At 40.3% G+C, this 60,948-nt stretch overlaps 1 protein-coding gene across 2 annotated transcripts; it reads left to right on the plus strand.

The window, feature by feature from the left end:
- Window positions 1-15,237: 15,237 nt before the first annotated feature.
- Window positions 15,238-59,846, plus strand: MEI1 (transcription coactivator). 2 transcript variants are annotated; one of them, XM_010270760.3, is made up of 18 exons: window positions 15,238-15,603; window positions 15,691-15,733; window positions 16,272-16,393; window positions 18,124-18,231; window positions 22,363-22,507; window positions 22,624-22,715; window positions 23,728-23,821; window positions 23,964-24,453; window positions 25,906-26,048; window positions 27,083-27,429; window positions 28,478-28,645; window positions 57,685-57,975; window positions 58,073-58,492; window positions 58,573-58,617; window positions 58,729-58,814; window positions 59,085-59,178; window positions 59,271-59,482; window positions 59,568-59,846. In XM_010270760.3, exons 1-17 carry the CDS (start codon window positions 15,409-15,411, stop codon window positions 59,346-59,348), a joined length of 2,961 nt encoding a protein of 986 aa, XP_010269062.1. In that variant the 5' UTR covers window positions 15,238-15,408; the 3' UTR covers window positions 59,349-59,482; window positions 59,568-59,846. The 2 variants fall into 2 exon arrangements, with proteins under 2 accessions (XP_010269062.1, XP_010269063.1); XM_010270761.3 differs by lacking the exon at window positions 59,568-59,846 and having other exon boundaries at window positions 27,116-27,429.
- The last annotated feature ends 1,102 nt before the right edge of the window (window positions 59,847-60,948 follow it).

The following is a 60,948-nucleotide window of genomic DNA, read 5'->3' on the forward strand; positions in this document are numbered from 1 at the left end:
ATGGATGTACATCCCCCCCATTTTTTGGAATTGGAAGTATCAATCCAACTCCAAAACTTCATTTATAATCTGTACTTTATGTTCCTCAATTTTCTTTTAATCTCATGTCTATGAGTAAACTAACCAAGGCACTAAATTGCTTTGACATCGTTTTTCCCTTCCTATTGTATGTTTCAGGACCTTTTTTCCCTTCCTATTGAATCAAATAGCATCTTATATCTTATTTTAAAACCGTTTTGTCCACTGATTTCTGAGTTGATGGTTCGATCGTCCGATTTGAACGGACGGCCCTGACACTAGTGTGCTGCCAAACATGTTGATAATGGCATATTTTTTGTGTATTACCCTTAAATTGGACAATTATAAGACTCGTGTTAGTTTAGAATGTTCTCAACCATTGGATAGACGTAGGGAGTTTATCTTGACAAGGCTGACACTGGTGTGCTACCAAACAGTTGAAGCGGATAGTCTCAACTACTAGGATTAGACCCCAAGCACAAGCAATGGGTGTTTCGAAGAAACATTGAACTCGAACCAATTTCTAGTTGTTCTCTGGACCTTGGAGATAAATTGGTAAAACTGAAAAATTACACATAACCCCAGACTTGCCATGCTGATTAGCTCAGGGGTTCACTGTTCTGAGCAATGATTTCAGCCTAACTTCTTTCAAAGGTGGGGCCGAACCCTTATAGAGTTGTGTGAGACCTTTATGGGGTCCCACACCATACAATATCATGCCCAAAGTGGCCAGGCAACGCCTAGGGACATGAGGCATTAAAGACATTGGGCCAAAGGCCCATTACTAATGAGATGAATTAAACTGTCACATGATAACTTCATGTGATTTGGTTTGAAATTGGGCATGGTTTTGGGTATGGAGCACCTTTCTTCTTAAGAGGATCATGCTTATCTATTAAAAGAGTCTGGATCCAAATCATATTTGGATAATCTCTTAATTAGACTAAGAGAGTGCTCCATATAAGGGGGTTAAGAGGAAGAGGGAAAATAGAACTTGTTCTCATCACTCTCTTTCTCTCTCCTCTTCTCTCTTCTCTCCCAGAAACCTTATCATGACCTTGTCATTACAGGATCTGATTTTTATTAGTTTTCTCATTGTGTTTTTGTACGAAAAATGTTGAGGAAATCAGGTTCACAAATCCTACCTGATCCAAGGCAGTTGGATAGCAGTTTTGTAGAAAATAGTGTTGCTGAATCGGCTTCTCATTCACTATGCCATCTTCAGTTGGAGGCCATTTTTTGGGACTAATTTTGGGCATGAACTACCACTCTGGGAGCTGCGAGTTGTGGACTCCGTATCTGGTACAATTAGTTTTAATTTTGGTTTCAAATCTGGTCCGGTTCAGTGCAAGATCGATTCATAAACTTTTGATTTCAAAATCTCTAGGAAATCGGTTCCCGGGTGGGGTTAGAAAATTTTTGAAATTTGGCCAGCCATTAAACCCGATTTGGCCATCCATAATTTGGATTCTAACCCTTCCCATATCTGACATCAAAGTTCTTATGTTAGTACACCTCAACAAAATAGTGTTGTGGAATGTATGAACCACCATTTATTAGAAGTGACTCAAGCACTTCTCATTCAGATGAATGTTCCCAAAACTTATTGGAGTGATGTTGTGCTTACTCTTTTTTATCTTATTAATTGGATGCCCTCATTAGTTTTACATAATCTGGTTACTCATTTTGTTTTATTCTCTCCATTGCCACTTTATTAGTGCATATGCTATTTTTCATGAATCAACTCCGTATTTTACTTCCAGTGATTGTTCTCATTCTTCTATATGTGATATTCTTCTTCCTGTTTGTTTTTTGTAATTCTTCTCAACAGGTTTCTCTGTCTATACATCCCAAGCCACCTATTCAACAGGTTTACAAGAAGGAGCCATTGGCTCAAGCTTCAACATTACCTGCTTTGTCGTCTACAGGTCTTGGTGGTCCCCCTACCACATCCGTTACTACATAGAGTCCTTCCATTATTGAGCCACCTTCTGATTTATATGTTCTCATTGCTTTCTAGAAGGCTAAACATTCATGTAATTCACACACTATTATCCATTTTGTTTCTTATAAGTTATTCTCCCCCTCAGCCCATGCATTTGTTACTTCTCTTTCTACTGTTCCTTTACCTAAGTCCTTGCAAGAAGCCTTATCTGATCCTGAGTGGAGGACAACTATGGAAGAAGAAATGCTAGCACTACATCAAAATGGTACTTGGGACTCAGTTCCCCTTCCTTCTAGTAAGAGGCTTGTTAGATGCCGGTAGGTGTATGTAGTGAAATTCCAACCTAATGGTACAGTTGAAATGATTAAAGCTCGACTAGTTGCAAAGGGATTTACTGAAACATATGGTGTTGATTTTGATGAAATCTTCTCTCTAGTTGATAAGATTACTTTAGTATGTGTTGTTATTTCTTTAGTTGCTATTAACCATTGGCCTCTCTTTCATCTAGATGTTAAAAATGCTTTCCTACATGGTGATTTGGTGGGAGAAGTTTACATGGAGCAACCACCTTGGTTTCTTGCTTAGGGGGAGTATTAGGGAATGGTGTGTGGGTTGAAAAAAGCCTTATATGGCCTTAAATAATCACCTTGTGCTTGGTTTGGTAAATTCATTGAGGCAATTATTGAATTTAGTCTCCTCAGGTGTCAGTCTAACTATTCTATGTTTAGGAAATGATTCACAAGGTATTAGTAAGCTGAAACTGTTTTTACAGGAGAATTTCATACCATTGACCTAGGTAAATTGCATTATTTTATTGGAATAGAAGTCATTAGATCTACCACAGAAATTTCATTGTCATAACACAAGTATACATTGGATTTACTTGAGGAGATAGGTATGTTGGGGTGTAAACCAATGGATCCAAACACTAAACTTGCACCAGTTCAGGGGGAGCTAGTTGAAGATCCTGGAGAATATAGGAGATTGGTTGGGAAGTTGATTATTTGACTATTACTCATTCAGACATCTATTTTACTACTGGGGTGGTAAGTCAGTTCATGAGTTATCCTTGTGTTCCTCACCTTGAAGCAGTGTTTAGAATCATAAGATATCTCAAGGGTTCACCTGGTATGAGTTCTCCCTAGTCACTTGACTATATCAGGAGATAAAAAATAAGGCATTTTTACTTTCCTAGGTGGAATCTTAATCTCTTGGAAAATCAAGAAACGGAATGTTGTTGTGAAGTCAAGTGTTGAAGTTGAGTATAGGACTATGACTCAAGCAACTGGGGAGTTGATGTAGCTTAAAAGTCTTCTTCATGAAATTGGGATACCTGTTAAACTGCCCATTCATTTACATTGTGATAATCAAGTAGCAATCCATATGTCGCGTCAAACCCTATTTTTCATGGGAGGATAAATCATATAGAGGTGGATTTCCATTTTGTTAGAGAGAAGGTTCAAATTGGTGATATCAACAACCCTTTTGTGAAAACTGGAGACTAGCTAACTGATTTGTGGACTAAATCTTTACATTGACATCGTATTGATTTTATTACTAGCAAGCTAAGCATATACACTCCATATTGAGGGGAATGTATTTATTGTATTTGGGGCAGTAGGGTAGCTTAGTATTTTCTTTCTTTTATTAAGGGTACTATCCATAATTTATCATAAACAAGGGTATTTTTGTAAACACCTTTTATTTACACTAATATAAGTAGGGGTTGACTAGTTTAGAGGATTAGTGACTTCTAAACTATTCTCTAATCAGTTTTGACCTATTTCTATTCTCTTAGTCTTCTCCTTTCTCTTTCTCTTTGTTCTCTTCTTTCTCCTTTTTTCTTTTCTTTTCAAACGGTATATATGAAAAAATATATTAAAATTAATATAACGGGATGCATAGATATCATACAATTTTATTGATTATGCCATCAATAAAGAGTCTAAGACACATATTATATATATTTTTACAAATTAATACATGCACAAAGCCATTATTATGTTATTTTCTACTTAAGTCCAATGCATAAACATAAACAACAATTATATTTTAATTATTATATCAGTTATTTTTTATTTTACTATTTTTACATTTTAATGTTAACAAAAAATTCAACTAAATATTAAATTCTCAAATGTTTGATAAACAATATTTTATATTTTTAAATAATAAATATGTTATTGTAAAATGTAAATTTAAATATCAATTAATAATTTATATAAATATATAATCTTAACATAAAATATATCAAATCTATTAAAATTTCAAAGCGTCATATCTTGTGCAAATTCATAATTTTTAATTACTAAAATAATTATTTCATTATTAGTATTTTTATTTCTATCAAAATTTTTAAATAAAAAAATCATTCTTGATATAAATGTAGATTACTAGATTTGTTAGTTTCAATTTAATATTAAATTCTCAAATATTTGTAAACAATATTTTTATTTTTGTAAATAATAAATATGTTATTATTTAGTGTGAATTATAATATTCATAACAATTCATAAAAATATGTAAAAATTTCTAAGATGCATATCATGTGCAAATTCATAAATTTTAATTACTAAAATAATTATTTTATTATTAGTTTTTATTTCTATAAATTTCTTGAGATTAAAAATCTTACAACAAATTAATCGATATCATAAAAGAGGTGACCAATTAGGTGGTATTCATAAAAACTCATGGGGTGTGCTTTGATTGGTCGAAGCTCTTCTAGTACCATGTCTTTTTTGGTGTGATACTTTTTCCCATTTATAAAATACCGACTATGAAGCTTATTCTCTATACTAAATAAAATAAAATTTATTATGTTTCATTTTTTAACACAATAATGGAAGATAGTCTATGGTTTGAAGTTTTATTTAATGCTTGGGAAATAGGTAAGCTAGGTTCAAGTCACCCCATTTGTATTTTTTTGGTAGAGGGATCAAAGATGAACTGGTAGCCTTGTATGTATGGCACCATATTGTTTCGTATTGGCCAATGTAGTATGATGATACTACTTTGACATGCTACGAATGGCAGCTAATGTACTCATTCATAGCATGCCTCGTGCAACTCTCACTCGACATTGGTACGATATGGACCATGTTGATACTTTGAACCTTGGTTTTGGTCCCCCCATTTTAGCAAATTTAATTCAAAATTTTGAGCCAAAATTTTATATCTATCCTTTTTTAATCTCCTCCTTTTTTAATTCTATATCTATCATTTCTTCAATATTTAACACTTTGTCCCTAGAAAATTAGCCAAAAGGCTTATGAAGCTCCTTACCCAACTGCTTTTCTAGACTACAATTAAATGTGCACCTGCATTGCATGTGACAATTTTAGGTAACAAAATAATTTCAGTATTTGTATGAAAATCGATAAAAGAAATGGGTAATTAAAGCAAATTTCAAAGTTTCGATAATATGTATTGTATCGATATATTTGCATACAAATACATATTGTGATATATTTGGAATACGCATGGATACAATGGAAAGAAATGTGTTTACTTGACACATTGGATAAACTCTCACAAATCCCACAAATACATCAATAATAATAATAATAATAACAACAACTTCCATATTTTTTTTGGTAAACAACTTCCATAATTTATATAAAGAGATACATTACAATCAACAAATAGCAAGAGTCTGAAACATATTCATATCATACAATAATTTTACTAATAATATATCAAATAATTTTTAAACTACCAATCCCCTGAAAATTCACTACGAGGTATATGAAGTTGTTGGATCATTGATAAATCCACTTATAGTTCTTCCTTACCATGAAAATCATTTAGAATAAAATAAACTAGCGGAATTGTTACACTGCTATTTGTTACATTAAAAAAGACAATGTTTTCTTAATAAGAAACTTGCAATTATAAGTATTCAAGTCTTGAAACTCATATAAAGACTTAAAAAGAAATCATCATGTGCTCGGTTTTTAAATATTGCTTCAACAAAGCATCTCATATAAAAGAACGCGGTCATACAATGATAGTTTTGAGTTCTACTTTATAGTTGTCCTTTGTTTTACATTGAGAACTCCTAGTTGACCTGGATGATAGGACTATTTGGCCTGGGAACCATCCAGGCAACCGGTTCCATTTTACCCCAAACCTGATCCCTGGTTAAAAACTGTTGAATCGATCAACGACCCATTGACTCGGGTGGTCGAACCATTGACCTGTTCAATGATTTTGACCATTTTTATTTTTAATTATTATTTTTTATTTTTTAATTTTGTTGTCATAATGAGTTGTCCATTCAAATCGGATGGTCGAACCGTCAACCTACAAACCGGTGGCCATAACGGTTTACTTTCCGGTTCATTTTTTTCTAGATGTCAATAATTAGATAAAATAACTTTGTAGTTATAGTCATGCGAAGGGTGGCCATTGCGAGGGATTCCAAAACCTTGAAAGATAAATCCAAAGTGACCTTAAACACAAAAAAAAATGGTAGTAAATCCACTAAATTGAAAAACTCAGGAAAAAAAATCAGAAAATCGAGTCCAAAGTTCTGCTTTGAGACGAAGCTAAACACATATGCAATCAAAGAAAGAGACAAAGCATATCGCCTTGTAAGAAAAATGAAAAAAAAAACCTTGCACAAGAAAACCCAAAGAAAAAATAAAAGAAAAGAAATAAAATGGTGGTAAACCCTAGACCGTTTTGGAGGATCTTGAAGAACAAGACAAAAAAAAAGTAGAAAATAAAAAAAAGGAACATACCTCCATCAAATTGCACACGCTCGAATAAAGCCCACAACAGAAGAAACCTTTGAATAGTGAAAATTCAAAAGCATAAAAAACCATGGTTTTTGAATTGTCATTGACTCGGACGATCCGACAGTTGGACCGTTCGGCCTGGGAACTGTCCAGGTAACTGGTTCTATTTTACCCCAATCCCAGTCCCTAGCCAAAAACCGTTGAATTGGTCAACAACCCATTGACCTGGGAAATCGAACCATCGACCCATTGACTCGTTCAATGGTTTTTGGTCTTTTTTTATATTTTTTTATTTTTTGTTGTCACAATAGGCCATTCGTTCGACTTGGACGATTGAACCATCGACTCAGAAATCGGTGGCCAAAACAGTTTTAAGATAAGATATAAGATGCTATTTGATTCAATAAATAATTATAATTTACCTAAAAAGTTATATTTAAGGCTGATTTTAATAATTATTTTTTAATCAATTTGTTGATTTCTTAAAAGTTAACTGATTAAACATAAAAAAAGTCAACATACACAAAGTAACATGTGGCAAAAGGGGAGAGCACCCCTTTCCTTTTAATATATATCCCAGGGGAGGGAGGCACGAGTCGTTTTACACCTCTAGTGGTTGGGACATCCTATAGAGATTGTCAAAAAAAAAAGGAAAAATCACCATTTTTATCTATGCCTTCAATTTACTTGATCGTTGGTATAGGTCATCTCATTTTCGTCGCATTCCACTTATCCATACCTTCAAATTTGTTTACTATTTTTAGTTCCTTTTATGCTGAAATTCATAATCAATTTAGCACTTCTATTAAAGTTTTTTGGTCTTATAATGCAAAAGAATATTTTTCTGAGCCTTTTAGTCATTCTTTGATTGTCATGGGATTATATGTAAATCATTCATCTTCATTCACACCCCAACAAAACGGTGTGGTTGAATGGGAGATCAAACACTTAATTGATACGACTCGAGCGCTTTTGTTTTAGATGATTGTTCCTAAAGTCTATTGGGTGATGCAATGCTTAGAGCATGCTTTCTTATTAATGGTATGCCCTTGTCTGTTCTTAATGGTGTGTCTCCTTTCTCTCTTTTGTTCCCATCTACACCTCTATTTCCTCTTACTCCTCGTGTCTTTGGTTGTTTATGCTTTGTTTATTGTTTCGATCCCGAATTGGATTCTCATGCTTGTAAGTATATCTTCTAGGTTATTCTCGGACTTAAAGAAGTTACAAGTGTTATAGTTCGTCTTTAAAAATTATTATTTTAAAATTTAAAAATTAAAAAGAAAGAAAAGTATGTAGGAGAGATGTACTGTATCAAAATACAATATGGAAATGTTTTGGACTGGCCACATCCACGAGATATAAGTGTGGCCAAGATTTTGGGCTATGGACGGGGACGGTCCACGAAATATTGTGGACCAGTCCCATTCACGACCAACAAAATGGTGAATTCACCCCATGGCGTGGACCGAAATGGTCCATCCACGAGATGAACACACTATTGAACACCACCTAAGTTGCTATTTACATCTCTTCTAATACAATGTTTTATGAGGATCAACTAGTAAGCCTCTTCATCAAAAGGATTAAATTATATGCAAATGAGTTATATTTGTGAGATGTTGGATCTTTATGACATATGTACTCTAGCTTGAGAGGGAATGTTAAAAATTGAGTTATATTTATTTGCTGACAGCTAGTTAGGTGGTAGGACATATAGGTATTTTTATTTATTTCTTTGTATGTTTTCATGTCCTTTGTTTAAGTAGGGCTATACATGTAATTTGTTCTTTATATTTATAATAAAAGAATGGGTAACTATTAGAGAATTTAGAATAAAGAAATCTCTAACAACTGAACCCTCTTCTTCTTCTTCTTAGTTTTTATTGTTTTTTTTTTTTTTTTGTGGTTGGTCACAATAAGGTCGATATTTTAAACCTTGAACCCAATCATCACGTGTTGGTAGGATTAAATTTTGTATTCCATTTTCATTGTCACTAAAAGTATTTTTTAATTATCATTTTATATTTGCTATGATAAATATATAATATTAGATATGTGCGCAATATTTTTTATTTCTATTTATTTAATGAGTTTTGTTATGTAATTATAACATCATGGGTTAACCCTTTCTATATTTCATTTCCATCATTAATAAAAAACTTCTTATTTGTCATACTTATTTTTGTTTAGCATGATAAAATAATATTAGATATGTGTCCACCTTTTTACAATTTTTATATTTTGTATAGTCTTTATATTTTTATCTATTTTAAAATTTTATTATTTAATTATAACAATATGGGTTAAACCATTTGACTAGGATGGTTGAACCAACTTGCCACCTAGATAGAAGAACAATGTCACTTTTTGGTCAATTTCAAAAACAATTTATTGGTGAAAAACAAAAATATCTTGAACATAGGATTCAATGAGAGAGAACATGAGTTAGCACTTTAAATATAATACTTAATTAATGAGAATTGAATGACGTGAAAAGTATTTTAAATTACATTGCCCCCACAATTAGTAGGGGCACTTTAGTAAAAAATATTTAGAAAATACATTTATTTATATATAGGATGACAATTTCCACCCTACTCAACAAGTACCCATCCTGAAGGGGGCATTTTTTTTTTTTTGAAAAATGGATTTTGGGTGAAAACATGTTTTGGGTAGGATACAGGCTAAACTTGGCCCTCCCTAATCCAAATATTGAATTTACTAAAGTAACCTTAGTGCTTAGAATTAACTTTGTTGTTGTATGATGAATTTATGTAATGTGTTGAATTTAATAATTGTTGGAATGTTAACTTTATTTATTATGTTTGAATTCTGCTGAGTTAGGGTCTGTTTGGACAAACTAAAGTAGTTTTTTCTTTTGGTTTTCATGCTGTAACTTAACTAGGGGCATAAAGGTCTATTCCCTTCTAACTATTGTTGCCCTATATATGTTAATATAAGTTGGCGCCGCCAACACTTTAGCGGCACTGTAGCAGACTCCAAATCTCTCTCTTCTCTTCTCTCCTCTCTTCTATCTTCTCTCTTCTCTCCTCTCTTCCTCTTCTCTTCTCCTCTATTCGGTTGTTAATATGGTATCAGAGCAGTTCTGCTAGGCCTGTGAGTAGATCGAACAAGCTTCAACCTGTTGTCTTCTTCAATTGAGATAAAAAAGTGCAGACCTACGACTAGTACAATTTTTTTTAGTGTTTTTTTTTTCCTTTTCCTTGGTCGTGTACCAAGAAGAAACTATATGACTCCAGACTACTGAATGTTTTCTAAGAAGCTGTGAGGTTCGAACCTCTTTTTTTTATGGATCATGTGATCTCATGTCTGAGAATTCAGATTTGTAGGTCATGGGTGACCTGATCTTTTAACCCTTGTGATGTAACCATACTGGTTTATGACCCCTCCTTATAGTCGATGTGTTTGGGGTGTCTGGAAGTTGGTAGAGTGTGACTGCTAGGTTAGATCAGCTCTGAAATCACCCTAAAATCTTGCCTTTTTTGGACAATCTAGGCTGGTTTGTGGTCAAATTGCAGTGTGTGCATGTGGACTTTATCCTTGGTGTTTCTTGGGCTATTTGTTTGATGATAGGAGGGATCATAAGGTGTGTGTAAGGTCTGAAAGGTGTTTGAATCATGTCCTCTGAGAATTCCGCAACTTCAGGAATTTCAGGAGGTTAAAATGGAATGAGTGGGGGAATGGATATGAGTTTCCCCATGGTTGCAATTCCCTTTGATGGACTAAACTATCTTGAATGGTCTAGGGGAATTAAACCTCATATTATTTCTAGAGGAAAAATTGGGTATATTAATGATAAAATCAAGGAACCAAAGATTGGTAGTGTTGAACATGACAGATGGGACCAAGAAAATAGCATTGTGATGTCATGGCTCTTGGTGAGCCACTTGCAAGCAAAATCTACCTATTCAGAACAGAGACACTATGCAAAGATATATCAATTACAAGCTGAATCCTCCATTTGCAAGCAAGGGGAGAGGAGTATCTCGGTGTACTATTCAGACTTGATATCAATTTGGAAGGAATTGGATCATTATCAAAATGTGAATTGGAAGTGCGATGAGGATGCAAAGGCCTACAAATCACTTGTTTCCCAGCAACGGGTATTTGCCTTTCTTTTGGGGTTGAATCCTACATATGAATCCATAAGGGTACAAATCTTAGGAAGTAAGAACCTACATTCAGTCTAATAAGTTTATGCCCTAGTTCAATCTGAAGAGAGCAGAAGAAGTGGGATGAATTGTACAGAAGTGGAACCGATTGTACAAGCTATTGGAGGGGGTACAAGTTCAAATGTTGGAGGTTCTTTTAAAAAGGGAGATTCATAGAAGATAGTGGATCACAAAGACAAACTTTGGTGCACTCACTGTCAAAAGTCTAGGCACACTAGAGATACGTGTTGGGATCTTCATGGAAAGCCGAAATGGGCTCAGGAATTGAGTAAGAAGTCTGATTCGAGTAAAAAGCCAACCCAACAGAGTCAGAAGAAATATAACTCAGCAAATGTGGTATCTCAAGAGACTAGTCCCATGGTACCCTAAGAGCGACACTCTAGTTCTGACCCCAAGGAAGAGATCATCAACTCCTTTCGTGACCAATTGGAATTATATGGTAGGGCACATTGCCAGATGGATTTTGGCCCTACTCCTCTACCTCCTTTGTGTCTACAGCAGGTAACACTGCCGTTGCCTTCCATGTGTCATATCATACATCTAATTCCCCTTGGATAATTAACGTTGGAGCCTCAAACCACATGACTGGTAAGTCAAATTTATTTCAGGCATATAACCTCCTCTCTGGGAGAAATAAGGTGAGACTGGTTGATGGGTCTTATTCCACCATAACCGGTCAAGGAACCATCTCCCTTCCTCTTGGTCTTACCTCTCTAATGTGTTGCATGTTCCTAAATTACTTTCCATTAGCAGTATTACTCATTCATTGAATTGTTTAGTGACCTTCTTTTCTTCTTCATGTGTATTTCAGGATTTGACCTCAGGGAAGACGATTGGTAGAGGAAGCATGATGGATGGCCTCTACGTGTTGGAGAATAAAGTTGGTCTTGTGACTACAAAGTCTCTAAGTTTTTCTAGTGAGAGTCATGCCTACTTGTGGCATAATCGTCTTGGTCACCTTTCGTTTGAGTCTTTAAAACTTATGTTTCCTGAGTTGTTTAAGTCTTTGTTAGTTAATAAATTGTAGTGTCATACATGCCAAACATTGTAGAAATTCATTTTCTTTAAGAAATAAAAGATCTGAATTTCTTTTTCATATTGTCTATTCTGATGTTTGGGACCCTATTTCTCTACCTACTGAGACTGGATATAAATATTTCATTACTTTGATCGATGACTACTCTAGATATACCTGGGTGTATCGTATGCAATCTAGAGATGAAGTGCCAAAGATTGTGAAAACTTCCAATGAATGGTTTTCACTCAATTTCAAACTGAAATTCACATTTTTCAGTTGGACAATGCAAAAGAGTACTTTCATAGTGATCTCACGGAGTTCTTTGCTTCATGTGGATCTCTTCATTGAAGCTTTTGTGCCAGGACACCTCAACAAAATGGTGTTTCTGAAAGGAAAAATCGTCATCTACTTGAAGTAGCTCGTGGTTTATTACTTCATATGAATGTTCTAAAACATTTTTGGATGGATGTTGTTATGTGTGTTGCATATATCATCAACTGTATGCCATCTCGGTTATTAGAGTATAAGGCCCCACATCAACTCTTGTTTCCTACAGCTCCATTGTCCCCCATTCCAATGCGTGTCTTTGGGTGTCGTTGCTTCGTTTATGACTTGTTTCCTACTCGTGGTAAAGTCGATCCCCATGCCACTCCTTGTGTTTTTCTTGATTATCTGTTATCTCAAAAGGGTTACCGTTACTATGATCCTATTTCACGCAAGTACTATGTCTCCATGGATGTATCATTCTTTGAGAGTCAACCCTTTTTCTCAATTTCTCCTCAGGGGGAGAGTAGGGTTGAGGAGAAACACACTCAAGTTTAACTACCTCCTCTTCCCGACCCTTCTCCATTTGGGGTCTTTTTCGCCGCCATAAGAGCCAGCAGAGTTCAAGAGCCGTGAAACCTGAAACTATGCAACCAATATCATTGGACTCTCCAGAGGTAGATCCTCCTCATCAACCAGGTACACTTGTTCCCATTGATATGCCTAGATCTCTTAACATTGATCCTCTTGTTGTTAATGATCTTGATGTTCCTATTGGTAAGAGAAAGGGTGTTAGGTCTTGTACTACTAATCATTCTATCTCTCACTTTGTGTCCTATGGTCATATTTCACCTTATACCGTGCATTTTTTTCCTCTATTGACAATGTCTCTGTTCCTAAGAATGTAGCAGAAGCTTTATCCAAGCATAAACGGATAGCTTCAATGAAGGAAGAAATTAATGCCTTACACAAAATTGGCACCTAGGAATTAGTGGATCTTCCTGAAGGGAAAGAACTAGTGGGTTGCAAGTGGGTATTCACAGTAAAGCATAGAGATGATGATTCAGTAGAAAGATACAAAACTAGATTGGTGGCATAAGGGTTTACACAAGTGTATGTAGTAGACTATGCAAAGACCTTTGCTCCAGTAGCCAAGATGAATTCAATCAGAATCCTCCTCTCACTCGCAGCTAACCTTGATTGAGAACTTCATTAGTTGGATATCAGGAATGCATTCTTGAATGGTGACCTAGAGGAAGAGGCTTACATGACTCGACCTCTAAGTTTCTGTGCCAAAGGTAGTGAGTAGAAGGTGTGCAAGTTAAAAAAATATTTATATGGGTTGAAGCAATTACCTCGGGCTTGGTTTACTAGGTTTCATTTAGCAGTGCAATAGATGGGATTTAAACAATGCCAGTTAGATCATACTTTATTTGTGAAAAAAAGGTGAAGGGAAAATTGCATCTTTAATTGTCTATGTTAATGACATAGTAATCACAAGAGATTGGAAGACTAAAAATACAAAAGCTGAAGAAATTCTTAACCACTCAATTTGAGGTGAAAGATCTAGGCCCCTTACGTTATTTTCTTGGAACTGAAGTTGTTTGCTCAAAAATGGGCATCTTTATTTCCCAAAGAAAATATGTACTAGATCTATTAGAGGATACAGGCAAGTTGGGAGTGAAACCAATTGATTCACCCATTGAACCCAACCATCATCAGCTAGGAGACAATCAGGGGGTGTGTTTGAAAGATGTAAAGAAGTTCTAAAGACTTGTAGGGAGACTCTTATATTTGTCTATGACCAGACCTGATATTGCCTATGCAGTGGGTGTTCTTAGTCAGTTCATGCATAATCCTAAGACAAATCTCTTTGAAGCTGCAAAAAGAATCCTTAAATACCTCAAGAAGTTCTCGGGAGCTGGTTTGCTTTTCTAGAAACATGGGCATTTGAAAGTGGAGGTGTATACAGATGCTGATTAAGTTGGGGCAATCGATGATAGAAAATCTACCAGTGGGTATTGTACCTTTGTAGGAGGAAACCTAGTCACCTGAAGAAGTAAGAAGCAAAGTGTGGTGGTTAGATCCAGTGCTGAGGCAGAATACATAACTATGTCTCATGGAGTTGCTGAAATGATGTGGATAAAAAATTTGTTAGGAGAATTGGGTTTTGCAGTTAACAAACCTATGTCACTCTATTGTGACAACAAGGTTGCTATTAACCCAGTCCTCCATAATAGAACAAAGCATATTGAAGTGGACAAGCATTTTATTAGAGAAAAACTTGTGAGTGGAGAAGTGTGCACTCCTTATGTTAGTTCAGATGAACAACTTGTAGACATCTTCACCAAGGGCCTTCAACACGTGCGGCATAATAATTTGTGTGACAAGTTGGGCATGATTGACATCCATGTCCCAACTTGAGGGGGAGTGTTGGAATGTTAACTTTATTTATTATGTTTGTATTCTGCTGAGTTAGGGTCCGTTTGACAAATTAAAGCAGTTTTTTCTTTTGTTTTTTTATGTTGTAACTTAAGTAGGGACATAAAGGTTCTTTCCCTTCTATTTATGGTCACCCTATATATATTAATATAAACTGGCGTCACCAACATTGTAGCGTTACTGTAGCAGACTCCAAATCTCTTTCTTCTCTTATCTCCTTTCTTCTCTCTTCTCTCTTCTCTCCTCTCTTCCTTTTCTCTTCTCCTACCTCTCTTCTCCTATGTTCCGCTGTTAATAATGATGTTTTGAATCTTATGTAAAGAATAATCGATAGTTCTCCATGTTTAAATCAAATAAAAATAAAAATCTTGATATTTGTTTATGTTATTTTGCTTTCTTTATTACTTATATATAATAGGAAATTATATTTGTTTATATTGTTCGTTGGCCCACAAGCCCGGCCGGGGCCGATGTTAAGCCACAATATACAAGGTGCTAAGCCCAGCCCGGGCCCGGCCCACCAACCATGATCAGTTGATCTTCTTCACCCGGGAATTCCTCGCTTCGAGATCGGCCTCCATTACAAAACCCACTTTCCCGCGTTCTTATTTTCCCGACAAAAATCTCTATAATCTGGTTTCATTTGTTCTCAGTCCACATTCAAAGCTCAGAACACTGGAAAGTGGAAACTGACTCTGTTTCACTTTGGTGTCGGAAATCTCTGTATTTCTCCCCATCTCTCTTCGCGTCTGGTTTAGTTTCTTGAAGCTTGACACGAGTGATGAAATGGGAGAGGGACCGAAGATGATGCCCAAGGCCTTCAAGGGCGCGAACGTGTTCATGTCTCGGAACCTCGTCCCGCCTGAAATCTTTGATGCCCTTCACGATGCCCTCAAGCAGAACGGAGCAGAAGTCTTTCTCTGCTGCGATCCCTCGCGGAACGGTCCCAACGATTATCACGTTATCTCTTCGCCCGATCACGTAAAATAAGACACTTTCTCCAATTCAATTCGATTGAGCTCGGTTATTGAATTAGAGTTGTTTTTTAACAAGATGGCTGCGTTGCAGGAGAAATTCGAGGATCTTAGAGCCAAAGGATGTAATTTGCTTGGTATTATTTCGACAATTTTACGCTTTCTTATTTAAATTTGGTTCTCATATGTTGTTTCCATCCCTTTATATTTTTGTGGCTAATTCAAGTCTCTGTTGGAACCGGTACTAATTCCTCTTCGAGCTTAACCAATTTGGTACTGTTCAGTCAACGTTTGATAAAGGGCCTCAGAACAGTTATGGAGTGCCAAACTTTTTTGAGGAGAATTAGGTTCTGAGTTGAGTTATCCTAGTTGGTATTATGAGATTAGAATGCCACTCTCCAATATAATATTTGGTTGAGATTACATTGGAATGGATGCATGTTTTCCTAATTTCCTGTTACTTTCGTGCCATTTGCCCTTCATTTTGCATGGGTGAGAATGGGGACTGAGATTGACTAATGAAGTTAGGAGTTGTATTATAGAGAAAAACCTTCTTGTAATTATTTATTTGTATTTTGCACATGGGAAGTGCTATTAATGATTGCTTTTTCTTTTATTCTTTTTCCCTACTGGGGAGTGGGATTTATTTTACCATGCATTTTCTATAATGTGCAGGTCCCCAATGCATACTCTTTTGTGCGAAAGAAAATAGAGGTTTGCCTAAACAAGGCTTCACTTGTTGCCTTGGAATGGATGGGGTTAAAATTCTAGCATCAGGTTTCGAGAAGGATGAAAAGGTTCTTCAATCATTGTCTATGCCTTCTTTTAGAGGGAAACTAATGAATGGACTTTTTGCATGATGATAATGGAAGTGATCCAATATTTCAGAGTAGCTAAATTTAAAAAGTGAATTCTTGTTTCTAAAAATTGCTGCTTATACTGCTTTTGTGAAATCTATTTATGAGATGAAAATCCTATAACTTTTTGATAAATCCTAGTAGTCAGTTTCATTCACTCAATTGAGTTAAATTGGTAACGCACAAAGTGACTAAAATACCTCTAAAAAGTGAATGAAACTGACTTTTTCAGAGTAAAGAGTAAAGTAAATTAAATAACCACATGTCTCCATAACTAATCTTTTGCTTGATGTTATGCTGAAAAGGCATGAAATTTTGGGAATAATAACCTTAGCATGAGTCTCCTCCATCTCAGTTTTGTTTTATTACTATCACCCAAATTCTTTTTTGTTTTAATTTCTTTCACTTTCATGAAGATTTTTTTATCAGTAACTATAATAGCTTTTATTAATTCAAAATAAATATATACAGAAAATTTTACAGCTTTTGGCTCTCACAGAGCCACCCCTGATCACATCAAACATACAAAGAAGCTCACAAGTGGCCTCTACCTCCCATGCTAATTGCCTAATTTCTCTCATAGCTCCTCTTGCCTAAGGTTCAACTGCTTGGCTAGTTGTAGACCTTGCAACAATGCAGAGATTTCTGTTTTAGGTGCGTCTCTGAATCCTATTGGACCTGAAAATAGGGCCACTTGATCCATGTCCATTCCTAAATACTCCAATGCCCGGGGGTCCTGGATTCCCAAATGAACTGCCATCAGACTTCATTTTTATCCTATATTTGCTTGGAGGAACCCACTTTCTTGGATCACAGTCTTTAACTTACCTTCAAAGTGATGTTTTCAATTATAGCTTCCAATCTTCTATATTTCTCAATTTTCTTTTGATGACCTGTGGAGGAAATGGGGTGAGGTGGCCGCTAGTTCTAGAAGGAGGACTGTTGTGTCTTGGAGTCCTCCTGTGAACGAGTCTCTAAAGCTTAATTTTGATGGGAGCAGTTGTGGAAACCCTGGCCCCCTCTGCGAGGGGGGGGGGGGGGGGTTAGGAACAAAGATGGACATGTTGTAGCTCTGTTTTTCTGGACCAGCAGGAATGGGAGACTCAACAAGGGCTGACCTGTTAGCAGTTGTCCAAGGTTTACAGCAATGGAGCTGAATTTCAACAGGTTAATTGTGGAAGGAGATTCCAAGATAGTAGTGGGCTGGCATTTATAAAAAAAAAAAAAATATAGTAGTGGGGTGGCTACAACATCTGGAGACTGTCACTTGGCAATTTAGGAATGAGCTCAAGAAGGTTAACTGGCTTGTCACTGGGGTTTCAGTGGAGTATCAATGGCAAAGGAGATTTGCCAATGGAATGGCTGTCTCGCTAGCCAAGCAGGGGGTTATTCGGGATCACTTATTCTGGGCCCAATTGTAATTTGTTTTTTTTTTTTTTTTTTTTTTTCTGTTTTACCTTAATTGATCTAGGATGAGGTGAACACACTTCTCCCTGGGTTCTTAACATTCCTTGTTGATAATAAAATTCTTTTTACCTATAAAAAATGTTCTATATTGCTCTTTAAACAGCCTTTTATTCCTCTGTTCCCATATTTACCATAAGATTACAGGTCTAGTAGCTCTCCACATCACTTTCATGATAATATATACACTTCTATATGTTTTGCAGGTGAAGATCGAAAAGCTAGTAACAGCAATGGGTGGGGTGTTGCATACTAGGGCAGTGTTGGATATTAGCTTTGTTATTGTAAAGAATGTTTTGGCTGCAAAGTACAAGGTAGATGCAATCACATAACAATATGTGTAGTATAACTTCTTTCTTACTCTCTATAAGTCTAATCTTTTGCTATATTTTCTTTTATTCGTGGCAATCTTCCATAACAAAGTTAATTGTTTTTGGCCTTTTACATGTCTTTAAGTGTGTGCATGTATGTTTGCATGTTTGAGTGTCTTTCTGTCTCTCTATATAAACTTTTTTTTTGGTAAAAAACTGAACAATCTTTCTATATAAACTGAAATGTATGGAACTATGGATAATGCTTGTATCAAGCAGATATCATGACAAAGACAAAGTTATCCTAACATTCCATCTTATACAAAAATTAATTATTATCATAGTGCTGCACTTTATGTGGATGAACTGATGTTTCTTTCAATGTTTTGTTGGTTGTTTCTATATTCATACTTAGACAGTTGGAAATGATACTAGCTTTTTCTTTAGATTCTTCATGCAAGTTTAATATCTTCCTCAGTTTCTCCTTTTCCATTTTTATTAAGGCTCAGTTTGGAAGGAGTACAAATACAAATATGTAGATTGCAAAACCTTGTATTTTGTATTGTTTTTATGTATTTGTACTATGCATATTTGTATTTGTACTCCTAAACTGAGCCTAAGGGCCTGTTTAGGAGGGCTTAAGCAGGCTTAAGCTCAAGTATAGCTGCTTAACAGTAGCAGCTAAAGGAAATTAATTAGGCCTTTTGTGTTTCATTTGGGTACTTTTGTCATTAAGAAAGTTGATAAGGGCAATTAAAAAAATAAAATGATAAGGGCAATTAAAAAAATAAAATTGAATGAAAAGGAAGAGTAAAATGGGTATTTTCTTTTGTAGTGAGAATGGGCTGAATGGGCCTTAGTGTTTTTTATTTCTTTGAAGTAGTGTTTTAAGTTTATGTTTGTTGGTTATGGGCTTTTTTTGTTTTCTTTAATTATTTCTTTAGTCCTGGTCACCCCATTAAGGGCATCCAGGTAATTGTACTTAATTTTAGAATTAGGTTAATAAAAGAGATCAAGGGGGCTAGAGAGAGAGAGAGGTTCAAACTCTTCTTTTCTCTCTTCCCTTCTCTTCTTCTTCCACAACCTACTGCTGAATCCTCTTTCTTCTTCTTTCTCTTCCTTTCTTTCTTTTCCTGTATTTTCTGAATTACTGCAGGTGTATTTCTTAACTTCTTTCATTAAAATTTTTAAAATGAAAACACAGACAACTTGCTTGTTTCTTCACTCAATCTGTATTATTTTGGCTTGAGCAGACAGTTGGGTAAGTGGCCCTGTGATTGCTTATCAATTTCTTGTGCCTTGAAAAGTGTGAAATCTAAAAAGTCATGCTGCGAAAGCCTTTCCAAATGGATAGTAAGATTAATTTGATGTCAGAAATGGTATTTTCCATGTTTAGCGGAGTTTCTTTTAATGCCACTTTGTGGTCTTTGTCATTCTTTTCCTTTATGGTTTTTTAGAATTTTCAATGTGGGTTTTGGTTCTTTATAAATGGAGTTTCTCATTTTTGTACATTAAGAGCAAACATACTAACCTAAGATGCTCTCAATCTGTCTCCAACCAGCAGATTGGCTGGAGTAGGGGGTGTTTTCAGGAATTCAGAAGGAAGAGTTGTGCATTGTATTCAGGACCATTGGAGGGGGGATGCATTGAAATCAGAAATGGGAAGCTTATTGCAGGGATTAAAACTGGCCAAACAACTTGGGGTCCACAATTTAGAAGTGGAAGGGGACTCTGGGGTAGTCATTTCTTGGACAAGATGCAGTACTCAAATCCCTTGAGTTTTCTGGTACAAATTCAGGGAGATTGAGAGTTTAATAAGGGAGTTAAATGTTTCATTCAAATGGGTGAGAAGAACAGCAAATGGAATGGCAGACACTCTAGCAAAGCAAGGGGCTTTTGCTTTCAGACAACACTTGTTTTGGGCAAATTTATAGACTTCTGTACTGTTGGAATGTATCTTACACCCACCCTTTTGTAACCTTCAAGTTTGATTAATAAAATTACTCTTCTACTGATAAAAAAAAAAGATCTGTCTCCAGCTGGAAGTTTACTTTGTCAGTTTGATTATTAGGTAAAAGTTGGTTTGTTTTATTAGGTGGGAGTTAGATTGTTAAAATGTCTTGCTTTAATTTCCATTATCTTGGCCCTTTATATTTTGTGTATGGCTTCACTACTAGTTGATGCTCACTAATGTAGGCATGCTGATTTAATTGATTTCCAGTGTCATGTGATGCAGCTTAGTGAACAAAGTCAGAAGGTTTAAGCATGGAATTACAATGGGATTGGAAGTAGGAAACCATTTTGTTGATAAAAATTAACATATTTTATTAATGAAATGGTAGACCTGAAATGCCCAAGAAGGCATCAGGAACAAGCACAAAACAACAAATGCTGACACACAATAAAATACACTTATATACACCCCTGTTACAACAGAGCCCAGGACCTGGCATGCCCCAGTCACAACCTTGTCTAGATACTTCTGCTCTGGTCAAAGAATCATCTAGGGAATTAGCAGATCTGGTAGTCCACTTGAACAAGCAATTCAAACTTCTGCCCAGGAAAAGTGCTTCCCTAACAAAATCTGAACCTCCAAGGGGGGTCCTCTTCAGAATTTAGCCAAGTAATGACCACCTTACAATCCCCTTCAATTAGTACATCCCTCCAGTTCTGTGACTTATTTGGGGAGAGAGAAATGCAAGATTGTTTGAAAAAAAATAGAAACTAATGTAGAAATACTTACTGAGTTAATTGGAATCAAAGTTGTTTATTGGGTTATAGCATGTGGAGAATTTTTCTCTAGGTATTTCTACAGTAGGAAATCATAATGATGCATAGAAAAATGTTGAGCTAGGAAGCATGAGATCACAGTGATAATATAGAAAGTTGTGAACACAATTAGTGAGGTGCATATATCATGGAAAGTTGTAAACACAATTACAAGCACCTGTAGGGATGACCATGGACCAGGTTGGGATTTTACAGGGTAATAAGAGCATTTTGGGCTGCCCCGGCCTGGCCCGACCGACACACTAGGCCTAATAATACCATGGTTCAAAGTATCGATACGATATGCCTGATACGGGGTGTATTGTATCGTATCTTTTGAAAACGATACGATCCGAAACGCCTGTTTCCAGGTGTTTTGGACCCCCGATTTTTTTTAATAATAAAAAATATCTTATAAGCTTCCCAAAAAACTAAACTTTAAAAAAAAAACTAAAAAAAAAAAGTATGTATTGGCCGTTTCTAAGTACCGATACGATACGACCGAAACTCGTATCGTATCGATACTTTGAACCTTGGATAATACATGTATGTGCAGGGCCGGATATCCAGGCATGCTTGAATAAATTAATGAAGCTATATTTTTAAATTAAAATTTAAACCAAATTTATATTTAGAATACAGAAAATGTATTTAATTTTTTACTATATATACATATATACATATACATATACTATACTATACTATACTATACTATACTATACTATACTATACTACTATACTAAACTTATGGGTGGGGCCAGCTGCCTGGGCTGGGGCAGGCAATGCAGTGTGGGCCCAGGGAAGAAGTGGTCATCCCTAAGCACCTGTCTCACAAAACTAAGCCAAAGGAAGATTACAACCTGCTCTCAAAAATCTTCTCATGACACATCCTTGAATTCATGATGAGCAAGAGACCATATTTCAACTAGAAAGCAAATATTGGATTGCGCTGTTGTTATGGGTGTATAGATTGTTAGAGACGTCAGACTTGTTCTTTTGTAAGCTTTCTAGGATTTTATGTGTCATAAAAATATATTTTGCACACTGAATGTTAGAGTAACTTATATTGATTAGTCAATTCTGTGGGATGGAGCTCAAATTGATAATTATTTCTAGTTCCACTGTATCCATTGTTGCAGCTGCCATTGATTTTTATCTTCTCTGGTGTCTGTAAATTTTATTGTCTTGTATCTTTACTGGATTTAGGTTTAATCTGCAATCTTTTAATTTTTTGATGATTGATGTCTATTTATCTTAGTAGCTATAGCTGCCATGCAGCTAGTTCAAAATTTTCTGTCTGTTCTTTTCTAACCAACTTCAATGAGATATTATTACTGATTCATTTCAAGTTTCTTTCTTTTGCAGTGGGCTTCAAGCATTCTAAAGAAACCAATTGTCACCATTAATTGGTTGTATCAATGCTGGAGTGAGCACCGTGTTGTGCCTCAGGATCCCTATAGGGTTCCTCCTTTTTCTGGGTTGACCATTAGTGCTACCAGAATCCCACCAGGTTGACATATGAAGTCAAATATTCTTTAACTAAACTGTGATATTAGCTTTCTCTTAATGCTGTTTATGTTGAGCTATTTTTTTATATAAGGGTACTAAGGTGCTCATTTCATTCAGATGAGCGGAAGGAGATTGAAAAGCTTATATTGCAGAATGGTGGGAAATATTCTCCTGATCTAACCAGAAATTGTACACATTTAGTTGCTGATATATCCTTTGCAACAACTAAAACTTATGCCTATTCCTTAGAAATAGGTGTTTTGACTTTTGGTCTTAAGAAATGTTTTATTTATCACTTCACTTTTGTGTGTATGCCTTGTACATTTATGTTTCAAAATTTTCTGGGGTATCCAACCTGCACTGTTGCAATTGGCAAAGTTCTGACATGGAATTAGGTGATACACCAAAGATGGTCAATTAAGTGGTTTGTGAACATGCCACATAGTAGTTACTTGAATTATTAAGATTGACATTCTTCCTTGCCACTTTCTAGCTAAGGATCAAGAAGCTAGGCTTTGCAGGAGTAGGCTTTTTTATGTGGATGATCATGCTGTAATCCTACTGGGATGACATTGACACTTAGACTAAATTTGAAGTTTCTTAATTTATCTTCTTTACACTGATTCCTGAAACATATTTTCCAGAAAGCCCTGAATCAAATAAAATCTGTAAGGATGGTATCATGAAATGACAAACCCATTTCACAGTAACTATATATGTGTGACATTGTTAGATTCAACAGGAAGTTGTTTTTTGCTTTTAATGCCAAACATCTCTATATTCTATCATTTTATGAACTAAGACAACAAGAGGAGGGATTATATCAGCTTCAATTTTATGGAAGCATGAAAAACAACCTGATAGGCTGATTCTGCACTCCTGGTAAGCTATTGTGTTTCTATTGATGAACCTTTAGCTGCTCAAATATCTTGGAGGGCTATGAATTCTCCACTTTTGGAATACTATGAAGTCAATAAGTGGTAAGAGGTCCAGGATCATTGGGTTTTATATGTGCATGCTTGAGTGAAGAACCTTTATATCATTAGTAATTAGTGGACCTCCTAGGGTGGCTTCCTTGTTCCCATTTGATAGGACACATTTTTCTTTCTCCTGTGATGAATTGTTTATAACATTGTTCTGGGAACTTTTTGTTACATTTTGAACTTGAGATTTCTTAGTGGTTACTTAGTTACAGAAAGATTTATCCTTGACATTCCATAAGCTCCTGAAGGTGACAAATACATGGTTGCACGAAAATGGGGTTGCATTCATATTGTAACCAAGAAATGGGTTGTTCAATCGGTTGCTAGAAGAGGTAACGTCTGGATTTGTTGGCATGCATTATGTGTTAATATCTGGTTCTTGTTGGGTTTGTAACACATTATTTTCTGTTTTATCTTGTTATAAGGTCTTAAATATATTGTTTGACAAAAGATTTTTCTCATTTTTTATGATAGCATGCCTCGATGAGGAGTCCTATACTGTTCAGGGAACTGTTTCTTCGAGCAATACTGTGAGAGTTGGTTTAAAGGGGAAGAACATCCAAGAGAAGGGTGACAGAAGTTTTCAACCTTTCCCATCTTCAGTTATTGCAGATACAAATTTGCAGTCTGTCAAGTCTTCTGTGACTGGAGATCTTAATTTAGAAATGAGCTTCTCCCAGAACATGTCTTCATCATTTTCTGATGCTACTATCTTTAGCAAAGAGGAGAGTGTAAAACCTTGCTTGCAACCTGATAATGAAAGAAAGTTCGATGGTTGTATTGCCGATGACTCTCAAACTGAAGGTGATGATTTGTACTTGTCAGATTGCAGAATATCATTTGTTGGATTCCAGCCAGATGAAATGCGTAAACTTGTGAATATGGTGCGTAGAGGTGGGGGCTCTCGACATATGTCCTTAAATGAAAAGTTGACACACATAATTGTGGGAACACCTACGGAGAAGTAAGTCTACCTGATCTAAAATCATATTCTATGTTCAGGATCTTTTTTTTTTTTTCAAACAGTTCCCAATGAAAGATGTTCCTTCTTTTTTTTTTTATGAGAAAGTCTAATATATTCAAAAGAGTTAGATTAGAAGCTCAGTATTAGCATGCACATTTGATGTTGGACCAATTGCTTTTATACCCAATTGATGTAGGATGAGGTCTGGAGCTTAGGAAGTATTGATCGATAGAATAGTGTTTGAGGGTCATTGAATTACTTAGGCTATGTTTAGTTTGAAGGAAAAAATAGGGAAAGGTAGGGAAACCTTTACAAATCTTGTATAGGTTTCCGTACATTTCCCTTCCTTTCCCTACATTTTCCTTAAAACCAAACATAGCCTTAAGGTAAGGGTTTCTTGGTGTCAGATAGTTGATAGGTCTTTCAATCACTGAGAACTCTAAATTCTTCGGTATTGCCCACTGAGTTCCAAAAAGCTTCAGAAAATGAGTCCAGATTGTATATAAGACTCACTGCAATGAATTAGATTGGCAAATGATGTACAGATTCTTCCTCCAATCCACCTGAGCAGCAATGGTTATCCAGCACCAAACCTTTTCACAGCAAATGGTTAATAGTTAGAATACTGTCCAGAATTGCTGTCCATAAGAAAAGGAAACTTTAGATGGGACATCCACACTCCATATCCATTTTCAAGGATGTTTTCTTCATGTTGTGCAGACAACACCTTATAGAAAGATTTAATGGAGAACTGTCCAGAGTTATCAGCTGACCACCACCTTCTATCCTGTGATTGCACTTGCAAACTCACCTAGTTTATCTCACCCATAAGCGGCAGCAGCTCTTCAGCTTTCCAATCATGGGTGCTTCTTCCGAGTCTTGGGCTGCACTGAGTATCTGAGGACTACACAGGACATAAACAAACTGTAGCTAGATGCTTCCAGAGAAATGTTATAAAATAACAAAAAGTGTCATTACTATCTAAAAATACATAAAAATTTCAGAAAATCCCATATTTGTCTCTTTGGCCCCTGGATCACATATAGATAAATAAGTGGGATGCTTTGGAATGAACAAGTTGGTTCTAGTATCTCAAATAAACAGTGGCAAAATATATTTGAATATTATCAAATATGATGTAGAAATAATAAACTGACTTATTCTCTCAGTACCATATCATATTCCTTTAGAGAATGCTCCAACTGGCTAACTTTCTATTCTTTTTTTAATTTTTTAATTTTCTCAAATCACATAGTTATTCAAATGAAGTTCTTTTTAATGCTATAGACTTATGTAGGTGTCTCTCTTGTATTGGGCGACTTGAGGTCATCATGTTTTTATTTAACTATTTCTGAGAAATGCAGAAGCACATCCAAGTAGCTCAAATCTAGTATAGGAAGACTAGGAACTACTTTTCTTGTTTCTTGTGCTTAGCTTCTTCTCTTTCCTCAGTGAAAAGAAGGAAGTGAGGCGCCTTGTAGCTTTGGGTGTCATTTATGCGGTTAGAACTGCCTGGCTAGAAGATTGTGATCGAGAAAGAAAAGAAGTTCCTGTGTCCCAGAGGCATGCTGCTTATGATTTAATACTTCCAAAAGGTAATGTGGAACACTTTTTTTTTGATAAATTAATGTGGAACACTTTCTTTAAAAGGCTGTGTGGTTTTGACCTATTTTTTCTCATTGATGTTCATAGTTTAAGCCAGTGATTTAAAAGGCGCGCCTAGGCGCACGGGCGAGGCGCATTTTGGGGTATACGCCTCGCCCATGTCCTAGGCGCACTTCTTTCAAAAGGTGCACGCTTGGTGCACCTAGGTGTGCGCCTGATGCGCCTTTTTAAAATTTTGTGCTTTTTGCTTTTTTTTTTTTTGAGTCTAATGGCTGGGTCTACTCCGCTCCTGTTCACTCGCTTCGCTCGCTCACCAAAGCTCCGAGAACCCCCTATTTGCTAATGTTGTTCATTCATTCATTGCAATAAAATATCTTCTTAAAAGGCAATGAAAGTTATAAAATCATTATTTTTTATGTGAGAAATAAGAATTTCAGACCCTAACATAGACTTGTTCGGGCTTGCATCGAGGGGCATGGTACAAAGGTGACTCATAGAATCAAGAATGCAATATGTTTTACATCACATTAGCTACTTGAAGCAATGCAATTAAGGAGAAAAAGAGATTGTGGGTTTTACATGCTTGAAAATGCTTTATATGTTTGCTTTTATTTTTAAATTTTCATTTGAATACGCTTTACGTGTTATGTTTATGTATTTTAATTTTAGATAATAGGTTTTTTAAAACATTTATTTTAAATTTTAAGTTTATATTTTTATTAACATTACGTTTAATGTTTTTTGAATTTTTTGCATATTTAAAATTTTTTTGGCATTTTTTTTGAATTTTTTTTTGGATTTTTTAGCTTTTTTTTTTGTAATTTTGCGCCTTTCTTAAAAAGGCGCGCGCCTCAGGCGCAAATTGGCCCTTGTGCCTTTTTTGCGCCTTGCACTTTTAAAACACTGGTTTAAGCACCTTTTTATATCAGTTTAACCTGCAATTAGTCTGGTAATTTTTGACCTAGAAGCCTATCAACTTTTTTCCTTGATATTTCTTTACTAATTGAGTTCCCTGATGGCATAGATTCTATATGCTCTAATAAAGTAGCGGTTATAGGCACTTCTGGTTTGAAGCAAGGGAAAAATGTTTCCAGCATGTCAACTGGTGGTCAAGTATTTGGGGATGTGAACTTTGAAGCCGGGAAGTTGGAAAAAGGAATAACACTAGAAACAGAGCTAAAACATGACTCTTCTTTGGAAGTAGTCAAGGAAGCTGAACAGAAAAGTGTGATTTATGCTGTAAAAGATGAGGGAAAGGGTCAACAGAAATTGCAACATGATTCTACCACATTGGCCGCTAAGAATGGAAGAACATCAACTATATTCCAGGGTCGACTATTTTGCTTTTCAAATTCTTTTCCAAAAGATCGGGTAAGGCTCCATGCCCTTTTCTTCAATTTACCACCAGATAGGCTATAAAAATCTCATGGACTCAGTTTAAACATAAGGTGGGAACCAGTCCAACCTTGAATATTCACTATTATCTATGGCATAAAATTAATGAGATACAATATCACAATAATATTTTTATTACTATCATACTATGCATGGTGGTATATAATGTAATAGTATGTTTATGTGTTCATATTATCATTACTGTAATTGTGAACACCCTATCATAACTATTTATGGTAGCTTCACATATATGGAAGGTAATGGGTGTATATATTGATTGGTAGTTGTCATAAATGTAATGGAACTATCATCTATTGAGTTGTTATAAAAAAATCAATTTATGATTATTAGGGACTTGGGGTCATGTAACATATACTCAATTACTCCTTTTTTCTATCATTTTTCCATCTCTTTGTTCTTCACCTTATAAGCCCTAGAAACAACCAAGATCCCAAAAGGGATAAAAAAATTTTCCAACTTGTTGTTGCCACATTTCTTGTCAATGGTTATATGACCAATATTATTAATTGTATCAGGCAAGGTTTTCCAACCAAGAAAAAGCCATTGATCACTTTCAATTTTTGAAGGGTAGTAGTTTAACATATTTCTCTTATTAACATTTATTGATAATAATTATATTGGTAAGACATATTTATCTTCTCAGACTTCGTTTTTAATAACATATCATTATTAAGGTTCATTAAACAGATACTTGATTCATCATCTCTCTTTATTACTTATGCTTCATTGCTAAATACTCTAGAAACAATACAGATCAATCTCAACTGTATAGAAGCTATGTTATCTGCTCTCTTGACCTTGAGTCATCTTCATGTCATCATCAACTGGTAATTAGAATTTGGAGCATGCCAATTTTAAGCAAACTTCTGTAGCAATGTTCTAGACATTTTCATCCCTTTTTTGTCATTATTTTTATGATGCCATTTTTCTTATGGCTACTACTTCCTTTGTCTTATTTGGTGAGCCAGTTTTTATGTGTTCTTTTCTTTTTCTTTTTGGACAGAGAGCTGAAATCATTGAATGGATTAACCAAGGGGGAGGAGTAATAGTTGATGACCAGGTTAAGAAAAAAGTGCATTTTTCCATTGAATGTCATGGTTTGATGCAGAGGCATGATGATAGTTCTGAGTCTACCATTGTTTCTAGCCACTGGATAAGATCCTGTCTAGAGGTATGCACGGTTTGGATAAATTCCTTTAGCTTCTTTTAATATGCTTTGATTTTATCTGTGGTGCAGTTTTTAATCTTTTTATTCTTTATATTCCACTAAACTGCATTATGTGGGTCTTTTATGGGAATTGCTAAAGGAAGTTATTGTTGACAGATGTTGTTGTACCTAGGTTTAGTACCACAAGGGTACTGTTGTAATTTTCTCCTTCTTTATGTTGTACGACTAGACTAGTATAAATAATAACTTATGCACTCGCGTACAGTGTTCTGTAGAAGCTTTCAGTCCTCTCGACTCTCCTCTCCTCTCTCCCTCTCTTCTCTCCTCTCTTCTCTTCTCTTCTCTTGCTCTTGCTCAACATGGTATCAGAACAAGTCGTCCAGGCCTGAAGGGTGGTGTCAAGCAAACCTGTTGTTCAATGTCGAGCAGATAGTCTCTTCATCTCCCAGAGCTGTATCCATCGAATTGCTAATCAGTTGTATTCAGTTCGACCCAAAAGTTATAGAGACTTTTTCATCTCCCAGAGTTGTATCCATTGAACTGCTAATCTGTTGTATTCAGTTCGACCCAGAAGTTATAGAGACTTTTCATCTTCCAGCCCAGAAGTTGTATTCATTGTCTGTTCGACTGTAGAGAGGCTATCATCTGAAGTTAAAAGAGGTACTGTTCATCTACTGTTCGGCTGCCCTACTGATTGACTGTTCAGCCGATTGATGGACTGTATTTCTTTAACAAAGCAGATGTATTCAATTGAATCTTTTTTGTATTTCTTTACCCCTTTGATGGACTGTTGATGCCCTGAAGCAGATGTTGTATTGATCTCAGTCATCGATTGTTCGGCTACCAGGTCTGCCGATTAGGGGTGTGGTGAACTTCACCCTGTATTTTCCATTCTGTTGGTGGGTCATATGACCTCTGTACAATCGTAGGTCATACAGACCTGGTTATGTACTGCAACTGCAGTGTTGTTTTTTGGATTCCTACAAGACTGTAGGTCATACAAACCTGTTCCAATACTGCAACAGCAGTGTTCAGTCTTTGCTCCCAGTGAAACCGTAGGTCAGAACTAGACCTGTTCATGGGCCGGGCTTTTAGTCTTCATTAACGAAAAAATGATAGGCCCGAGCCCGAGCCCGGCCCGACCAACGGGCCTAGAACTTGGGCCCGAGCCCGACCCTGACAAAAAGCCCAAAGCCCGAGCCCGAGCCCGGGCCCGACCTAATAAAAGAAATTTAAATTTTTTCCTACATTATCTATTTTAATTCAGATATTTTCCCCCTATTTAAATAGACACAGTTTTACATTCTTAAATCAAAAAATTTATTCAAATGGGCATCACATAACCCATTTTAATTTCATTCTTTTTTTCTTACAATCAAGTGAATCAATTCAATCAACAACCTTCTTTAAGATTGTTTAATATATTCCTTATTGTTTGGTTGTTTCTATACAACCAAGGCAAACCTGAAATAAAACACATAAGAGCAAATCATATAGGTTCATATTCCTACAAATAGCATCACACACTAAAACTAAATTCATATAACTTCAAGTTCATGTTCCTCCAAAGTCATAAAAAAATAATCTGAATAAAACAAAAAAAATCCATAAAACATATTCTCCATCCATTCTTGAATTCATCAACAAGATGGAATATTCCAACTCTCAAGTTCCAAGCCATTCTAAAAAATAAAATAAAAGACTTCATTGCCCATATGACCATATCAAATAAAACATGTTCTAGGCTTCTATTCATCTCCGTTCATTCTTGAATTCACCAACAAGATTGAACATTCCAACTTCCAAGTTCCAAGCCATCCTACAAAAGAAAATAAGAGATAAATTCAGTACCCATGTCACATATGTAATTTGTTATCATGTCAAATGACAAATAAATAATGGAAATATATGTTATTATAATACCTAAAACATATCATAAAGTTCAACATTTTCATCATCATCATCACTACTATTTGATTCTCCATCCTCTTCTAACAAGCTTGATCCTGAAGAAGCCCCTAACAAGCTTGATCCCCCTGCATACAATTGGAAAATCTATTAGAAAAAATTCAATGAATCATATATTTTAATAAACAATAAATAAAAAAAATTACCTAATACAAAGCCTTGTGCACGAAGCCAATCTTCAAGACAAACCAAAGCTTGAATTGTCTTGGACTTAAGTGAACTTCTCCAAGGATGGATCACCTTCTTTCCAATGCTAGATGCAGATTTGGATGCAACTGTGGAAATAGGAATAGCCAAAATATCTCGAGCCATTGATGCCAATTCAGGATACCTAAGTGAACTCTTATTCCAATACTCCAAAACATCAACATCTGCTTTGATATCAAGGTTTTGTTCCTCCAAGTAAAGGTCTAATTGAGTTTTTTCACTTTGAATATTTCTTTTTGAATTCAAAAATTGCTCATAATCCTCAAACCCATCACCATCATCATTTCTCTCACTCATGTCAAATTGACTAGAAGATCCAGCAAAGGAGGTGGAGGAAAAATTTTCTTTGTATTCATTAAACAAATCATGGAGAGTTTTAGTTATAGCATTAACATGTTCGTCAACTTCATCCCCATAAAGTTTATCAAAACAATACTCCACTAACCTAATCTTGCAACGAGGATCCAACACAGCAGCACAAGACAAAATCATACTATATTCAGCCCAATATTTATCAAATTTCTCCTTCATTTTTCTAACCATGTCAGTCATAAAATTCTGAGGTTCCTTACTCACTAACATCAAATGTCTATGAATCATCCACACTCCCTTGAAGTAAATGTTTGAAGTAGGGTACTTAGTGGGCAGAAAACATGCAAGTAACATCATAAAAAACCTTTAAGAACTTGTGAAGCTTATCCACTTTTCCCCATTCTTCTTCCGAAAGCATAAACATTTTAAAAATATTATCCCTTTGCCCCCAATGTTGTAAGACTTGCTTATAATAAATGGCATGTTCAAGCATCAAATAAGTTGAATTCCATCTCACACTCATCATGCGTATGGCACCACCCGTTAAATTCGTGTATACCCAACGTCCACGTAATGAAAAGCAATCGTAGTTTGTTAAAGAATCGTGTAGGATGCTCAGAGTTGGTTACAATGTGTAGTTGGCCATGCACTATACAGGCTTATCAGCGAATGCATGAAAGCAGTGAATAATTCCCCTGATCTCTCTCTCTTTTCTCTCGTCTTCAACCTCACGTCCATTTCAGGAGGGTGAGCTCCCTCGAACCAGCTCACCGGAAGCAGAATAGAAGCGAGGACTTATCAACTGGTATCAAAGCCCAGTTACGATGCCAACCACCAGGTCTTCGTCTGCAGAAGAGAGGACCGACTGCATTGAAGGAGATGTGCGGCAGACCACCAGTGAGTTGAGAGAAATCAAAGAGACCCTCTCAGCTCTGGTAGGTTAGTTCAAAATTTCAAATGGATGTCCTTGGCATCGAGACCCACGGATGTTGAAGGATCTAGCAGCAGCGGCGCTAGGAGGGGTGGAGCGTTTCTAGTCAAGGCTGCCAAAATCGATTTTCCTCTTACTCAGGTGATGATCCTCTCCCTTGGATCTATCGGGCCAAACGCTACTTTGAATTCCACGAGACCCCAGCAGACCAGAGGGTTTCAATTGCCGCCATACACATGGATGGTGAGGCTATTATGTGGTACCAATGGTACCGTAAGACCCACCCACAGATCACCTGGTTGGACCTGACTGAATCCTTACTTGTGAGGTTCGGTCCTTCCGGTTATAAAAACTTCAATGAATCACTCTCTTGGGTGAGACAAACGGGAACAGTGAGGGAGTACCAGAACGAATTTGAAAGGTTGGCCACCCGGGTTCACGGCTGGCCGAAGGCCGCTTTGGTGGGATGTTTTATAGGAGGCTTAAGGGAAGACATCCGAATAGAAGTGAATACCATGCAGCCGACCACCTTGATGGCAGTGGTGGGATTGGCTAAGCTCCAGGAGGAGAGATTGGACCAGCTTAAGAAGCTAGGGAGGCCTATTGGGCCTCAAGCGGGCCTAACCCAGAAAGGACCCTATCCCAAGATTGAGTCGAAACCTGGTCCTCTTCTTCTGACTCCAACTACAACTACCCTCAAACCGGTTCCCTTACCAATTCCACCTAACAAGAGGACTGGAGCACTGGCCCTGCCTTACCGGAAACTATCCTAGACAGAAATGCAGGCCCATAGGGAGAAAGGCCTCTGCTATGATTGCGATGAAAAATTCGTCTCGGGTCACAAATGCAAGGCCCAACATGTGTATCTCCTACAAGTAGAAGGAGAGGATGATTTTGAAACACAAACTGGCGACCCGGGGGTTCAGTAGATGGAGGTGGTGCCGGAGGTAGAATACTGTGTTATCTCCCTTCAGGCCCTGGCTGGTTACCAGGCCCCAAGAACCATGCGGGTCCAAGGGTAGATATCAGGGAAGAGAGTGGCTGTCTTGATTGATAATGGGAGCTCTCTGAATTTCATTACTCCCAGACTAGCCAAGCAACTCGGGTTAATGATAGAACCCGTCTCTCCATTTGTAGTCAACGTGGCCAATGGCCACCAAATCACTTGTGATGGGAGGTGTAAATCAGTTGAATTGAAGATTCAGGGTTACAACTTTAAAGTGGACCTACACCCGTTAGAATTCACAGGGGCAGATGTTGTCTTGGGCATACAATGGCTATAGTTGCTGGGCTCTGTGGTTTGTAGTTGGGCTGACTTGACAATGCAATTCACCTATGAGGGAAGTTCCTACACATTAAAGGGGGTTAAGACCCAACCCATAACTGCTGACAGTTTGGAGGTTATACTCAAGACCTGTCAATATGACTCTATTCCCTTATTGATGAGCATGGGCTCAATGCCTACTGGGCCCATTATCACCCCACTCTCAGGAAACACTAGCCCTTCCCCAAGGCAAACCCAACAGCTCCAGCTATTACTACAGACCTACTTTGACATTTTCCAAGAACCTACTTCATTGCCACCCCCTCAAGCCCATGACCACCAGATTCCCATCCAACCCGAAGCCCCACTTGCCAACATTAGACCCTACCGCTAAACCCCATTATCAGAGAGTGGAAGTGGAGAGTATGGTGACGGAACTGTTAAACAAAGGTTTTATCCGGCCCAGCAGCAGCCCATTTTCGTCCCCGGTAATTTTGGTAAGAAAGAAAGATGGTAGTTGGAGATTCTGTGTGGCCTATAGAGCCTTGAACCGCATCACAGTTAAGGACAGATATCCAATACCCCTGATTGAAGAACTATTTGATGAGTTGGGACAAGCTAAATACTTTTCCAAGATGGACCTATGGTCAGGCTACCATCAGATCTGGGTCTGCCCGGAGGACGTACACAAGACTACATTCAGAACCTCGGATGGGCATTTTGAATTCCTAGTGATGCCCTTCGGGTTAACCAATGCACCCTCCTCATTCCAGAGACTCATGAACGGAGTTTTCAAACCTTATTTGCGCCTATTTGTGCTCGTCTTCTTTGATGATATACTTGTTTACAGCTCAAGTTGGGCCTCCCACTTGGAACATTTGCAATGTGTTAGGCCTACTACGCCAACATCAATTGTTCGCTAAACCTTCAAAGTGCTCATTTGGGCAGACCTAGATCAGTTACTCGGGGCACATCATCTTGGGTGAACAGGCATATACAGACCCAGAAAAGATAGAATGCATGATCACTTGGGCCCGGCTCAGCTCTCCACGGGCCCTCAGGGGTTCCTGGGGCTAATTGGTTATTACTGCCGGTTCATAAAGGGGTATGGGGTCCTTGCCGCGCCTCTCACGTGGTTGCTGAAGAAGCACTCCTTCGAGTGGGATCAAGAAGCTGAAGAAGCCTTTCAGGCACTCAAGGAAGCTGTAACCACCCCACCTACATTGGCCCTTCCTGATTTCAATCTGGAGTTTATACTGGAGGCCAACGCCTCAGGTAAAGGCATAGGTGCAGTTCTGATGCAGTTGGGCCGACCCTTGGCCTACTTCAGCAAGGCTCTCTCTCCTCAGGCTCAGGCTAAGTCTACTTACTAGAAGGAGCTCATGGCCATCACGCTGGCGGTTCAGAAATGGAGAGCATATCTCCTGGGCCGAAGGTTTACTGTTAGGACAGACCACTGCAGCATCAAACACCTACTGGAGCAATGAGTTTTGGGCCCTGACCAGCATAAGTGGGCCTACAAGTTAATGGGGTTTGACTTTACTATTGAATACAAGTCCGGGCCCTCTAATGCGGTGGCGGATGCACTCTCTAGAGCTGATTACTTTCAAGTAATGGGCTTGTCACGGCTGAATTACCCTCTATCTGCCCAACTGAAATAGGAAGCCCATGATGACCCCCATTTAACCCAAATTTGGGCCCAAATCCTTGAGGATTCTGCACAGGCTTCTGGGTACACAATCCAGAATGGCATTCTCTTCTACAAAGGTCGTATGGTGGTGTCAGAAGAGTCCAAGTATCACCAAAGAGTTACTTCGGCTATTATTCATCAAAAAAAAAAAGAGTTACTTTGGCTATTCCATAACACCCAAGGAGGGCATTCCGGAGCTCTCTGCACCTACAAACGCTTAGCAACCCACTATTATTGGAAGGGTATGAAACGAATGGTACAAGAGTTTGTAGCCCGATGTACTACTTTCCAGCAGCAGAAATATAGCACTCAGACTCCGGCCGGGTTATTGCAACCTCTACCCATCCCAGAGAGTGTGGGAAGAAGTCACGATGGACTTTGTAACTGGGTTACCCACGTTCCAAGGAAAATCGGTGGTGTTGGTGGTGGTGGACCGACTAAGTTAATATGCTCACTTTATAGGCCTCTCCTGACCTTACTCAGCAGCCATAGTGCCCCAGGCTTACATTCGGGAAGTGGCCAAGCTCCATGGAACACTCCAGTCTATTTTAACAGATCGAGACCCTCTCTTCATGAGTACTTTCTAGAAGGCCTATTTCACAGCTCAAGGGGTTCAGGTGTTGCATTCCACCAGTTACCATCCTCAGACAGATGGACAATCAGAAGTGGCCAACCGTTGCCTGGAAACATACCTAAGATGTTTTGTGGGTGATAGACCCAAACAATGGGCCCAGTGGCCGAGTATTGGTATAATACCACGTTCCAGATTTCAGCCGGAACAACTCCCTTCAAGGTGTCGTACGGATGTGAACCCCCTTCTATCTTGCCTTATGAGATAGGCACTTCTCTGGTAGCTGAGGTTGAGGCACAATTACAGGAAAGAGAACACACACTTAAGCTCCTCAAATTCCACTTACAGCAGGCCTAGCAACGAATGAAGTTAGCCTATGATAAGAAGCATCGAGAATTAGAATTCCCTGTTGGGGATTGGGTCTATCTATGGCTTCAACCGTATAGACAGGCATCTCTGGTTCGGAGGGCATCTCAGAAACTATCTCCAAGATACTTTGGCCCATTTCAGGTGGCAGAGCGAATTGGGCTTGTTGCCTACCGCCTCCACTTACCTACAGAATGCAAGTTGCACCCCATCTTCCATGTCAGCCTTCTGAAGCCTTGCTTGGCTTCCATTGATGTTATCAGCCCCACCCTCCCTCAATTCACAAAAGCAGGAGAAGTAATGTTCGAACCTCTGGTAATTAAGGATTTACGTTGGGTTCGAAAGGGCAGCAAGGTCCGTAAGCAGGTTTTGGTTGTGTGGCATGGCCTGCCTCAAGAAGATGCCACATGGGGGGATTATGACCAACTTCGGAAGCAGTTTCCCACCTTTGACCTTGAGGACAAGGTCATTCTTGAAGAAGGCGGGAATGTTAAGCCCAAAGAAGAAGTCAATCCAGATGGAGCAACTCGGGCCCAGCAGGCCCAAGTCTCAGCCCAGAACACCACGCATCACGCGTATGGCACCACCCGTTAAATTTGTGTATACCCGACGTCCATGTATTGAAAAGCAATCGTAGTTTGTTAAAGAATCATGTAGGATGCTCAGAGTTGGTTACAATGTGTAGCTGGCCATGCACTATATAGGCCTATCAGCGAATGCATGAAAGCAGTGAATAATTCCCCTGATATTTCTCTCTCTCTCTCTCTCTTTTCTCTCGTCTTCAACCTCACATCCATTTCAGGAGGGCGACGAGTTCCCTCGAACCAGCTCACCGGAAGCAGAACAGAAGTGAGGACTTATCAACCACATCTCAGTTTCCTATTATTGTATGTCATTTGGCCCAAGAGATCCAAAACTAAACTTATGTCATTAATATAGATAATTAAGTCTGTAGGATAGAGTGGGAATGACAGTAAATAAAAACCACTGAATGGCTTTCATGGTTTGCAATATTGTTAACATTTGGTAAAATTCTGGGGAAATACAAAAGACACTAGAATCTTCTTTTCCCCTTGCATCACTGACATATTGCTTATATTTGAAAATCACTAATGAATTAAACATTTAGTATTCAAAATTCTGAATACCGACAAGCTTTCTGAAATATCATTGAAGTTGTTGGAATTTCTTTTCTAAAAGATAAAATGGGGATTCATAAACTATTATATTGGTCAAAAGTCAAATACTTAATCAACAAACGTACAAAAATATGATATATGTGTATATGTAGGCGTAATATTAGTATTGTAGGCTTGTAGCAGTGCACCATTATCACTAAAAATTGTTTATTTATTGATTTATTATAAATTTATCAGTTATACATTAAAACTATTTGACATACATAATGTATGTATGTACGTATATATGTATATTCAAATTTTCCAAATAGGGTGATCTGGTCCGTGTGGGAAGAAAGGAATACCAGAATTTTCTAAGAGAAGGAGAGAAGCCTAGAAGAGATGAAGGACTGCATTCTAAATAGGGTGATCCTGTGGCTAAAATCACTGGACCTATTCCATCAATTCTCTTTTAATGATATTTGGAGGAATTGGTTAGCAGTGGCTAATTGTTCATCCATAAAGACTAAAGTAAGTATGGTTTGGGAACCCCCTCCTGAAAGCTTCTTGAAGCTGAATTTCGATGGAAGTAGTCTTGGTAATCCAGGTCTGTCAGGGGTGGGAGGGGTACTGAGGAATGAGACTGGGAATGTGGTTCTTATTTACTCAGGACCCATAGGAGTTGGAAACTCTACTAGGGCGGAACTTGCTGCCGCTATCCAGGGAGTACAGCTAGCAGTGCAGATAGGTGTGGAACAGTTGATAATAGAAGGGGACTCCAAGGTGGTAGTGGGATGGCTACAAAACCCGGACTCTATAGTGTGGTGTTTTAAGAATGAAATTAAAAAATTCAACTGCCTAACAAGGAGCTTGACAGTGAGAATACAATGGGTGGGGAGATCAGCAAACTCTATGGCTGATGGTCTTTTAAAGCAAGGGGTAAATAGGGGAAGTTTGTATTGGGCTCAATTGTAGGCTGAATCTGTTTTCTATCTTTTGTTTGTCTTCCTACTGTTAGGAGAGGGCGCAGCTTGTGCCTCTCCACGGGAAGATTGTAACTGCATTAGTTTTCTATTAATGAATTTTCTCTCTTATTTATCAAAAAAAATTGTCAAAATATTGAAAAGAAAAGTGACATTAGTTTAGGATAGGGAATAAAATGAAGTGTAAACCCTGTTACTTTTTTAGTACTATATACATATAAATATTATTTCTGTAATAAATAGATATTAATCAATTTATTAAAGACTAAAGAACGAAAAAGGTTAAGAGAAAAAGTAATCATTGGCATATTATTCTGGTTGGCTGGAGAGAGAATTTTCTCTCTTCTGAGAACAGCCGAACCATCTCTTCATCTTCTCTTCTCTTTCTCTTATCTTCCTCTCCTTTTTTTCTGTTTTCCCTCTCTATTTTCCCTTTATTTCAGGAAGGAAATCAGGTCTGGTCGAATATCTAACATGGTATCAGAGCCTTGATTTTCTTCCTAGTTTTTTTTTTTCTCTCTTCTCAGCACCCTCAGCAGATTGAGTTTCAGATTTCTTGGTGAATACTTGGAGGATCGAAGAAAGACTTAAAAGGAGTTGTTGTTTCTTGCCTAGGGAGGTATCCATGCCCCCAGTTGCAGTAGAAGGTGTGGTTTTAGTGGAGTTTTAGAGAAACCCTCTAGTCAATGTATTGAAGAGGGAGTGTCAGTGATCAGTTTGTGTGCAACAGCTCGTATGGGGTGTTTTGATGATCTGAAAGGTCACAGTTGTGGTTTTCTGGACTGGTTGTAGTCGTCCTATTAATAGGTATGTTTAAGAAATGATTTTTTGGATTTTTTCTTATTAGTGGAAGTGAGTAATAGGTGTGAGAACAGTGCTGAAACCTGTTACAACACATGTTTCAGAGCTTTTGTTTGCCTTTCTTGTTGAGAAAAGTGGGTGGTATGTGTGAGACTAGTGCTGAAAATTAATTACAACACATATTTTGGTTTTAGTTGGTTGGTTGTGGTATAGTGTGGTGTTGTGAAGTGAAGTTGTTTTTTTTTTTTACCCATGGCAACAGGACATAACAGTGATAAAAAGTCCAGTGTTATGATTCCCCCTGATTTTCCGAATGTACAAATGACTTCCATCAAGTTGAATGGTGAAAATTATGTACCATGGGCCAAGTCAGTGAAGGTCTTTCTAAGAGCCAATAAGAAAGTGCAACATGTGAAAGAGGAAAAACCCTCAGCTGATTCTCAAGGGTATAGTGATTGGGAACAAGAAGATGCACAAATTATGACTTGGTTGTGGAATAGTATGGAACCTAAAATCAGTGTGAATTTTATGTTTCTTGATACAACTAAGGAGATATGGGATCATGCCAAGAAGCTCTATTCCGGACAAGATAAAATTCAGATGTTAAAATCTAGTATGAAGAAGATCTATTCAGCAACAACAAAGGGAGCAACTAGATGTGATTGGATTTTTGGTTGGTTTGAAGGCTGAGTATGAACCAGTTAGGGCTCAGATTCTTGGAGGCTCTACTCTTCCCTCTCTTAAGGAAGTGTTTGCACAACTCCGTAGGATTAATATTGGGTTTTCAGAGAGTCCCACAATCTCAGATAGATAAGCCTTTGTAGTGATGAGAGGGGGAGGTCGTGGAAACAGAGGAGGAGGTTGTGGTGGTAAACGTAGTGGAGGTCAAGACTCCGGGGGAGGTCATGGTAGAGGTCACAGTTATGGGGCTAAGAAGTGTACACATTGTGGAATGAAAGGACACACTATTAATTTTTGTTATGATTTACATGGACATCCTTCTACATGGGCCAATCATGTGGCAACAGAAAGTGGTGGTGATGCAGTTTATACCTAGAAGACTAATCAAGTACCTTCTATGCATCTGGGAAGGAGATGATGAGTATTTCATGTGATGAGTATGAAAGGTTCCTTCGGGTTACTTCCCAACAGAATACAACTACTCTTCCCACTTAGGTATCGCTTGTCTGGCTTCCAAATCCTCACCTTGCATTATTGATTCTGGATCTTCCGATCATATGATTGGGACTCTAGGTTTGTTTTCTTTCCTTTCTCCATCTTCTATATCACAAATAGTCACTTTAGCTAATGGTTCTACCTCACCCATTTGTGGTGTTGGCAATGTAGACATTGCATCGTTATCTTTATCTTCAGTTTTGTATGTACCCAAATTCCCTTTCAGCCTTATGTCTATTAGCAAATTGACCAAATCTCTAAATTGTTCTGTAACCTTTTTTCCTGATTCTTGTGTTTTTCAGGATCTCAAGATGGAGATGAAGGTTGGTGGAGGGCATGAAGGTGGTGAATTGTACTATCTTGATGGTAGTGGTTCGACAATAGCTCTCTCTCCACTCTTCTCTTACACCTTTTTAGTGGCATTCAGATTTGGTCATCCTTCTCTCAAGACACTTCAGTTGCTTGTTCCATCTTTACGGCATCTTTCTTCTTTGGAATGTGAGTCATGTCAGTACAGGAAACATCATCAGGTTTCCTTCAGTCCTAGAGTTGATAGTCGTAGTTCAAGTCCTTTTTTCTTTAATTCATTATGATATTTGGGGTCCAAATGAAGTTGTGTCGTATAATGGTTATAAGTACTTTGCAATTTTTGTTGATGATTATTCAAGGATGACATGGCTTTATCTTATGAAAGAAAAGAGTGAATTGTTCTCCATTTTTCAAAAACTTTATGTTGAAAAAGAAACTCGCACTCAATTAGGTGTTAACATTAAAATTCTTCGTTCTGACAATGGGAAATAATACTTCTATACTCCATTTCAAGAATATTGATGATGCGCAATCCGGCCGGTCTTAGCTGTCAATGACCTTGCCTCTGAACTGAGTAGCAGGGAACCTGAAACGGAGGAGATGAGGAAGCTCCGGGGGGAACCCAGTGTAAAGGCTCCGAAGCTTAAGTTAGAATCCTTCAAAGGCAAGGTAAAACCAGATAGCACAACGTTTGCATACCTCCTCTTTGGGGGTGGAGAGCCTTTTATAACCACCTCGCGCACTCACTCCTAGACTCCTGTCAGGTCGGGAATGAGTATTTCCGTGCTTCTGCCAGTTCGGGCGTCATAGCCTCTGCTGGGACAGAACCGTCACTGCTCTTTTTGTCGGAGATGTCTCTGTAACTGGAGGTAGCGATTGACAGGTGACGGTGGCAGGTGGCCGTTTGAAATGCGGTCGTCAGGCATCAGATCCCAAGTCAGTTAGGTGCGCCGCCCCTGGATACGGACTCCTTCGGTGTCAGGTACGGTGTGGTTCGTCCAGTTCAATGCTCTAGAAGCGAAGTGTCCGGAGCGGTGCGTGAGGCGAAGTCTTGAGTTCGGATAAGGGGGGCCCCAGACTGCCATAGGACGGGCCAGTTCAGTCTTTGCTTTGTGCGACTCGGGGCCAAAGGGAGAGTTCGGGCTCCTCGTAGGGAGTTCGAGCACTAAGTAGGGAGTTCGGGCACCTTGCAGGGAGTTCGGGGTCCTCGCAGGGAGTTCGAGCTCTAAGTAGGGAGTTCGGGCACTTTGTAGGGAGTTCGGACCACTGGTCTCTTCCCTTTGGTGTTTGTTCCCTCGGTAAGTGCCGAGCTACTTTTTTTGCCACGTGGCGTGATTTGCGAGGTCGGGCCAAATCTTCCTTCATCAATTGCCCTCTACTCCTCGTGCTAAGGGTCTTGCCCTGGTGCGGGGAGTTCGCGAGGTGTCAGGTAGATTTGTTCTGCACTTTGAATCTTGGTTCTGCTGGCGCGAGGTGCATTGTCAGGGTTTCTTGGGCTTCTTCGAGCGTCCATTTAGGCGGGAAGCGCGCCGGTCTGTCTAAATGCTGATGGATGTGGCGGCGTGCGCATTACTTCGAAATTTCAAAAAAAGGCGCGCCACTTGGGGGCACGATAGCGGGCATTTTTTCAAATTTGAAAAAGACGTGCTGCTGCCGTTTTTTCTGAGACGTGCGCTGGCGTTCCGTTAGTTTCAGAAAGACGTGCGCCAATCAAGTCTCGGTCTCGGGGGACGTGCGGTCAGTGCGGCTGTAGGCCGTCAGATCTAAGCCGTTGCCTTTCGGTTACTGTGAGCATAAATAGCGGGGGGGGGGACCCCAGTTGTCACTTCTGTATCTCTTGAGCTCGCGTCTGAGTTTCAGCTCACATCCAGTTCGCGTCCAAGTTTCTTCAATTCGCGCTCAAGGTCTTCCACTCGTCCGAGCTCCTGTGGTCTACAACTTTTTTCCGGGTGAGTACTTTCCTGGATCTCATCATTCTCAATGTCTGGCTCGGATGGCTCAGATAGTCCTTTCAGCAGGCCTGATGCAGGTTCTACGAACCAAGTTGCATCCCCCGATAGCCCTAGCGAGCCGGAGGTAGAGCTGGAGGAAGAGTTCGAGCTCGTAGGCCGTGGCGCTTCGGGTAGCTTGGCGTCCACCTCTCGTCGGGGTCGGATGTTAGACAAGTTCGGCCCTTCGACCATGACGCTCGAGGGGCTCCAATCCCTCATTACTTACTATAACTTGCCCGGGGAGTATGCTTATTTCATACCTTCGGGTAGCTTTCCTTGGGAACACGGTCCTGATGAGATCGTGATATTCCGGGAGCAGCTTGCCGCGGGGTTGCGATTGCCTTTCCATCCCCTCTTTGTCGAAGTCTTGAACCACTTCGGCGTGACGGTCGGCCAGCTTCACCCGAATTCCATTCGAAACTTGGTGGGGACAATCTCCTTATTTTGTGACGAGAGCTTTCCGTTGGACTTGGAGATTTTTTCTTCAATCTTGATGCTTAAGAAGCAAGCAGGTCCCCTCCCCGGGCGCAGGCGGGCTTACTACCTGTCTCCTCGCCCGGGCTTTAAGCTTTTACACGAGCTCCCCAACAAGGTCCCAGCATGGAAGCGGGACTATTTCGGGGTGCGAAGTGCGCTGGGGTGGCCTTTACAGACCGTGTGGGGGATGGCCGCTCCTGACTCCGGGGTCACGCTTGACAAGGAGACGGTGAAGGGCCTCTGGCAATGGGCGCGGCTTGGGCTGAAGTGTCAACAGTATCTGACGGAGGCCAAGCTCATTGCGGCCGGCCTGAGCTCGGGTAGGTTCTTCTCTTAGAGACCCTTATCTTGTTGTCTTTCTTGCTTTTTACTGATGGCAAACTTCTTTTCGCAGGTGTGATGGATTCGCGAGGGACCCGGGTATGAAGAGGAGAAAGTGGGTTGCCAAGCGAACTTGCGCCGAGATGCCCCAGGATGCGGAGCCCGAGGTGCCGGGCTATCAGCCAGAAGATCCGCCCAGGGAGCCCAAGATGGTCCCTCCGATGCAGGAGCCGGTAGGGGGCCCTTATGTTGAGACTACATACACAGGGGCTCCTACATACTCCGGTGCTCCTGCTTACTCCGGGTCTACTCATACGCGAGCTGGGTCCTCGGGCTCGGGGGCCTCGGGGGATTTCAAGAGTGTGTTGACGCCGACCCATGCTCTTCAAAAGAGTAAAGTGGCTATCTTCCCCGAGGAGGTCGCGGCGTGGATTGATCTCCCTCTGCATCAAGTGGCCTGCCGTGCCGTTACCCATGCCATGGTGGTAAGTGTTTTCCTTTTTTAGAGCTCTTTGGCTTTTGTTTTGGTTATTTTGATCATTCGGTCTCTTTTGGTAGGTGAACTCTTCTATTCACGCTTTGGCGGCTCAGGTGGAGAGGAGCTCGAGGCAGGTGCGAGCTGCCGAAGAGACTGCTCGTTTTTCACGGATCAGGCAGGCGAGGTCTTAGAGAGATGCCGAGGCCATGGGAGTGGTGGTGAAGCACATGGTGGACTTGAGGCTGGATCTGCAGCATTAGGTCAAGTATCTTCAGGAGGATATCAGGGAGAGGACGTAGATCTTTTCTCAAGGTATCGAAGATGCCAAGAAGAAGGCCGTCGATGAGTACATTGCTTCGCCGGGCTTTGATGATCTGATGGTGGATTCATATAGGAGGGGTTTTAAACTGAGCCGGTGGATGATCCGGAATACATACCCCGAGCTTGATGTTAGCGCCATATCCATTTCGCGCATAACTCAGGAGATGGCTAATGCTGTTGACGCCGAGCCAGACTCTGAGGGCGAGGCGGGGCCTTCGGGTTTTGTTGAAGTGCCTTCTAATGATGAAGAAATAGCTCCGGGCTTGTAAAATTATAATTATTATTTATTATTTATTTTTATTATTATTTATTATTTATTTTTATTTTTTTTATGTACTACCTTACTTTTGAAATGACTTTGTTTAAGTGCTGGTTATTCTTTCTCCCGAACTGAGTATATTTGCCGAGCTGAACGTATTTGTCGAACTGACTATATGGCCGTTTCTGCCCGTGTTACCGCACTCGTGCGGCCTGTTTTGGTGCTCTGAGATGTCGATGTCCCTATTAGTTCGTTGTCTCCGTTTCGCCTTTAGCTCTTTTCTTTGCTTGCCTGTGCCGAGGTTCCTTCGTTAGTTTGGCATCCTAGCCCGTAGGCTTTGGTGGTGATTTTATCCGCTTTGCTTGGCGGTCTACAGGTAGTATCGCCTTAGGTTAACAATGTTCCATGCTCGGGGTACTTGTTTTCCCTCTAGGGTTTCGAGCTCGTATGCCCCCTCGAGCGCTTTCTTTACTCTGTAGGGTCCTTCCCAATTTGGTCCGAGTTTTTCTACGCCGGGTTTGGGTACCATGACCTTACGGAGAACCAGGTCGCCGACGCGGAAGTTCCTCTTCTTTACTCTGGCGTTATAGTACCGAGCTACCTTTTGTTGGTAGGCCGCAGTTCGGATGTGCGCGAGGTCTCTCACCTCGTCCAGTAGGTCGAGGTTGGTGCGTAACTCGTCTTCGTTTGTCTGCTCGTCGTATGCTTCTAGTCGCAGCGTAGGTACTTCGATTTCCGCCGGGATTACCGCTTCGGTGCCGTAGGTGAGGTTAAAGGGGATCTCCCCTGTGGCGGTTTTTTCCGTGGTTCGGTGAGCTCATAGAACACTTGGTAGCTCGTCCGCCCACAACCCTTTAGCTCGGTCTAGTCGTGCTTTCAGTCCGCGGAGGATGGCTCTGTTCATTACTTCTGTTTGGCCATTTGCCTACGGGTGTGCGACCGACGTGAAGTTCTGACTAATTCCCATACTTTGGCACCATTCTTGGAACTTGATATCCTCGAACTGTTTGCCATTGTCGGAGATCAGTACCCGAGGTAGCCCAAAGCGACATACTATGTTCTTCTAAAAGAAGTTCTATATGTTTCGGGCTGTAACTGTCGCCAGAGGTTCAGCTTCTATCCACTTTGTGAAGTAATCTACTGCCACCACTAGGAATTTTCTCCCACCTGTCGCTGGTGGGAATGGCCCCAGAAGGTCGATGCCCCATTGGGCGAAGGGCCATGGACTGGTGAGGTACTTGAGGTCGGCAGCAGGCTGATGATGGATATTGGCATGCTTCTGACACTTGTCGCATTTTTTGACGAGCTCGACGGCCTCTGTCTTCATCGTTGGCCAGTAGTATCCTTGTCGAAGTGCCTTTTGAGCGAGGGCTCTGCCCCCCAGGTGTCCGCCGCACAAGCCTTCGTGAGTGTCACGGAGTACGAGCTCGGCTTCGGTAGGGCGCAAGCATCGCAGGTAGGGGAGCGTGTAGGATCGTCGGTACAACCGTTCGTCTATTATGACGTATTTGGCTGCCTGGCGCTGCACCCTCTTGACTGCATTGCGGTCCGCAGGGAGGGTTCCGTCTAGCAGGAAGCTCGCGAGTGGGTCGATCCAGCTTGGCTCTGCTTCAGAGATGGGAGCGACCTCTTCTGCCCCACCGAGAATGCTTGGCCGAGGTAAGTCTTCTATGTACACGGTTCTCATGGCGTTGTGGCTCGTGCTGGCTAGTCGGGACAGGGCGTCGGCCTCAGTGTTCTCTGACCTCGGGATTTGCTTGATGAAGTGTGACTGGAAGTTGAGCAGGTCCTCCTTTACTTTTGCCAAGTATGCAATCATAGTGAGCTCGCGTGCTTCGTACTCCTGTAACTTGGTTGACCACGAGCTGGGAATCGCTACAGATAACTACGTGCTTTGCTCCGACCTTGTGCGCTAGGTTCAGCCCAGCTATTAGTGCCTCGTACTCCGCCTCGTTGTTGGATGCCGCGAACTCAAAGCGTAGTGCGTATTCCAACTTTGTTCCGCTCGGGCCGCGTAGCACTATTCCAGCCCCGCTGCCCTGCTGGTTCGAGGAGCCATCTACGTGAAGGATCCAGGGCTCCTCGTCCCAGTTTGCGTTTGGTCTAACCAGGAGGATGCTGCACTGGCTGCTACTTCACGGGGTTCAGACTCTATCGGCTCGGGAGCTCCGAGCTCGCCCGAGCTGGGGATCTCGGGCTCGATCGGCTCAGGGGCTTCGAGGCTAAACATGCACTCGGCGATAAAACTTGTCTAGAGGTCGTACTTGGGCCTTAATAGCAGTTCTTGGCTTGTACTGGAGGTCGTACTCGCCAAGTTCGATGGCCCATTTCGTCAGTCGACCGGAAACCTCGGGTTTGAGTAAAACTTGTCTCAGAGGTTTGTCGGTCAGGACGATGACGGTGTGAGCTTGGAAGTACGGGCGGAGTTTACGAGTTGCTATCACCAGTGCGTACGCTAGCTTTTCTATCCACGGGTACCTTATCTCTGCTCCCTGCAAAATTTTACTAACATAGTATATGGGTCGCTGGACCCGGTCTGTTTCTTTTATTAGTACCGAACTGACCACCTCGTCGCTTGCCGAGAGGTACAGTTCTAAGACCTCGCCCTCCTCGGGCCGGGCTAAGGTTGGTACACTAGCGAGGTAACCTTTTAGCTTGTCAAACGCGAGCTGGCAGTCTTGGGTCCATTCGAACCCTTTGCCTTTGATTGCTTCGAAGAAAGGTAGGCAGCGGTCTACTGATTTGGACATGAAGCGGCTCAGAGCGGCTATGCGGCCGTTTAGCCTCTAAACTTCTTTTACTTTCCGAGGTGGTCTCATATCTAGGATGGCTTTTATTTTGTCCGGGTTGGCCTCAATACCGCGTCGATTGACAATGTAGCCTAGGAATTTGCCCGAGGTGACGCCAAAGACACTTGTTGGGGTTCAATTTCATGCTGAACTGACGCAGGATTTGGAAGACAGAATCTAAGTCTTGTATTAATTCTTGTGAGAATTGTGTCTTGACGACCATGTCGTCTACATAACACTCTATCTTCGTGCCAATCAGGGGCCGAAACAGCATATTTACAAGTCTTTGGAAGGTCGCCCCGGCATTTTTTAATCCGAAGGGCATGACCTTGTAACAGTACAGGCCGAACTCGGTTATGAAGCTGGTTTTTTCCTCATCGGACTGGTCCATCCTGATTTGGTTGTAGCCTGAGTAGGCGTCCAGGAAGCTTAGCAACTCATGTCCCGAGGTCGTGCCCACTAGGCGGTCAATTCTGGGGAGGGGGAAGAAATCTTTCGGGCAAGCTCGGTTCAGGTCGGTTTAGTCAACGCACATGCGCCACTTATTGTTCGCCTTTTTTACCAGCACAGGGTTGGCCACCCAGCTCGGGTAATAGACTTCCCTTATGAAGTCTGCTGCGAGGAGCTTCTCGACCTCCTCGTCGACCGCCCTCCAGCGTTCTGGGGCTAAGTTGCGTTTCTTCTGTCTAACGGGTCTGACTACAGGGTCAGTGTTAAGTTTGTGAGTTATAAGGCCAGAGTTAATACCAGGCATATCGGCCGCGGACCATGCAAAAATATCTAAATTTTGAAGTAAAAAACTCACCAGTTCGGTTCGTAGGGGCTCCTCGACGGAAGCACCGATTTGGAGTGTGCGAGTTGGGTCCGTAGCCGAAGTCGGGATTGCGACTGTTTCCTCTGTGGGCGAAGCTCGTTCCTCGCCTTGCTCCGTAGGCCGCTCCAGTTCGAGGTCGTCGGCTGCCTTGGTTTTTCCCTTCAGGGCGGCAACATAACACTTGCGGGACTCAAGCTGGTTGCCCCGTGCTACCCCCACACCGAAGTCCGTAGGGAACTTCATGGCCAAATAGTAGGTGGAGACCACCGCCCGTAGGATATGCGTGATCGGCCGCCCTATTATGGCATTGTATGGGGAGGGGGTCGCGACCACCAGGAAATCATGGTTGAGTCTGACCGCACAAGGCCATGTGCCGACTTCCACAGGTACTGTTATTTTTCCGAGGGGCCTGACTTCCTCTCCGTTGAAACCCACCAGGGGAGTGTTCGCGGGTTTTAGTTCGCTCCTCTATAACTGTAGCTGGTCAAATGCTGATTTAAAGAGGATGTCCGCAGAGCTGCCCGAATCTACGAGTACGCGTCTGACCTTGAAGTCGCTGATCCTTAGTTTAATGACGAGCGCGTCATCGTGGGGGTAGCGGACCCCCCGCACGTCGTCCTCCGTGAAGAAGATTGGTTCTTCGGTCTTTGGTCTCTTTGGGGGGTTCCGTTCCTCGAGGGCCGCTTCGCGAACTGAAGTTCAGGCTGCTGCCGAGGTACACCCTGCTACCACCGAACCTCCCACAATTACATGGATGGTTCCCCGAACTGGCCTCTCCTCCGGAGGCTGTCGCTGCAACGGTTCGGCAGGTCTGCTGCTAGATTTGGGGGCATCCTTTTCGTGCTCCCCTTGCCGACCTGCCTTATTGTTATTATTGCTGTGTTGTACAAAGTTTCTCAAGTATCCGCGACGGATGAGCCCCTCTATCTCGTCCCGGAGATTATTACACTGCTCGGTACTATGACCATGGTCTCTATGGAAACTACAATACAAATTCTTATTTCTTTCGTTCGGATTTCCCTTTAGGCGAGGTGGCCACTTCACGTATGGGCGTCCTTGATCGTCATTAAGATCTCGGTCCGCCTTGTGTTCAACGGCGTGTAATCCGTCCGAACTGCTAGGGGAGCTCGGAACGACTGGTTCGGCTTCGGCTCTCGGGCCGGGTTTTTTCTGTCGACTGGGTTGGAGGGCTCGCCTTCCCTCTTTCTTTTCTCGTTCCCGCCCTCGGTTCGTTGGTTGATTTCTTCCTCTGTCCTCATGAACTTGTCCGCGAGCTTGAGGAATTCGGCCACGGTTGCGGGCTGGTTAGCTACCATGTGCCATTTGAATTCTTTGTGCGTTACCCCTCTTTTTGCCGCCGCGAGCTGAACCGCGGGGTCCAACCGCGGTATCTGCAAGCATGCTTCATCGAATCGCTTGATGTAGCCCCGTATGGGTTCTCCTTCCCTTTGGACTACTCCGAAGATGCTTTCCTTTGTTCTGGGGCACCGTTTGCTGGTGACAAAGTGTGGCGAAGACCTGCACGAATTGAGCCCAGCACTTTATCGACCTGGGGGCCAGGTTCCTGTACCAAGTGCGGGCTACCCCCCTGAGGGTGGTGGTGAAGGCCACGCACATGCACAATTCGCTGGCCCTGGCGAGGTGCATTTGGGACTGGAAAGCGTCAACGTGGTCGTTGGGGTCGAAGGACCCATCGTACTTGTCCAGAGGTGGGAGCTTGAAATCTCTGGGCAAGGGGACCGCTAGGAGTTATGATGCGAGGGGGGAAGGAACTGAAAGAATCGGGGCAACTTCTACCTCGTCCGAGCTCGTCTCTTCTTTGCCTCTGAGCTCTGACAGGACTCGGGTGGCGGTTTGGCGACTTCGCCGGCGCCTTCGTTGTTGAGTGGGTCTTGTACTGGCGCTGCTGGCCTCCGTGTTGCCGAGCTCGATGGGCCCGGAATGCTGGTAGTCTGCTGCTGCCAGGGCGCCGAATCGGTTTTCCGTGAGTGGGAACTCGGGCTTGGAGCGCCGAGGTGCCGATCTCGCGGGCGAGGTTCCCGACCCGCCTGCGAGTTGCGAGGCGGGGATGATTTTTTCCTCTCTTTGGCCTGGGGACGAGGCCTGGCTGTTATGGGGGTTCTGGGCCCTGGAGGCCTTTCCTTGGTGGGGGCGTCCATCCTGCGGGGAGGCCTTGACCGGCCTCGGAGCAGGGTGGCGAGGTGGAAGTAGTGGTTGGTTCAGTGGCAGTTGGGGGAACTGCTGTTGATAGTGATACTGGGAGATATTGTGCAGCACTTGGTGCTAGTGAAGCTGGTGTTGCTGGAACTGTTGCATTTGGGCTTGCATTGCCCGCATGCACTGCATCAGGTCGTCCAACTGGTTTTGACTGGCTGCCAGGGGGACGGCAGTCGGTTCAGTAAAGGTTGTCTCAATAGGGGGAGGAAAGGGGATGCTTGTGGCAGGAAGGTTTACGGGCGCCACTGCTTGTGGCGCATTCAAGCTGGGGATTCCGTCCACCGAAAGGGGGATGGTGAACTGTCCAACGCACACCACAGGAACTTGAAGTTGTTCCCCGGTGGTGTTTGTCTCCGTGCCACGTCCGGCGTTGCTGGAAGAGGCCATGAGCGTTGGGTTTTTTGAAGAAGAAAAGGGGGTATGAGAGTTTGGAGGGAGGCTTTTTGGAAGCGTTCCCACAGACGGCGCCAATTGATGATGCGCAATCCGGCCGGTCTTAGCTGTCAACGACCTTGCCTCTGAACTGAGTAGCAGGGAACCTGAAACGGAGGAGATGAGGAAGCTCCGGGGGGAACCCGGTGTAAAGGCTCCGAAGCTTAAGTTAGAATCCTTCAAAGGCAAGGTAAAACCAGATAGTGCAAAGTTTCCATACCTCCTCTTTGGGGGTGGAGAGCCTTTTATAACCACCTCGCGCACTCACTCCTAGACTCCTTTCAGGTCGGGAATGAGTATTTACATGCTTCTGCCAGTTCGGGCGTCATAGCCTCTGCTGGGACAGAACCGTCACTGCTCTTTTTGTCGGAGCCGTCTCTGTAACTGGAGGTAGCGATTGACAGGTGACGGTGGCAGGTGGCCGTTTGAAATGCGGCCGTCAGGCATCAGATCCCAAGTCAGTCAGGTGCGCCGCCCCTGGATACGGACTCCTTCGGTGTCAGGTACGGTGTGGTTCGTCTAGTTCAATGCTCCAGAAGCGAAGTGCCCGGAGCGGTGCGTGGGGTGAAGTCTTGAGTTCGGATAAGGGGGACCCCGGACTGCCATAGGACGGGCCAGTTCGGTCTCTGCTTTGTGCGACTCGAGGCCAATGGGAGAGTTCGGGCTCCTCGTAGGGAGTTCGAGCACTAAGTAGGGAGTTCGGGCACCTTGCAGGGAGTTCGGGGTCCTCGCAGGGAGTTCGAGCTCTAAGTAGGGAGTTCGGGCACTTTGTAGGGAGTTCGGACCATTGGTCTCTTCCCTTTGGTGTTTGTTCCCTCGGTAAGTGCCGAGCTACTTTTTTTGCCACGTGGCGTGATTTGCGAGGTCGGGCCAAATCTTCCTTCATCACTTCTATACTCCATTTCAAGAATACTTCGAACAACACGGGATCATCCATCAAACCTCTTGGACCTATACACCTCTACAAAATGGGGTGGTTGAACGCAAGAACCGTAATCTACTCGATATTGCTCAGTGCCTTTTGCATCACATGAGTGTTCCTAGAGGTGTTAATCGGGCCGTGTTGCCCGTGGCCCGACACGATTTTCGAAGCGATGGTTCACGGGCCATGACAGGGCACGACACGACAGTACATACCGTGTCGCTCGTGGCCCGCGTGCCAGCACGGCATGGCCCAGCCCGCCCGAAGAACTAGTCATTGGATGGTTGGAGTCTTGGAGACCCCCCTCCCCAACAACTATATAGGGGGTATTTATGTATTTTGGCTTTAGGGGCCTGGAGGGAGATAAAATGACAATAATGCCCCCCAACAACCATATAACAACTAGTTTAGGGGGGGTATTTAGGTAAAGTGATAAATGACTTTATAATGACCAAAATACCCCTCCCAACAACTAAAAAATGACTAGTTTTTAGGTATTTTGGGCAACTGAATTATTTTCAATTCCTATAAATAACCCTATCCTCCGCACCAATCCACCATTCTTATCACAACAATTTAACAATTCTCTTCTCAATCTCTCATATAGTCTCATACTGTCATACACTTGGGCAATTAGGCACTTAGCAATTTAGCCATTTAGGAGGTTTTGAGAGGCTTCAATCGTTGAAATCAAGTTGAGATTTTGAATCAATAATCCAACTATCTTGGTAAGTGCAATTAAGTTAATTTTTATTTTTTTAAAATTAAAAATAATGGACGGCTTCTCCTCCCGAAACCAATTCCCCAACGATAAGTTCACTAGCCCAATTTGGGAAATATTTAAAATAGAGGAGGTTGAGGGGAAGGGAAAAAGAGTTGTTTGCCAAAAATGTAGGATTGACTTTAGCTTTAGTAGCAAGGGTGGTATTAGCCACTTAGCTAGACATTTGCTCTTCCATGAGAAACAAGAAAAAGATATCTACTTTAAAGATTTACTGGATGTTGAGGATAAATTACAAGACAAAGAAGGGCATGACACTACTACACCTGATGAAGCAGATGATTAACGTCAAGATGGAGTAACATTTTATATTTTCAATTTGTATTTTTTTTTATTTTAAATGAAATAGAACTCCTATTTTTTCCAATTTGTTGTCCATTTTGTATTTTGGTAAGTATTTTTTTCTTTTCTTTGTTAGATTATTTTTTTTTTTCAATTTGTTCCCAAAGCAAGCAAAGCCCAAAGTTAGCAAAAAAAAAGTCTAGGCCTTTTTGGCCTGGTTCGAGCTAGACCCGGAACGACCCTCTCTTTGTGCAGGCTGCAGGTGGGCTGTGCCCTGTCGTGCTTGCCCAGCACGACTTGATTTACACCTCTAAGCGTTAAACATTCTTGGAATGGTGCTGTTCTTACAACTTGTTTTCTCATTAACCGGATGCCATTGTCTATCCTTGGAGGTCAATCTCCCTTCTCCATCTTGTTTCTTACGTTGTCTCCCTTTCCTCTTATTCCAAGGGTTTTCGGGTGTGCATGCTTTGTTAATAATCTGCACATGGGGATGGACAAATTAGATGCATAGTCTACCAAGTGTATCTTTCTTGGTTACTCTCAGACACAGAAGGGCTATAAGTGTTATCTCCATCCTCTCAATGTTCCTTTGTGTCCTGATGTCACCTTCTTCAAGTTTGTTCTATTCTTTACGAGTAATGATAGTTCTCCTTCATCTCCTATGGTTTCCCTTCTAGGTCCTGTTGATGACCCCATTCCTCTTCTTCATGTTACTCTCTCATCTTCGTCTCCTCCATTGCAAGTTCCTACCAAGTGACCACCTATCAGGCATGTGTATACACATCGATAGATACCCGCTCCTCTAGTTTCTTCTCTGTCGACAGATCCGACAGTTGTTCCTAACCCTATGATGCCTTCTCCGTCTGATCTTGATCTTCCCATAGCTTGTGTAAAGGTAAACATAGTTGTACTTTGCATCCTATTTCTAACTATATTTTTGTCTCTCATCTTTCTACTTCCTTTCATCAGTTTGTTTCCCTTTTGTCTATTGTTTCTATTCCCAAGAATGTCTAGGAAGCTATTACCTCCCCAGAGTGGTGCAAAGCAATAGAAGAGGAACTCTCAACACTTGATCATAATCACACGTGGGAGCTCACCACTCTTCCTCTTGGTAAGCATGTTGTTGTAGGTTGTAAGTGGGTTTATATAGTCAAGTACCTACCAGATGGAAGCATAGAGCGCCTGAAGGCTAGGTTGGTGACCAAAGGGTTCTCTTAGTTGTATGGTATGGGTTATATAGAGACATTCTCTCCGGTTGCCAAGATTGGCTCAGTTCATGTGCTGATATCCTTAGCAGTTGTTTGATTGGCCCCTTTATTACAAAGCACATCGAAGTCGACAGTCATTTTGTAAGAGAAAAAAGTGCTTAGTGGAGTGATAAATACAGTACATGTGAATATAGGGAGTCAGTGGGCTGATTTGTGTACAAAAGGGTTGAGTGGGGGAAAAGTGGATCATATATGTAACAAGTTGGGATTATATGATATGTACTCTCTAGCTTGAGGGGGAGTGTTAGAGTCAATAGTCTAGGGGTATTTGAGTCTTTCAGAATATCTTATTCTAGGTTGTTTTGTTTATAATGTTTGAGATTGAAGAGAGTGTCCCATACTTAAAGAGGGGCACAAAGGTCATTGTACTTTGATTAGAAATCTATATATATACTATTCTGGTTGGTTGGGGGGAGAGAATTTTCGCTCTTCTGAGAACAGTCGAACCATCTCTTCATTTTCTCCTCTCTTTCTCTTCTCTTCTCTTCCTCTCCTTCTTTCTCTCTGTTTTTCCCTCTCTATTTTCCCTTTATTTTTGGAAGGAAATCAGGTCTGATCGAATATCTAACAAAGAGAAATGTAAAAACATATTCTGGAATTGATTGTTTTGAAGTAGGATCCCAAATAGTTGTATTTTTGGTAACTTTGTGGACAGTTTGGGTATAGGGGTATTTTCATCATTTCATAATTTGGTTTTTGGTCAAGGGCAATTTGGGTGCATCACTGTTGGGTTTTGGTCTCTTGGGTGTTTTTGTAACTAAAGTTATCTTTTGGGGGTTGTTTGAAGTTATTTTTTGTTCTGTTGTTTGTGAAGGGGGGCATTCTAGGGGCTTATGTGTAAATATTTTCGTTGGCTTCTCCAGCAAGCCATTGAGTCTTGTAAATGAGAAGGGGGTTGTTTCTATGGGGTCTTTTTGGTTCTTTCTCTTTTATTTGAGCTGTAGCTCAACCCAAACTAGGGTTTTCAAGTATTGGGAGTTTGGGTTTTGAGGAATCAACTCATTGGGTGCCTTCCAATCACTCTATCACCATGTGTCCACATGAGAGGCCAGCTTGATGTCATTATCATTATAGCAGAATAGTTCTAGGAGGAGTTCTACTTTAGGTTCAGTTCTGAAATCCCTAAGAATCTAGTTTGTTTTTGTTGTTTCATTCAGCTTTGTATTGTTGTCATTGCTGTTACTTAATTAAAGTATTGTATATATCTTGCTGGTCTGTCCACATTGGCAAAGTCCATTGATATTGAAATTGTGAACCATGATGGTTTTTCTGTTGTAATTGTGCTTGTCATGTGTATTGGTTGCAATAGAATCTAGAATTTTTCTTTGATATTGTTAATCTAACACTGTTGACAATTTTTTGTTGATGTGCTATGATATCCTGCTGTATTATCTTCTTTAACGGTTTAACCTGAAAAAGTTTGTAGCCTTTTTTTTCAAGAAAGAAAAATCATATTGTGATCTAACCAGGTTTTTCTTTTTTTTTTTCAAATAGTAACAAACTGAAATTTGTTAAGTTATAGTGAAAAAATGAAATACAATATCAGAAATTGTGTCAAGCATCCCTCTTTGATAGGCTAGCCCTAGCTACCTACGCCATGAGAAATCTTTAATATTTCAATGTCAAATCATCTCCTTGTTGAGACAAACCCCCCAATATAAATGGCTTCTATTCCTTCAGTGAATAATAAGAAGAGAAGATAAGGAGAAGAGAGGAGAGTAGCTAGCTTGGAGAAGAGAGGAGAGTAGCTAGCTTGCTGGGAAACAAATAATCTAATCTTGGTAGCAAGGAGACCAACTGATCTTTTGGAGCTTCTCTTGAATAAAGGAAGTTGAAGATTCTAGTTGGTGGTAACTAGCTCTAAGTCTCTAATACTACACTCGCAGGGATGAAATCAGCTTGTTGCACTTATGACTAGATTTTTTATTCTTAACCATGGCAAGAGAAGGCTTCAACTGATTAAACAGTTTCTCATGGTGGCTCATGGCTCTTACCCAAGACATGACTGACATGGTACTCATGGAAGCCCATAGTTTTTTTGTTTTTTGTTTTTATCAATAACTGTCAGTCATCCTCTTGACAGATAAAAACTCTTATCTCTCCGTTTTTCCCTTTCTTTTCCCCCTTTCTTTTTTGTTACAATTGTGTCCAGAACATTTGATCTTCCCTGCCTTTGTTTTTATATGCTAAAGAATTAGCAATGCTATTAGCTGACTTTGTACCCATTGAAGCCTGTGATTCTTAACCAAGACATGACCAAACATCAAGTCCACCTCTCAGCAAATTTCCTAGTAATAGCAAAATGCTAAAAGTAAACTGCATTTGACAAGACAATCTCTCCCTTAACTGATACATGTAGTCTAAGTACTTCATTCAACACCTATGGGGCACAATGAATCTTGGTGCTGGAAATACTTGAACATTTTAGCAACATGCATCTCCAAGGATCTTCAACCAAAACAAATGTGCTAATGACCAAAGAGCCGCCCTGCTTGCCCCCTAAGGTTTAGAGCTGAAGTCCTTCCTCTTGAAGCCAATAGAAACCTACTGCAACTGAATATTCAAGCTCTATTTAATACTAGTTGAAACAAGATGGGAATCCATTTTCTGTTAAAGACCACTAACAGGATTCATTGTTCCCTAAAATGTCAACCCTTAATCACCAAAAAACCTAAAATTGACAGTAATCCAACTCTAAGGTGTAAATTAGGAGTAAAAGGTTCCACCCTAAGGTGTGAAATATGAGAGACCATCTTTTCAGCAATAATATATAAGACCAGTAAGAAGAATTGGACTATTATGAATTGAAGGGGCTAGAAGAGCCAGGGGCAGACCAAAAAGGACATGCGTTGAAGTAGTGAGAGATGACCACATATAGTTAGGACGGGGCTTAGATGATGATGATTTTATCGGTGTTAATAGAGAAAGGAGAGAAATAGGGGGCATTCACTCAATGTGACTTTCATAATGTTAAAGTCCCCAACTATAAATTTTCTTCCTAAAATAATCCTTCCTCATACAAACTAAATACTCCAACATTTATTAATCATTTGTCCAGCCAAAGCATCAGCTAAACTGTTTACTCATCTGTGAACCCAGTTGAAAGTTGTGTTTATCTCCTCCATAGCCAAGTTCTGCACCTCTCTTATCATATGTCTCTACTTCCAGGAACCTTCTATGTTGTTCTTAATTCATTCCTAGTACTGTATCTAGTTAGTTTTGTTTCAGTCTTGTTTTCAGTGCATATGACATCTAATTAGGGCTGTAATCGGATCGGATGCAGCAAAATCTGCATCCGATCTGAATATTAAGAACCTACATCCGAATCTGATCCGAAATCCATTTGGATTTAAAGACTCGGATTTGAATTCTAATCCTAATGGACTCGGATCAGATTCGGATTTAATCCGACTCCGCTTTAAATTAGCTAAAATACTAGAAAAATAAAAAATTTATTTATTTTCAACTCTTATATATAATAAATTAATATAAATATAACATACTAAATTTATTATATATATAAATTCATATATAAAATATATTTTTATAATTTTTAATATAATTATATAGAATTTATATATATTAAAATTAATAAATATTATAATATAATCATATTTGTATTTTAATCAGATCGGATGGAGTCAAATCTGAATCCGATCCGATTACATAAATACATCATCCGAATCCGAGATAATAGGATCAAATGTCGGATCGGGCCTCGGATTTTTGGGTAACATTGACAGGACTACATCTAATGCATGTGGAGATTTCTATAGTTTATCCAATGGGGCATCTAGTTGATTTTTTCAGATGTCCTTTAAGGACTGAAAAAGGACATAAACTTGGTTGTTAAATTTGCCTTTTCACAATGGAAAAGGACATAAATATTCCTGCTATCATTTTATATGACATCAATTAACAGTATAAGTATGAGAGTTAAAGTGGTATAGAATTAGCAAGAGCTAATGGGTTTGCAATATTCTTCTTGCAGGATGGATGCATGCTAGACGTTAATGGTCATATTCTGTATTCACCACTTCCCTGCCGAGTTCCTTTGCCTGGATTTGAAAGTTTAAGGTTCTGTGTCTCCCAGTATGAAGAAAAAGAAAGGCAGTTATTAAGAAATCTGTGCTTTGTTCTTGGAGCTAAATTCACAGAAAAACTGAATAAAAAGGTTACCCATTTAATATGTAAGTTCACCAGTGGCCCGAAGTATGAGGCTGCTTGTAAATGGGGTATACAATCAGTTACTTCAGAGTGGATTTGTGAGTGTGTCAGGCAGGTATATCCTCCCAACCATTGTCTTTTCTAGTTCATGTTATCTGTTTTCTGACAACCAGAAAGGAATCAACTATGCTTACCATAGCACTTTGTTGCAGGATAAGGTTGTTCCTCCAGATCCATTTTGTCCAAAAGAAGTTACTGCTCAAGACCGAGAGGCCGGGCTTTGCACAATGAGTCAGTATCCTACACAAGCAGCTTGTATGATTTCTGGTGATGTCTCATCTCAGTTACCAAGTCAATCCCAAGTCATGACAAAATTGTCAAGTTACAAGTTCTGTGACAGAAGTGATGACTCAAGTGACAAGGGAAAAGGTTCAACCTTTTCCTGCAAAAGGGCAAGGTTTTTGGGTGATAACAGTGCCATTGATATAACTTCTGCGAAAGCCCATCTAGATACTCCAGTTGGCAAAATGGATTCCATAGGAAACAGCATACCAGAAGATACTGGCGAAGCTTCTTATGCTCTTCCTGATGTTGCTGCAGCTATCGAGGATTTGGTAGCAGAAGCTAGCAAGGTACTAAACAGAAGCTTCATTTGCTTAATAAACCTGTAGTTTTTATATACTAACTACCACTTTACTGGTTTTTCTGTTAGATTCAAGATATAAAGTCACAGGAGAGCACTGCATGCGACCGAAGTGTATCCTTGCATGAGTTTGATCATTGTTTTAGGATGTACAATTTTCTTGACATGTAAACCTATCAGTAATATTTATAGGTTATTTGCCAATCTTTGACCACAGAGATACAGCTTTTCTCACCTGAAGGGTCTATCCTTGGTCAGGACCATACAGATTCTCGTTCTGCCTTTGATGTATCTATGAACTGGTCAAACAGGTATTCACTGGTTTTTCTGTCCGGTACCAATAATTGTTCTGTGCTTGTAGAAATAGTTTACGGTTGGAGCTATCTTATAATTTGAGGGGTTTATTGAGTCAAACACCTAATTTCTGTTTCTGGAAAAAAATGTTATAAGCAACAAGTAGCTACTCATTCAGATCCATGCTCCTTTTTTCATATCCATTCAGCACTTTGGTAATATTTATAGATTTCGAATAAATCTTATCATTGATATGCTCCCTGTTTTTTTGGTTACATTGTCTTTAGGATGGAGAGACAAGATAGCTTTTGCACTCCTGGGCAAGACAACATTAAAAAAAGCACTTATGATGGATTTAGTGAAACACAAACTGATTCTCAGGTCTCAAGTCATTCTCTATAGCAATTATTCTTAGTTGTTTTTCTGTCTGATACTTTATATGTTAACGATAGTGCTATATTTTGGGAAAGCAGGTTGTTGGTTATGAAGAAGATCTATCAGGTAGACAAATGCTAATCGACAGAGTTCGAATACGGAGCAGCCTTACTTGAAATAAAAGAGAAAAAGCATATTAAAAGGTAAATGCATGTTCAGTGACCTGAACTCATGAAAAATGAAGCAGAAACAACCTAAGATCAGCACCCTATTTGCATTAACAAATGGAAGTTCAGACTACAAGTTCAAGGTGAAATCTTTGATTTTATCATAACTCCAAAATTGTAGTGAGCATGATTTGCAGATCTGACCTATTGCCAATGTGATTCATGCAGCTCGGGCGAAGAGAATTTCTCCATTTGCTGCAATTGAAGTCTTAACAATGACAAGGCAATGCTATAGACTAGTAGCTTAGCTCTATGCATTAAACCATTTTTTTCGTGTACATTAAACCATACTGCTGAATGTCAAACATTTTTGCAAACTATATTGTACAACCTCAATTCTTGACAAACTTTTCCGCATGTAAGTTCAACCACAATACCAAATGTCATACGATTAATTGAATTGACATTTGCGTAGTATCTTTTAGAAGTAAGCTACAAAATTTTTCACAGTTGTGACTCTGTACTTTGCATGAGTATACATTTTGTTTTTCATTTTGTACAAAGTCCTATGCTGAGCTTTTGCAATACTTGGTCGTGTTTGTGGATCCCTGTTTTTCCTGGGTTGCAGTTTTACCAACATTGTGTTATGCATTGAGGGGAGTCGTCAAAACCGGGAACTTGTACACGTGCACATACGTAGGGTTTACACACAAGAGAGAGGACACCATACAACCCAAAAGCTTAAGCTATTGGGTTATGGGCCACTCGTCAATCCCAACACATTGATAGTGTCTTTTGTTGTTGCTTCTGCTGCTGCTGGATGCTGGTGTTGCTAATTGGAATTGGAAGTCATAACCAAAATTAGCTGAAATGGGATTCTTATTCTTCAGGGAGGGAGAGAGGAAATGGCCATTTGGTCATTCCGTCAAGTGGGGAATGCCATTCCATCAAGAATGAGAATTGGATTTTAGTTCTGCCAAACAAATGGTTGAAAATTAGAATGGTCCATTTCCATTTTGATTCTAAACCCCTATTATTGCGAACTGAATGAATAATACATGATTATATATACAATTGCTAGCGGGGACCCGTGCGGTGTACGACCTTTGTTAAGCGGTTAAACAATAGAAATACATAAGAGTATATAATTGTTTCATATTTTAACTTTTTAATAACCAATCCGATCGAATTCAACCCGAGTTGGTCGGTTTTTTAGTATTTTCGGTCGTCTTTGGTTCAACAATTTTCTAACCTGACCAAGTTAGGTTAGTTTCGGTTTGGACATTTGTAAATTGACCCAAATTGAACATATTCGACTCTAGATATACATTAATATTTTATATTTTAAATATAATTTTTTAATACGAAAAGTGGGAAAATTCTCATATTTATTAATCTAAAATATTTTATATCATAAATTTAATTTATTTTTAATAATGCCATTGTAATTTGTTACATTTAAATTTAATTTTTAAGTATAAATCTTTTGAATGAATAAACCAAACTGAAAATAGACCCAAACCAATGCAACTTGAGCTGGCGGGTTTTCAGTAATGGCCAGTCAGTTTCGAGTGACAAACTCTCAACCTGAACAGGTCGATTTGGTTGG

Source organism: Nelumbo nucifera, chromosome 1, assembly GCF_055504915.1.
Source record: "Nelumbo nucifera cultivar China Antique chromosome 1, China Antique-T2T, whole genome shotgun sequence".
NCBI classification, from domain to species: domain Eukaryota; kingdom Viridiplantae; phylum Streptophyta; class Magnoliopsida; order Proteales; family Nelumbonaceae; genus Nelumbo; species Nelumbo nucifera.

Excerpts from the sequence above, each read along its gene's own strand:
- MEI1 (XM_010270760.3), top strand. The coding sequence starts at position 15,409 with ATGGGAGAGGGACCGAAGATGATGCCCAAGGCCTTCAAGGGCGCGAAC. Across the intron at positions 15,604-15,690 it reads TTATCTCTTCGCCCGATCAC|GAGAAATTCGAGGATCTTAG; the intron begins GTAAAATAAGAC and ends GCTGCGTTGCAG. Across the intron at positions 23,822-23,963 it reads TCAATCGGTTGCTAGAAGAG|CATGCCTCGATGAGGAGTCC; the intron begins GTAACGTCTGGA and ends TTTTTATGATAG.